The sequence below is a fragment of the Protobothrops mucrosquamatus genome, unplaced genomic scaffold, assembly GCF_001527695.2.
Source record: "Protobothrops mucrosquamatus isolate PMUCROS unplaced genomic scaffold, P.Mucros_1.0 scaffold1310, whole genome shotgun sequence".
Lineage (NCBI taxonomy): Eukaryota > Metazoa > Chordata > Lepidosauria > Squamata > Viperidae > Protobothrops > Protobothrops mucrosquamatus.
In genome coordinates, this window is record NW_015387511.1 from 64,530 (window position 1) to 130,754 (window position 66,225).

The 66,225-nt window shown below is 36.9% G+C and overlaps 1 protein-coding gene across 1 annotated transcript; it reads right to left on the reverse strand.

Annotated features, from left to right (window-relative positions):
- Nucleotides 1-6,256: 6,256 nt before the first annotated feature.
- On the reverse strand, nt 6,257-45,321 carry CUNH6orf132 (chromosome unknown C6orf132 homolog). Its single transcript, XM_015821344.1, has 5 exons — nt 45,161-45,321; nt 31,916-32,031; nt 16,135-16,210; nt 7,786-10,648; nt 6,257-7,040 (listed from the first exon to the last, which is right to left on the reverse strand). Exons 1-5 carry the CDS (start codon nt 45,306-45,308, stop codon nt 6,941-6,943), a joined length of 3,303 nt encoding a protein of 1,100 aa, XP_015676830.1. The 5' UTR covers nt 45,309-45,321; the 3' UTR covers nt 6,257-6,940.
- Between the last annotated feature and the right edge of the window lie 20,904 nt (nt 45,322-66,225).

A 66,225-nucleotide genomic window follows, 5' to 3' on the forward strand; every position in this document is an offset into this window, starting at 1 on the left:
TGATTGTATTCTGCCTTCTTTTTATTACTTGTCTTGTGTTTCTGATGCTTTTGCCACTATTTTAAAAGAAGCATTGCAAAAGTATGAGCTGTATGCAGAAGATTACTATTTTTATGGGATCAAAGATAATTGGCTTGTTTCAAGCTTCCCAAAGTTTTGCTTTGATTGCACAGGAGATTAATTGTATTTGCTATTTCAAAAGGGAGTCTGGTTAGGGCTTGCTGAAAGGAGTTGCACAGGTAGCTTGGAAAATGTATTCTGCTTATGGCATGACTCAATAAAAGTGGTAAAGCAAGATTCCCTGCCCCTGTTGCTCCATGCGCTATGTCTCTCCATTTCAGATGATTCCTTTAGTATTGATAGGAAAGACAACAAGGGAGGCAAGACTAATTAAAAATGGAGCATTTCCTTAAAAACCCTAAAGCTTGGTCCTGCGTATGTGATCTGAATAAAAATGAAGAGCAAAAGCTTTTGACAAAATATATAAGCTTTTGACAAAATATATAAGCAGTATAAGTTTGCTGTATTAAATTGATTTCCATTTCCTTTGAAATTGGTATATATCAGTGATGGCGAACCTTTTAGAGACCGAGTGCCCAAACTGCAACCCAAAACCTACTTATGCATCGTCGAGTGCCGGGTGGGTGTGGCCCATTGGCTGGGTGTGGCCAATTGGGTGGGCATGGCCCATTGGGTAGGCGTGGCTGCGGTGGTAACGGCAGACTGGGTGGGACTAAAAAGTTCAATCAATCAATTCCAACTTTGCAAGATCTTTTTTTTTCCCGCGAGAAGTTGAAATTGACTGATTGAACTTTTTTTTTTTTTGCACATGGCGGTGGAGGCCTAAAATGAAAAGGTTTTATGAAACCTAGCTGAAGGCCTAGTACTGGGGCGACGGTGCGCGTGCCCACAGAGAGGGCTCTGAGTGCCGCCTCTGGCACCCGTGCCATAGGTTCGCCACCACTGGTATATATATTTCTGCTACTTTCCTATTTTTAGAGGAACCAGCCCCCCAAACCCACTTTCTCCCTTGTTTTTGTTGTTTGTATGGAATACTTGGCTTTAGTTATTAGACAACATAGGGAAATTTACGGAGTGGTGCATCATTGTGGTTTTATTTGCAGATAGTATTCTTCTATTTATTTCTAAACCTCATGCTACTATTCCACTGTTGATGCAAATGATAGATACCTTTAATAAAATACCAGGATATTCTATTAACTGGTTTAAATTGGAGTTGATTCCAATAGGTGGAAATTTGGTTACCCATATATTCAAGGAATATCAGTTCTGTATTTGTAATGTAATGTAAATAAAATATATAAAGAGGTTTCTTCAGACATGGATAAATGGGAGTCATTAAACTTCATTCTTTGGGAAAGGTGAATGCTCGCAAATTAATATTATTTCCAGATTAATTAGTATTCTGAGAGGAATTCCTGTTCAAACATCTGGAAAACACTTCAGAAAATAAACTCTTTATTTGGAAAATGTTGATTTGGTTCTTCAATTCTGAGAATATCTTTACAGAAAATGCAGTTATCAATAAGAGGATTTGGTTTTCCAAATCTGGAACTCTATCATCAAACTTAACTACTGTCAAATATTCAAAACTGAAAGCCAACAATTGGTGTTAATATTTCAACAACTTTGGAATACACACATATAGCACCTTTGACTGCATGGACAGTGTTAGGATCTAAATACAATCAAGCTCTAATATGTCTGGAAATATATCAGTTAGAAAGTTATGGAATGGAGTAAAAAAAATTTTTTCTATGTAAAATTGACTTTATGGAGAAATTAAAAATTGGGGAAAAATGCTGATATGAAAAAAATTGAATGAAAGCAGCAATATTGACTTGATCAATTGATAGATCATTAGGATGAAATTAAACATAAGTTCTAATAATAGACAAATATCTATCAGATATAGCTCAGTGGCAATATTTACAGTACAACTTTTGTTAACAACATTGTTTGGACCAGCAGCATTTTCAGTTTCTAAGACATCCAGGATACTAGAACAACTAGTTAAATTTCTAAAACTAAAATTGATGTATTAGTTTTTTTAGTTATTTGTTATCAATAAATCACTTTGACATGCAGATTTTAAGAGATGAGTGGAATAAAGAATTAGAAGTTTCTGCATTCCCTGGACAATGGGAGAGTGTATTAACTTCTATATCTAAACTGCCAATTGACCTTAACCTACAACTTATACAACAAAAAAATATTTAGAATTTATTGGACTCCATTACGTTTGTATAGAAAAAGAAAAATGCTAGAACAGCATTTTGTTGAAGATGTAATAAGGACAATGCTTCTCTAAAACACATTTTTTACAATGTCCTATACTTACCAAGTTTTGAGAGAAAGTGAACTATATAAATGTGACAAAAGCTAAAATTTTCAGAAGATAATGTTCTCTTGAATAACATACCTGTACATGGAATTGGACGACATAAGTGGATTATCTGTGTCATTATAGTTAAAAGACTCATATTGCAATATGGAAAGATGAAGGTAAGGCTCCACTTACTCAATGGATTGAAGACCGGTTTACACCATCTGTGAGTCGATTGCCATAAATGCAGACTTTGTGTGGATAAAAAAAGATAAAGGAGGCCCTGGGGTTTTACTTTGCTAGTCGTAGTTGACTTTAGGGGGTGGCACTCATCTTCATTTCTTTAAGCCATTGAGCCAGTGCTGTCAGAAGATGTTTCTGTGGTCATGTGGCCAGCCTGACCTCATGCCACAACACGAAGCAGAAGGACTAGGGGGGACATGATAGCAGTGTTCCAATATCTCAGGGGCTGTCACAAAGAAGAGGGAGTCAGGCTATTCTCCAAAGCACCTGAAGGCAGGACAAGAAGCAACGGGTGGAAACTAACCAAGGAGAGAAGCAACCTGTAACTAAGGAGAAACTTCCTGACAGTTAGAACAATTAACCAGTGGAACAACCTGCCTCCAGAAGCGGTGAATGCACCAACACTGGAAGTTTTTAAGAAGAAACTGGACAGCCATTTGTCCGAAATGGTATAGGGTTTCCTGCTTCAGCAGGAGGTTGGACTAGATGACCTCCGAGGTCCCTTCCAACTTTATTATTATTATTATTATTATTATTATTATTATTATTATTATTATTATTATTATTATTATTATTATTATTATTATTATTATTATTATTATTATTTACATGCTTTCAGACAACTGGGGTAAGTGATGGGAGCTCATTCTATTGTGCAGTGGTGGGACTCAAACCACAGGAGTTTAGACCTTCTCCTGTGTCTTTTAAGCCACTGAGCCAGTGTGCCTCTTGTATGGATACATGTAAGGAAATATGGGAGCAATTTATACAAAGTACAGTAGTTTGAAAAACAATCATATAGACACTTCATGTTTGCATTTGATAATTCTATATAGAATTGTAACTTTATTGTTCTAATAACATATACTCTATACATTATTTTTTCTGTTGTATTTTTTCCCCTTATTTTACAAGCACTTGTGCATTTTTTGATAACGTATTTTTGTGCTTTGTTTACTTTTTTTCTTTTTCTGTCATTATTTTAAAAGCAATAAAATGTATTTAAAAACTACAGCAATATTATTGTATTAGAATTTGAACTTGCCTTCAAACAACCTCATTTATTTTAAATCATTTAAAATAAAGCAAAACAAAACCAGACAAAAACAAGCAGATAAATTTATACAAATTCATGAGGACAAATACACAGACTGTTTTTATTGTGGAGCAAGAAAAATTAGAAACTTCTGCTTCTTCTAGAAATGAAAGGGAAAAGGCTGTTTGTTAGTTAATTAAGCATTGGAAGCCCTGAATCAGTACACTTAGCAGATAACCAATTTGAGACAGAAGGATCTTTGACTGACATTCTGTACAGTCAGATATTAACTAGCTTAGAATGAACAATTATTGACTGAATGACCACTCTTTGACTCCAGACTCACCAGCGTATAAAAGATCATGCAGAAAGCATTTGAGAAGACCAGATGGCTTTAAAAAACAGTGCAGAAATAATGATAGGCTTTAAAATACACAATGAATGTTCAGCAATTGGAGTGGCTGATGTTGTGGCATATCTCAATGATTCTTTACAAACATGCAGTCTGAAATGAGTTTCACAACTTTGAATAGATGCTGAGAATACAAAGTTGTTTATTGTTTTTCTAAATGGCTTTCATGTCTCCTACCAAAATGAACTATAATCAATCAAAATTATTATTTCTTTGAAACCAGAGTTTGGTCAAAGCTAATCATATGAGTGATCAATATAAGTAAAAGCTAAGACAATTTTATGTAATATTTATGCTGTATAATTGAAAATGCTATATTAATTGCATATTGAAAATATCCAATGTCTCCATTTTGAAACGTAATGCACGCATGGGGAGGTTCCTAAACCGAATCTCTCACTATTGGACATGCAGGCAGACTCCTGCTTCTACTGCAGGTGAGGAGCTCCTAGAATAGATCTTATAGACAAGAGGGTTAGTACGTTTTTTAAAAAATCAGTTTATCTTAGTATCAAAGGTTAAAAATCAGAGCTAGTCCAAGTTGCTCCTTGCCTGAAGCAGAGCAACAAATGGATACTTAATCATGGCAGGATAGTTCCTCTGACACATGAGGCAGAAAAATCACAGAAGTAATCTTTCCATCGTGGCAGTAAAAATACAGAACAGAAAAAACAAAGGAAAGCCCCCATAAATAACTAACAATTTACTTCCTTTCATCCCACCCATCTTCTGTTTAAAATAAGATTCACTCTGCCTACTGATAGAGGTGGCTTTACTCTAGATTCACAGGCATATATTCGTGCAAGAAATTATGTGTAAATAGAGTGAATAAATACAATATAGAAGATGGCTTGCAAACTACACCTGTTTAAACCAGTTTTACTTAAACGTTTGGAAACATTTGATAGTTTTACATGGGAAGCATCCCTAGGGGACAGATAACCATCTCCCTAAATAAGTGACTTAAACTGAACCTGAACTAAAACCATAATTCTGCCAAAATATTTCTCTAAAAATAAATCTGCTGCCAGACAAAATCAACACGAACATACATGCTTTATAATTTAAGGTAAGTTATCTATTAGGTATATAAAAATAATGGCTATATTCTTACTTCTTTGCAAAATCTACAGAAATAAATTGAGGCAGCCATTTTCCCTCACAGTTCTAAAAACTAGAACTAAATCCATAGACCATTGGATTACAGGTAATCCATTAATTGCAACCACAACTGGAACCAATATTTCTATGGTTAAGCAAAGTGGCTGTTAAGTGAGCTGTGCCCAATTTTATGATCTTTTTGCCATGGCTGTTAAGTGAATCGTTGAAGTTGTTAAGTTGAACCACATGACCATTAACCAAATCGGCTTTCCCCATTGATTTGCTTGTCAGAAGCCAGCTGGGGAGGTTGCAAATGTCAATCACATGACCCTGGGATGCTGCAAACATTGCAAATGCATGCCAGAGGTCAAGCCTGTGAATTTTGATTACATGACCACAGGGATGTTGCAACAGTCATAAGTGTGAGGACCATTTGTAAATCACTTTTTCAGTGCTATAATTTTGAATAATTGCTAAACAAATGGTTGTAATTCAAAGACTACCTGTAACTATCATGTATAACCAGTACAAGCCAAAATGGATTAGAGCTGTTTTCCTCTAGGCATTTAAAAGTAAATCCCATTGAATAAGATTTACCTCCAAACAGATATAGTTGACATTTTCAGAGGTGTCCTTTAAGCATGCGCTGCTTTTCCTTCAAGTACAGAGATATAATTGGGTTTAATTTGTATAGATGCCAGCACCTGTTCTACTAAACACCTTTCATATCCATTAAATATTTTTTAACTCCTAAACCAAAATAAGAAACCACAAGAAAAACAAAGCTGTAGACAGAATGATTGCATTCTTGAAAACTATAACAATGCAACAATGGTGACGAATTGCCAGGTTAGCCTGGTAGAGATATGTTGTTTGGTTCATTTAAATCTTATAGTTTTTAATTAAAAATGCTTCCCAAATTAAATTCAGCTGTGGGTTTTTAAAGGGGACTACAAGAATTATATTTGTGTCTTTAGAATGGCTATCATTTTTATCTGCAGTTGTAGATTCAAAACCTAAATGATTGTCTAAAAAAAGATAATTTTGAAGAAGTTCAGTCTCAAATATTTTGCAAGATAGAAGAATATTTGACAAGGGGCCCCTGGGTTTCTCATGTTTTTTTTTCTATTAAGGATTCTAGCAATGATGTGGTGAACAAAAAATTAGAGATGCCCTGCTAAGAAAAGCTCCTGTCAATTTTCTTTGGTGGTAGCACTATTGAAATTACAAGTATCACAAACTTCTAATCCTTCTGTCTTGCTCATCCTTTTTTCATCTGAACTCTTCCTTTCCTTTTCCATAAATCTGTCATTTTCTTCTAGCTAACAGCTGCCTTTCTAGGCCATGCATGGCTGATCTAGAGTAGCCATAAATGGGTTGTTGAACTGCTTTCTTCATCTTGAATCTTGGATTCTCTGCTTCGCCTTTCTGTTGCTGCCTTCCTTCTTTGGTTGCTTTTCCTGAATGACCAATGCATGTTCAAAAAATGGTGCTAGTAAGGTAAAATTTACTCCATGTCCTATTCAAAGCAGACAGCTATTAGTCAAATGTGCCCTAGAATGAAGACATGTACATAGCTACTCTTACATAATGCAAAATAAGCTTGTTAGCAAGAGAGACTGATAAGACTCATTCATAACACTGTCTGAATAACTTAAAACTAATGTTTACAAAAAGATACAGGCCCTACAGAGCTATACAAAAGTGAGTTATAATACAGAAAAAAGAATGAGGTCCAGGTTGAGTAATAACAATCTTGGCCGAAGCTGTGTGCAGATGCAGAGCTTCTGACAGAAAGGTCTTAATGAAGGCCTTGGTAGGAGTAAGAAATGGGTTGTCTTGTTCCAGGCCTAACAGTGAATGTATTTAGAGTTCCATATTGTGGACTAACGTGGCAAGACCTAAACAGAAGAAATATAAAAAATATCATCAGTCCAGTAGAAATTCTTAGCAATAAATTAAGACCAGTGATTCAATTAAGCGATATATTTCATTCTAAGTACAAGGAAAAAAAATAAAGAAACTTTTCAAATCAATATCTGAGATTTTGTTAGTGAGATAGCCTTTGATTATCAGAAACACAAACAGTGAATATGAAATATTTAATACAGATATTTTTGGCATAATGGCTTTCTCAGCTAAATGCTAATAGAGTTATCTTACCAATATAAATAATAATGTAGATGGTTTGAATATTTTTACTGCTATTTCAAAAATAAATAAAATGCTAGTTTACCTGGAGACAATAATTCTTTTGAATTACCTAAGTTTCTTAGTACCCATGTCTTCTCTCTAAAGCTGCACAGGTCAAACAACCGTCCACTAGCAATACAGTATTTCCCTCTCAACTAAGATCTTGGTGATTTTGACAGTGATCTTAGCTGTAGGAACAAGTGTGGAAGAAGCAGACATTTGGCTGAAGTGGTAGCCATCTGGTCACCTGACTGAATAATAACTTGATTTTAAATGGAGAATACTCTACCTAGAGCACTGTAACTCTAAAAAGTGGGGGGGGGAGGAACAGATCACTTATGTTATAGTGGACAAAAGAAATTGCAGAATGTCAACCTGACTTCTGGCCAAAATATTTCCATGCAGTCCCTTACTCACATTTCAACTCCTATATTTATGACAAATGAAACATACCTGCCAGAGGCGATTGCGTTGGTGGAATAGTCTCCATTTTGGCTTTTATACTGGACATCATTGACAGAAGTATTGTAAGTTATAATTTTTCCAGGTATTTCCAAGGATACCCTTCGGCCCTGTGTACTATTGGGATTATTTCTGTGAGAATAATTTGCTCGATGAATACCTTCCACAGCTGAAGAGTTGTAGCCATAGGAGTTAGGTATGCTCATATTGCGAGCAGGCATAGCTGTCCTACTATATAAGTCATCAGTCTCTGATAGATAAAGGCGTTTTTTAATTAGGGGGCGGCTATTGGAACAGCTACTAAGGTAATTGGAGGTATAGCTGTCACCTGGATAATGGTGACTATAGTCACTTGGCCTTTGGACTGCTGATGTCAGAGAATAACTGTTGCCATAGTTATAGCTTGAGTTGTTGAAGTTAAGTTGCATATCTGAGATCTGAGTATCTGAAGACAACTTTGGGATTTCAGAGGTATCATTGCTGAACTCTGGTGGTGGAGGAATTATTTCATAATTGAATCCTTCCACCTCATCATTTTTAACTGTATGGTTTTGGGGTGGAGGAAAAAAATGAAAAGGAATTTCGGATCTGCTCAGTGGATCTTGCTGCTTCAAGTGACTGGAGTTTGAGTTTTGAAGCAAAATAGGAGAATCACACTTATTTGATGAAAGACTTTGAGACTCGTTTGTCTCCCTGAATTTCAGTGTACTCCTGCATTGTTCAGTAGCATCGGAGAATATTTGTGGCATATTTTCACTTTGTCCTGACAAACTCCTGATATTGTTGTTGGATGCACTTGATCCATTACACTGCTTACTTTCAGATTCTGCCAATAAGTCCTTGTGTGGGGACTTTGGGACAACCTTAATAGTATTGGGCTTTGAATTGCTATAATAAATGGTGGATAACCCATTCTCTGATTGGCTGCTATTGTTCGACTTGAGCTGAGGTTTCTCCAATAAAGAACTATTATTTTGAGAGGCAGAAGCAGAACACTTGCCTCTATTGGCCCGCAGTTGTGCAGCCAGAAGAAGAGCCATTGGAGAGCCTTTTTCTACTTTTTCTCCTGTAACAGGATGAAACAGAACATCACTGCTCAGTTGCTCTGCATTCCTAGATAGCTTGGCTGTTGTTGAGGGCATGTTCCCAGTAAAATCTCTTTGATTTTCATTAATACTTGAACTGCTGAGTCCATCATATGTAGCTTGGGAAGAAGTTGCAGAGACAAGGCTGTCAACAGAGTCCGATTTCGACCTATGAGTCTTATATTGCAGAGAGAGATCCTTGCTGGGAGAAGCAGTTTGTGTGGGTAATGTAGTCTCAGAATTAGAAGAGGAAGATGTAGCTGGAGCCAAATGTTCACTTTTGGATTTTAAAGATGAAACTGGTGGCCTGCATGTGTGGACAGAAGCACTAGGCATCGTTGGTTCTTTCTCTGTACCTTCCAGTTTTGCTGTTGGAAATTTCAACTCACCATTATTGACCTTATTGCCAGAAAACTGAAGAGTAACTTGTTTCCTTGTTTCTGGATTATGTCTCAGGTTTGCAATTGCGAAAGGTGGGCCTCCTTCCTTGACTGGAGACAATAAAGCTTCTAACTCCTCTTTCAGTTTCATAGCACAATTTCCTTGAGTGGTCGGAAATTTGTCTGCAGTTGAGAAAGTATCTTTGGTGAAAGATTTAGTTGGAGAATTATTGGCACATTTCTTTTCTTTCTTTTCATTCTCTGCTCTTTGTGATAAGCGTGTTTTTTTCACATCATGCTTAACTAGTTTGAATTCATCTGTAGTAACATTGTTGATATCAATATCTGTACCTTTAGATTTGGAAAATGTAATTTTTTCAGTTGGTCGGTCTTCCTTTCTGCAAGTTGAGAACAGCAGGGTTGACAGTTCATTCTTCAACTTATCTAAATTGCAACGTTCGTTCCAAATATCATCATCAGACGATGAATAACCTGGAGATGAAAATTCTGTTCTTTCTTCAGTGGACCAGGATAAATTCTGTTGTTTCTTCAGTGGGCAGATTTTGGAATCTGATGTTTTAGATTCTGTGACCAAAGCAGAATGCTTTTCCGTATTAGTTTTGGCTCTAGCTTCTGCCTCTGAGTGAACTATGGTAGCAGATTGTACAGTAGGTAACAGAGGACTGTGACTGTCAGGTGTCATTCTAGGAAAATGTTTTTTGGGGCTGGAGTCTTTATCTCCTGAGAAAATAGATGATGTTCTCATGGGAGTAGGAGGGGGTACTTTTAATGATTTGGGAAAAGTGAGATGAGGGTCTGGGATGGACTGTGGTAACTGTGGTAACTCCTTGTGAATAGGTGTTGCTGGAGAATTGAGAGAAGGATTATGAATATTTAGAACAGTCTCTGATTTCCATTTGGACACACCATTTGAGAAGAGTTGTGTATGAACTGGTAGTGAAATTGGAGGAATAGAAGAAATTGCAGTATCCATAAAATCAGGAAGAGGAGGGGGAGGAGGAGGAGGAATGAAGTCTGGTGGGGTTGGAGTACTGGGAGAAGAGACATCGGAATATGGAAATGAAGGTGCAGCCATTGATGAAAGCCATGGAGCTGGCAATGCTGGTGGAGGTGGAGGTGGAGGAGCCATTGGTGGTGGAGGTGGAGGAGTCATTGGTGGTGGAGGTGGAGCTACCATAGAAGGTGGAGGTGGAACTACCACAGAAGATGAAACTGGTGGTAGGTCAACTGAAAGTGGTGGTGGTGAAGGAGGAGGAATTGAGGGTGGTGGTGGAATGTAATCATCATCCAAATAATCCTCCCCAAATGCCTTTGTCCTCAGGTCAATTACTGAATTGTACTTTCTATAACTGCCATTAATTTGAGAACCTAGGAAGAAAACAATACATACATATATAAATAGTTATATTGCTCTCATTTTACACTGTAAAGACTAAACTTATTTAAATGAATATTTTCTGTAGGACCATATTGAGAAATATATTCAGAAGGTCTTGAAAGGAATCAGAGAAAATAGCCTCCCCTCCCCACCCCACCCCCCGGGTCAGGAAAACTCAGAAAAAACTCAGACATGTACAAATACATTTATAATGCCTTCCATTTTTGGTTTTCAAGTTATTTTCTTTAAGATGCTACAGCAAGTTAACTGATGTTTTTATAATGGAAATGGAAGTTTCAGTCACTGATGCTTTTTCTAATTTAACAAGTGAGAAGCTCTTTAGGGGAAACTCACTTGGGCCCTAAGATAAACAGAAGAGGCAAATTATGAAAGGACATAATCACTACTGCAGCAACTGCATCAATTTTTTCTATCACACTTAAGAGAGCAGTGTGTGCTCATATGGTGACTGGAATCTCTATTGAAAAATAAGAAGGTCTATTCCTGTAATAGGAGGCATATCTGTAATTTGCAATTGAATCTGTTTCTTTTGATGTTGGAGAGCAGACTTCTGCAACCTGCCTTTCCCCAAATGAATCAGGATTGCAAAATGTAGAAGGCAAAATCCCAACATGACCAGGGGACATTCTGGGTGGTGAACCTTGAGCTGCATCCCTAAACATCTGTAGAAACCTATGTTGGGGAAGCTGCCATTGCATAAGAGCCAAGCTAAAAGCAAAGAGCTTCTGCTCCCATGGGAAGCATTAGTTCCTGATCACAGATAAGAAGCCCAACAGATGACACAATTTATTCTGGATAGCAGCAGCAAGGAACGTTTAAGTTTCTCCCCTGCTTCTGATGGGTTTATAATAGCCACACTTTTCCCTACCAGATTATTTTTATTAAATACCCAAAAATGCATATATGTTATTTATATACTGTACATGTATGTGAAATTTAACATCATGCTCAACTTGGCTTTAAAGGATACACCACATATATTAATGCAACACAATGTAGAATTCATATAAAGCAGAGAGATGACATGGAAACACATTTTCCCCTCTCAAAATCACTTCTTCCCAGATATTTTTGTATGGGACAGGAGGATAATTTCATTGATGGGGTTTCTTAATGACAGGAATAATAGTATAGATGAGAGAAATGTTCAGTTCTCCGCCTAAACTGTGCTTTAATAGCCTATAATGATTAAGTAATAGAAGAATTACTCAAAGTGTGGTAATAGAAGACATCTACCCAATTTATATTTTAATAGAAGAACAGTACTAAAAGGAAGGACATTGAGGTGGGGACTTAGTAGGATGGGTCTAAGGAGAACTTGGGGTCTCCATATCTGAATTATTGCAATGTGTTCTATATGGAGCTGACCCTGGAAACTACTAGTACAAATTGCAGCAGCACAAGCAGTAATATCAGCCTTTCAGTATGCTGATGTGTCACCAATACTAAACATGTTGCATTTGTTGCCAGTTGACTTTTGGGTGCAATTCAAGGTATTGGTTATTACTTATAAAGCCATTTATGGCATAGGATCTAGATAACTGAAGAATCATCTATCTCCAACTGTTTCTGCCTATCCGGTTCGTTCTAGCAGAATGGGTATGCTCCTGGTTCCTTCTATTAAACATTGCCCTCTTATGGGGCTGAGGAAGTGTATCTTCTCTGAACTGGTTCCTGTTCTCTGGAACAGCATTCCCCCCCCCGAGATATAGCATTCTCTCTATGGGGCTGTATGTTTTTTATTACTAATATCTGAATCTGTCAGAGTGACAGTCTATATTTGTAGTGCTGGAAACACTAAACAAAGATTAACAGCCTACAGATGTTATGCTATTAAGAGAACCTGGTTTAAATCATTTAATTAAAATTAATTCCTTGTTGTAATATAAAATTCTAAATAATAAGTGTTAACAATGTGTGCTCTTCTATATATTTTACACATTCCAAGTCCTGCACAGATGGGGGGGTGGGGGGAGAGAGAGAGAGAGAGAGAGAAGCAAACTAATTTGCCAATGATAAAAGGATTTGGTTCCTTCTAGAGCAGAGGTCCCCAACCTTTTGGGCACCAGAGACCGGTTCTGTGGAGAGAGGTTTTTCCGCAGACCGGAGGGGGTGTGGTTTTATGTACTGTCTGCATCCACGGATGGGGCTTTGCTTGTTTGCACGGACAGGTTTCTGGCATGCCATGGCCTGGTGCTGGTCCATGGACCGACGGTTGGAGACCCCTATTCTAGAGATCTTCCTGAGTTAATAAGTTATCATTAGTTTTGAGGAGAGAGAAAAATAAGAAAAGGATCCTGGCAACAGAAAGGGTGTACACCATAGCCCCAAATCAACTCAGATCAGTTCAGTTCAATGGCAAACCAAGTCTGATATATTAGTCTACCATTGTAAATGGCACATTTAGTGCTGCTTGAATGATCTACAAAAAAATCTTTAAAAGGAATACCATAATTATTTATAGTAGCTGTTATATGAAACTACACACAGCACCCCACTTATTTGGTATCCAGGAAATGTTCCTTCCAGAGATGGCACAGATACTGGAGCTTTAGAGGCTGGTAAGCCTATAAGGAGTTGCTCTAAAGAAGAGCAAACAAAATACATTTTTTCTGATTCACAGCAAATGGGGACTGTAGCAAAGTAGGTCTGCTCATTAACAAGGAAGTAACTATAGATATTTTAAAAAGTTTGCTAATTGTCATGGCTACCTGACTACAGAAACTAGCTGAACTTGCTTTTAAGAGGCTGATTTAAGTTAATGATAACTCCCTCAATTCTGTGCCAAGCCTTCCTGTTAGCAATGCTAAATATTTTCCATTTGTGATGAATGTTTTGAAAGGCCTTAGAATGGGAAGACCAGAAAACTAGAACTGCGCTCATAATTTTAAAAATAAATAGTGAGAGTTTATTTAAAAAAGAAAACATGATGACAGAATGTGGGGGCATTGAAAAGTTATTAGATAGCACATTAAAAACATTGATTGTCTTCTAAGTGACTTCCCTTGTGCCCTATAGATTTGTTGAACAAAACTCATTTCCCAAATGCATGGATAATGGCTCTGCACTAAAGACCCCAGTTAAAGAAAATGTGACCAAGAAACTTTGTGGTAATTAAGAGCTGACACTGACTTAATGGCATGTAATCAATCAATCAAGCAGACAAACACATATTACATATGATAGAGAAGCAGTTTTGTAAGCTTCATGGTTAAAGACATTTCTTTACATTACTGGCATTCTGGGCAATAGGTATGCCAAGTTTAACTGAGCATTGTAGTGCTGCATATTTGTCACTAAATTTAAATTCAGAATTTAAAAAAATCTGGAAGGTTGTTAGCTATTATCAGTTATGGAATACAGGTAGTAAGATTCTTCTTGATTGATTAAAACTGCCAAATGCTAGGATATGAGTTGACACACTGATATGCAGATCCTTCTTGGTTCAAACCCAATCAGTTCTTCTTTTAAGCAGATAATATCATATAGTAATTAAATATACAGATTATTTATGTAGGGAGATTGCTCTGCAACAGGGAGGTTGTCACAGCAACAACAATCCCAATGATCCCACAAGCCTATCTTTAAAAAAAAAAAGGGATCTAACAGCTGGCAACCTGGGGGGTAGCAACTCCAAGGCCAACAGAAATTCCTTGATGACAACTACTTTCCCCCTTCCCCTGCCTTGAGATTTGAGCTGGTACCATACCCTGAACCCACTTTTCAGAAAGGGGAAGCCCTCCTCCTTAAGGCCTCAGCCAGGTTTCAGTAACATATGCCAGGCGTCCTTCTCCTCCCTGATAAGATCACAACTAAGGGAGCTTTATTATTAACCAATCTGGTATTAAGCAGCAACAATAAAAAAATCCAGGCTTCTGGAAGTCTGCTGACAAGGCCTGGGCTGGACCACAGATGATTAGAACCCATCATCAGTACTAAACACAAGGAAGGCCTTCCCCACAAATGGACCTCACTCTGTCTCCCATCAAAACATCCCATGCCTGTCACCACCATCATCAATACATCAATGTATTGACTTCTCTACACTCCCCCCCTCAAGTGTCCATCCCCCCGCCAGCTCCAGGCTCCCAGCTCTCCTAGCTGAAGATCCTTCCATCTGCTCCTGCACATCAGACATCCCACTGCCAGCCCAAGTTCCACTCCAGGGCAGAGGCAGCAGTGGAACTACTTCAACATTTACCAGCGCAAGACTACTTTATGGACAAAAATGGAAGGACATTTCAATCCCCACAATGGACAAATGGCTGCAAAAGTTGAAGGATTTAGCAGAGATGGCTAAACTGTCTGCTTTGATCAAAGAAAAAAACACAAGTACTTTTGTTTCTGTTTGGAAACTGCTTCTGGACTTTGTGCTTGAGGTGGAAAAAAAATGAAACGTTGATTTTGGGTTTTACTGATTAGATAGATGTGTTGTTATAGAAATGGCTAATTTATACTAGTATATAAAAGTAAAAAGTTGAAGTTTGATGTTACTGTTTTCTTCTTCTGCACCAGAGGGAGTCGAAGTCAATGCTTTTTTTTCTTTTGTCCCTTATTTTTCCTACTATTTGGTTTTGTATTTTTATATTTTATATTATAAATAATAAAAAAGTGTAAACAGTAAAAAAAATTGAAAAAATAGAAAAAAGAAAAAAACATAAAGAAGATAAATAATATAAAGAACATTTACCATCATACTACTATATAGACTATAAAAGAACAATTTAAAATACCCAGGTAAGATCTAGTGGCAAAATTCTGTCATTCTTGGTGGCTTACAGTAATGTTCTGGAGCAAGCTCACAAAAACTGTTAAATTTTCTGGAATTTTGCAAGCCACTTGGGAACGCAACTGAGACACATGCCGAGCACACTACTCTGTGGCTAGCTGGACAGAGGTGGCAATGGAACCAGGTGTTCAATATTTTCCATCATGCCACTGTATAAACTGTAAAAGAACTATTTAAAACATCCACGGTATCCTCTAAAACTACAATAAAACAGCATAAATAATAGCAATAAAAGCAGTGCCGAGCCAAAAACAACAGTAAGCTAAAAACAATTACTTTTTTTTTAATGCTATGTCATAGTCACTATTTAAAGGTAATTACTTTAATAGGAATAATGGATCCTGAAATAAAAAATGATCTTTCTGTTCTCCTGGTAGATGGATTCCCTACTTACACCACCTAAAGACCCTTTCCATAAAATGTGGTCAACATCTAAACATGTTGCCTTTTGTTTCAGCCCTAAGTTTCTAAATGTGAATGATAGATTATGCAGTTTCACAAAAGTTCAGGAACACCACAAAAAACAACATTGTGCTAAGACTGCAAGATGATATACTGAAATAAAATTTATGATTTCACTGTCAAATGAGATAATGAACTATAGCTAAACTATTATCTATGCAGATAATAGATATGGTGAGCATGCAATCCCAGTTATCATCTTACCTGCAGGTAGCTTGTCCTCAAAGCTTTCTGGAACAGATGGGGTTGGTACAGCTACCCCATGTGTTTCTTGAGCATCCTGAAAAGGTTGAAAGATGGACTTTAAGATTATATAAAAAGGAGTAAACATAAATGCCTCATTAGACGAATCTAATACATGCACAAAAGCATACACATACACACACATACATGCACATAAACACACACACACACACAGAGAGATATACTTTACTATTATTTATTCCACTTTTAAAATATTTTTCTAAATATGCTAAAATATTTTTCCTGCAATATTTACAAATTGCTTATGGTTTGTATCACTGTTCAAGACCAAGACAAATATTATTTAAACTGTAGTGAGAATGCAAATTCAGTTCGTAAATCCATTCTGCTATATTGCTAACTCTCATTAGTGGAATCCACACAGTGCAATCTTTTAAACTTCCTCCAAGTTTTATAACTAGGATGCATCAACACACATAATTATTAAGTCAATCTAGAAAATGTAGAAATAATAGTTTTGCATTTCATCATGATTTGGAATCCTCGAGTATAAAGTCTGCCCGATAATGCTGTATCTATAGCCCTTCAAATAAAAAATGTTACGGATATTTATTCATCCATTCATTAATCAAATTATCACCCATCTCATAGAAAGTGACACTGGATGAGGTACAACAATGTTTTGGACAGAATCCAAGAAATTATGCAATTATTTTTATGGGTTCAAGAGACTCTAGACTAGTATTTCTCAAGTTACCATTTCCTAATGTCACATATTAAAAAGTTTTTGAAATCTGAGCATTGGCTTTCAAAAGCTGTACATCATGGTTTGGGTATGCTAATCAAAGAGGTCATTCAGTTTAGGGATATCCAAGTTCTTGAATCCATTTGAAGTGTGCACTTCTTTTGTCCTGGCCCATGGTATATTTAAGCAAATGCTATTCACATGAACAGTGGTGTGGACTGTGTCATTGACAGTCCTGGCTTTCAATGCAGTTATAAAATATTTTGCATAATAAGACAAGCACCACTGACAACATTTTTGTTTAATCTATTGCAAAACTTAAAGTATCTTGCAGATAGTTGGGATTTAAGTTTCCTCATCTTTTAAATCCAGCAAACTAAGTTTATAATTTTTATTTATTAATATCACAGCAATAATAATAAGCATCTGCCACATAACACTCCAGACTTAGCAATTGTTGATAAGAAAGACAAAATCTGGATAGAGAATGCTGTAGTACCTGAAGAGAGCAGAATCGAAGAGAAAGAACTGGAGAAAATCACAAACTATAAAGACCTGGAGACAGAAGTAGAACAACTCTGGCAAAAGAAAGGAAAGATAGTACTACTAATAATAGGCACCTTTTATGCAATCCCAAAATATGTAGAGCGCTATCTACATTAACAAAAATTACCATCAGTCAATTGCAAAAGGCAGCTTTATTTGGAATGGCTTACATCCTGTGATAATATTTTTAACACCATCAAACAACAATCTCCCCATCCCAGGTCCTTGAGAAGGACTCCTAGGTGGATAAAATGCCAAATCCAATCTAAACATTTGGCTGACTGTGCAACCAACTATAATAATAGTATATACTGTTAAAACAAATGCATTAATAATAGTATGAAGAAAGATTGAAATGAGTTGAGGGTGTTTTGTTTGGATAAGAAACAACAAAGAGGAAATAGGTGAGCCAGACAGATTACAGAGATGATGGGCAAATTGGCTTGGGGCTGAACTACCATTTTAAAGGTTACGTCTAGTTTATAGTCAACATTAGCAGTGTGTTTATAGTTCATCCTGACACTCTAAGCCCGAGGATATAGATTTAATGGTTATGAAAAGGTAGTTTGGGACCATTTTATATACCCACCATTCCTGCTACATGTTTTAAACTTCAGCTAATATCAGTGACAGTTGAAATGTCTCTTAATAGCTTAGAATGGTGAAACAGGCTTCTGCCACAATCTAGCCTCAGAGCAAACGTCTATTTGTCCCTACCCAACTTGAAACTTACTCTTGAAATTATCCCACAAAATAGAAGTTAATGCTTCTGCTGTTCTTTCAACATATGTTAATATATCTAAATTAAGATGAGTCAACCTTGTATTTCTTATGTCCCTAAATAAACTCAAAGAGTTACTTAGTACATTAAATTTCAGCTTCACCCAAATTCAACTGACCCACATCAAAGGCCAACCCTCTCAGACTCTTATTACATATATTATTCCTCAATCCCCTCCTAACCATGAAACAAAATGGCTTATAAGTTTTGGTAAATCCAAATGATCAATATGAGTATTCACCTAATATTTAGCAAACTTATACCAAATGGCAGCACTAATTGAACTTTGGTTGGTTCCCCAAAGTTATGTTTGGTTGGGGATGATTAATACCAAAATAAAAGACCATAAGTACAGTAAGTCCCAAAACTAAAGGATTTGTTCCAAAGTGTAAAAAAAAAAAAAAAAGAGGAGGAGGCAGTGAAACTCACTTGCATGTATTCATCAGGAGTCAAAACTGATTCAAGAGAGTCTTCATATTTTCCTATTTCTTTTAAAAGTTAACTAGGAAAATAAAGAATATGATCTTACACCTTTCAGGAACAGATGTCTAGAAATAGAACACTCACACTACTTTACAATTAATTTTATGCTTCCTCATTTCTGCTATCTATTAATTATTGTGGCTAGATGTTGTCTATTGTTATTCTCTGCTAGAAGTGAAAATGTCTTCTTATAACTGTATTTAATGTTTTATTGAATTATAACAAAAGGCTTCATTCTATTTTTTATAATAGTTGTATTAAATATTACAGTTAACATTAAAAATGAATGCAAATTATAAAAAAAATGCAAGAATAAAAAAAAATAGAAAGTGCAAAAAAGTGGAAAAAGAATAATATAGAAAGAAAAAGAGAAATTAAACATAAGACTATAGTAAAGAAAAAGAAAAGAAATATAAAGAAGTAATGTCCCCCCTTTGTTGGCATAAGTCTGGAAAGGCCTTTAATATGACAGACACAAGTTGTAAACTAACCATGATTAGAAGACTATGGTGATGTTTAGATTTTTATCCCACCTTGTTAATGTATATAATGTATATAACTTAAGGCAGCAAACCTTCTGAATATTCTGGCCCCCTATTTTCCCCACAATAACAATCTTCTGAGGCTGGGAGTGAAAGAGGACAACCTGGTCCAAAGTCCCCCAGCCGTCTTTCATGTCCATGGAAGGCCTAGAATTCATGGTCTCTTGCTTTCTAGGCCTGCATTCTAACTATTATTGTACAGTAATACTATTATACTACTAGACTAAATGGGATCTCTGCTAAATTGGTATCATTATCCTAGTATTATTCTAGTACTAGATTCCTTAGAACTCTAGATTCCTGTTTCAGAGTGAAACAATGTAATTCACTAGGAACCTTCAACTTTAACCACAGTTCATAGGGAAGTGATCTCCTGCTTTGTTCATATCTTGGCTTATGTTCTTTTGAAGTGATTTGGAAAATTGGTGAAGTGCATTATACAACATTCTACTGTCAGCTACAGGTGTTAGAATGGGATCAATAAGCCACAGATATGCTGACACTGAAAGGGTTAACAACTGCTTTAAGGAGTAACTAGGAAATGAAACATCTTACAGGAATTTGGTGTTTTTTCTGTCTGAATATTTACCTGCTGTTCTGAATAGAAGGTTGGATAATGATTAAACAAAGCCTGGGCTTTCTAATGAGTATTTGCTATCTGAGGCAAAAGGCCAAAGTCTTTTGAATTTAGCAGAACATGAAAACTCTCAGATCAAAATGATAAAGGGCAAATAAAGAGTTAAAAACCGGGGGGGGGGGTAAACCAATAAAGTAATCACAATAAACCAATAAACATCCAGGGGAAGTGTGAAGAACCTTTTACAGTACTGTAGTTGCATTATTACCAAAAAAAATCCAGCTTTCTCAAAGTTCTATTGTATTGTTTTTAGTGTTCATTTGTGTTCATTCTGTTGTTTGTATGTTTTAGGGGCGGTATGTACATTAAGATTACACTAAAGGGAGGACTAATGGCAAAAAGTTTAGGAATCTCTTCTGTTCTAGTCTATGTCAGAACTGAGTACAAAAAAAGAGGCCTGAAGCCTGAAGCACAAAAACTTTGTGAATGCTCCAAAAGACTTGAATGGAGGCTTGAGAGATTCCAAAGGTAGTTACCAAATTATATTTTTTTAATATGACACAAGTATTGGCCTTCAATGGAGGGAGAGGCGGTCTAAACATTTAAGATGGTAACAGTCATGGTTGCTATTTTGATGTTTTTTATACCTACCACCTTCAGGTATCCTGAGAAAAGAGAAGAGTACTCCATTTAGGAGCAGAGAATATTAACCATATTGCAGAGAGTTTAGAGGATGACCTTGACAGAGAGAGGGAAGATCTATTACAAAGACAATGATCAGATAAATGTGCCTTAAGCCCACACAAAGAGACAAATTTATGAAAATATCTCAAATAGGCACTTTCTCCCAGTTAACATGAAAATAAAAGAGGGAGGAAGGGAAGCACATTTAGACTTGCAAGATTGTGTTAATACAACCACTATAATTAAAGTAGTGTTAGGCCTATGTGGTGTCTATTCTGTGATATGGTCTACCTTGTAGGGCTGACACATCTGACACATAAATCAATTCTAATTTTAGTTCCGGCTTCAAACACTATTTTTGCTAAACATGGTCCCAAGCAGCTTGCTCAAAAGCATTTGGCCTAGATGAAATTTCATCTCTCTGTATAAATGAGTTAAACAAAGCTTTGTGACCCCCAACCAGTGGTGGGATTCAGCCAGTTCGCACCAGTTTGGCAGAACCGGTAGCTAATTTTTTGTTGCCCAGGCCCAGAATGGACTTCTGGAAGCAGCATACACACACAGAACCGGTTGTTCACATATTTGAATTCCACCACTACCCCCAACTATTTATTTATTGCTAGTTGTATGCTGGTAAATCTTTAAGAAATGCTTATCTAAAAAAAGAAAAAAACCACCCAACATTTATTGATTAAAGCTGGCTCCATTGCCAGTACTGTGCCATTCAGCCACTGAACAGCTTTTCACACATTTTCAGAAACTTTAATAATCAGCTCTTGTGAGTCAGTGGGAGCTGGCTCTAGCTTTTAACTGCTTCTAACCTATATATAGAATTGCTCAACATTTTATCCATTGAAGGACTTCTATGCTCATTTGATGGTTAGTTTAGAAAGCTGGATAATAATCTGCAGTACAGATGCAGCCTTGGAAAACAACAAACCCATACCCTCTCGTCCCTCAGTCTTTTCTATTGTGCTAATTGTACTTGGCAAGTTCAGCCCCACTTTTTTGCAAATTATATTTTGTCTTTAACAGATAGTTATGTTCCTATTTTCAGCACAAATGTGATGTAACTATTGCATAGTCGTTTGAGTGAAATATGTATGTTAAAGGCTAACCTTTACTCTAAAACTTTATCATTTTTCTGTGCAAAAAATATTAAGACCTAAGATGGATTCTACTTCATAAATACTTGAGCCATAGTACATACATTTGTTACAGCTGCTTATGCCCAAAGAGCTTTTATTACAAAGGAAGTTATTTTCTAAGTACAGTTCATTTCTGGCCTGACAAGAAAATAAACAAAAATATCATGCTTGGATTAAGGTGAGAATTTTCTTACATAATTATATGTTTCCCAGCACTCCAAACCATTAATTGTACACTGCCCAGAGATACTCTGTAAGTGAAATGGATGGTCTCTAAATTTGATAAATAAATATATAAAGTAATGGGGAAACAATGACATATCGCAAGGTTCTTAAAAATAATGCTTGCAGGTGTGTCTAAAATGCCCTGCTATGAAATTCTGCTATGAAATTCCAAATGTACAAATCTTCAGACACTCCATTATTTGGGACATTTAAAATTCTCCAGGTAACTGCCTGAGAGTCAAGGCTGTATTTCAAGATTTAGAACAGTTTGCAGAATTGTATTGTGGGAAGTCAGCCCCTCAGAGAAAGAAATATTAAAAGGGCAGAAAATATATATTTCCTCAAAGGATCTTAAAGAGACAGAAAAGCATGCCCAGTTTTTCCTCAATAGCCCCAGGTCTCCCTCCCCCAAGCAGAAACTAGCTCTGTACAAATGCAGATGTGAACCATCCAGGAAGGTTGGAAGCCCCAGCTAGAAGATTAAGAAGACAAAGACACCTAAAATCTACATACCCCACCCAATAGGATTAACACAGAGATACCAACGGGCACACTCAGACTCAGGTTAAAGTTCATGACACAGGAAGTAACTCCAAACAAAAGGCTCCAGAGGGTATAAAAACCCACTCCCCACATGTGCTCAGCCCTTTTTTCCTCTTTTCTTCCAGACCCATCTTTCTGTCTGGCTCTCCTCTTCAATAAACTGCAACCTTCTTTCTAAAGGAGTCGCCATGTTGTTTATCCCCGGCTTGGACTGAATCATGATGAAGACTTTTCCTTCAACAGTATTTTATTAGGCACTCAGAAATAGTTAATTAGCTTATAATACTGCAAATTGTGCCAGATTCTTCTTTTAATGTTTGAATAGCATGCCTTTCTACATGGTGGAATTCAAAACACCATATGCTGAGATGCCATCTGTTCCCTGCTTAGAGTTGCAGGGAACAGGAGCAATTTCAGCAAAATCTGCGACTTTTTTGGAGTCTCAAACTAGAATTGATCTGGACTGCAACCTTCCTCTGTCATGGTTCTATCACTAGATGCAATTTTTATGTGACACCTGAGAAATTTCAGATCTCACGTTTTTTGTTTTTTGTTTTAAAGTAAAACAGGGTAGGACATGTACGTAGATAATGGCTTCTGGAATTCTTTCAAACTAGCTGTAGCCTTGTAAGGTGTCTGGGGTTTTTTTTGGGGGGGAGAGGTAATTCAGTAATATTGTATGCTTGGGGGGGAGTGTTTTTGCACTTGTTCCCAGGGCTTAACCAGTGTGTGTGTGTGTGTGTGTGTGTGTGTGTGTGTGCGTGCGTGTGTATGCGTGTGTGTGTATGTGTGTGTGAGAGAGGGATGCATATACATTACCACTGTTTGTATATTCTGTTTTTCCCTTGTGATATGTCTCAGTTTATATATATGTGTAAGATATCAGTGAAGAAATTATACAGAAAAATGGGTAGATATTTCAGTAACATAGCTATCTGAAATATACCTCAAAATCAGTCATGAAGCTCTTACAGGAAGGAAACATTTTGGAATGGCCCACATGCCCCCCAGATTTGAACATTATTAAAAATCTATGAGGGGATGGATCTTGAAAAATGCAGTCCAAATTTCTGCATCTGTCACATTCACTATCTTCTTAATTTTGAATCTGTAAACAGCTATAATTAAGTATAATATGCATTAAAATCTTAAAACATGTATTGTGTTAATTCAGTATAATGTAGACATTATATTAGCTTCTATTTATTTAGAGATTCATTGAAACATATACATTTACCAGAGGTACTTAAATCTTTGCTTACAATTTGATGTGTGTGTGTGTGTCTGTATCTGTGTGTGTCTTTGTGTGTGTGTGTGTGAGAGAGAGAGAGACAGAGACTGTGTCTTTGGAGTGGATATATATGTTAATATTTTGAATATATGTGGGTCTAATAAAGATGGGTTCATATATGCTGTCTCTATCTCTACATAGTACCGAAAGTTTGCAAAAAGTGGGCTCCTTATGGTTCTTTTTGGGTCATAGGTCAAAGAACCATATTGTTTAATTCTAAAAGTGTTACAAGCTGCTGCCCAATTGCCTCTCCCAGAAGGTGATTTAGCGGGGGGGGGGGAATTCTCTACCCCTGCCTTGATTTGATCCAACCTAGTTTGGAACTGTATCTTTCTTTAGCTGGCTTCTCCTGCTACATTAGATTTCATTCTTTTTTGTTCTATCATCCTACTGATGATAAAAGATGGGCAGGCAGGCAGACAGAACATAATTTATTTCCAACATTCTGTCGGGTTGGAAAGAATAAAAAAGGTCAGGAAAACCAGTATTTCAGGTTTGTGGAATCTAAACCAGCCATTTGAATTTATCAATCATCTTTTCAGTCAGATTTTCATTATGCTAGTGCTGGAGGTTGGATTTGTGTCGCTGATAACCAGGGCTTTTTTTCTCATAGAACGCCCAGAACGGAGTTCTGGCACCTTTTTTGGATGGAACCTTGTAGGGTAGGCAAGGCAGGTTGTATGACGTGTGTGAGTTCCGGCACCTTTTTTTTTTTTTTTTTTTTAGAAAAAAAGCACTGCTGATAACATAAGACATTCCTCATTACATTTGATGAGGCTCTGAAAGGATATGAGGGAGAAGACCTTTTCTGCCAAGCTCCAAGATCATGGTTTCATCCTGTTTATCCTAAAGGAGATCCCTCTGGCTCCATTGCTGTTCATGGAATAATTGATAGTTATGAAATTTGATTTGTACTAATGGGTTTTGAAGCTGTCATTTTAGCTGCTAGATTGTTAACTGGGGATGCTATTATAGCACAAGTTGGAAAAAGTTTATTATATCAACAGTACATTTTTTTCATAATTGATTTGAACCTTTCTCTTTTTTAAACGAAAAAAAGAAAGAAACCCATAGCTATAAGTAAAAATACTTCTTTTCTGGTATAACGCAAAACCATGTCTTTAAACCAGGGTTCAATAAATTCTAATGGTCTGATTCACACATAAGGCTAAATCATAATAAGTGCTTCCAAAACAAATTTAAAATAGGCTTCCCAGTTTCTAAACTGTGAGCCAGAAAGGCAGATGCCAAGTTTGTCCCAGGCTAGGGCCAAGAAGCTTCATTCTTATAGGGTATTTTCGTACAATAAAACAAATGGGCTTCTGTCCAATGTTGGGTGTACACAGTTCCTGTGCAATTTCAAATATTGACTCACTTCTACATTCAAAGCGGATGGTAAAACCTTCATTCCTTTCTGGGGTAGAACTGTACAGAGGTTAAGGCCTGTATAAGGAAAAGTCTCAAGGTCAGCCATTTCCAAGAATGCATGAGCTGAGACTCACGTACTTCATAGTTAAACTCATTTATTAAATTTACTTATTATTTAAGAACTTACCTATGTATTTTGTAAAAATGCATGACATGAAGCCATACCGACCTCTTCTCTTTGGATTTTGCTTTTTTTTTGGGGGGGGGGGAGAAAAGTACATTGTACAGGATGGAGGTAATGTCAACTCTTTATTTACCAGCTCTTTTCTCCTTTCCTGATCATATAATTGTTCTTAGTGTTCTCCTAATGAAAAAGTAATTGCCCATGCAAGCCCAAAGAAAATAGATGAAGCACATCTTAGATTAATCTTTAGGGATTTTTGTTTTAAACATACACATATATACACAGAGTGTATACACATATATACATACAGTACATGCAGATACATACATACACATACATACACATATATTATTTTTTTTATTACAAAGCAATTGGAGATATGTCAGTCTATTTACTTACTTAGTAAGTCTGAAAATCTAAGTCTGCATATGGTCATGAATTGTTTATGTACTGTATATATATATGTAGTCACTGATGCTTTCTGGGGGTTCAAAAGCTGACATAATTTGAAAGTGAATTGCCCCAGAATTTATTTATTAGACTTTTATCCCAGCCTTATTTTTTTGGACGCCTCAAAATACAGACATAGCTAATGCTCCTGCCTCCTATTTCCTCACGTCAACAATGTTGTGAGGTAGATTGGTCTGAGAGAAAATGACTGGGCCAAAGTAATTCAGTCAGCTTTCATACCTAAGGGAAGATTAGATCTCAGTCTCCTGATTTCCTGCCACTTTTTAAATAGAAAATGGAAAACAAATGTGAAAGTCTTAGCACATGTAAACATGCCAAGTAAGCCTAGAAATTACAGCTCTATCCAATGTAACTTCTTTTCTCTGTGATGATGTCACATTGGGTAGAGCTGTGATTTTTGGGTTTTCTTACCAAATAACATTTCAAAGGCATTTCCTATCTGCTAAGAGATACTAACTTCCCTTGGAATCAAATAATTCCTTGTTTTAGTGAGCAAATGCCTGTCATAGCTTCCTTTGCAGCTTCATTGCTTAGTTAAGTGATATATATCTTGCCATAAAATTGAAAATATACAAAAAACATCAAGTTGGGGAATTCTGGAAGTTGAAGTCCACATGTCTTGAAGCTGCCAAGATAGAGAAACACTGCTATAGAGAAAAGAATTGGAAGCACACAAACATATTTTGGGAAGAGACTTTACAGATGGAGCCACAATGGAGAAAACTTTCTTCCTTTGCACAAATCCTTAATACTAGAGATGAGGCACAAGGAATAAAGCCCAGGAAAAGGAGTTCAAACCTTCAATTTTTTTTATGGGAAATGCCAATACTATTCAGAGTTTTAAAAGATAAGTTGTAATTCTGAAGTATGGCTAGAAAAGAATTGGCAGCTGGTGCAGGTTTGTTTATTTATTTTTAATAGTTTAAATTGTTCCTGCTATAATAATAATAATAATAATAATAATAATAATAATAATAATAATAATAATAATAATTATTATTATTATTATTATTATTATTAGTAGTAGTAGTAGTAGTAGTAGTAGTAGTAGTAGTAGTAGTAGTAGTAGTAGTAGTAGTAATAGTAGAGTTGGAAGGTTCCAGGAGTTCTAAATAAAATCTTGGAGCAGACTTCAAAGAATATCCCATGATATTGACACTGAATTAGTATAAGCTATATGAAAAGAAGAAGTAGATACTGACAAGAGAAAATAATTAATTTGTTGCTGACTCATTCAAACCTGTATTTTTTAATGCCCATTGACTAATAATAAAGGTAAAGGCAAAACTAACGCCCAGTCAGACCTGTTTAAAATAAGAGGGTAATACTAGATATATCCACACCTCAGTCTAGAAAGCTGCTTGTCTGCTATGAATATTACATACAAAGCCAATGCATAAGGAAAAAGATAAGGATATTTTCATATTTGCTAAGCAACATCAAAAAGAAAACACTGTAAACTTCCTCTTGTAGAATTACATGAATTGAGAGGTAAATATGTGTACATATAGTGAAGTGCCATTTTAAAAAAAATTAAAAGTAACCAAATACTTTTGAGTAGAAGAAAGGAATACAAAAGTATTTATTATGAGCCATTTCCTCTTCAGAATGCTGCTCCTAGTTGTATTTAATGCAAGACACCAAGTCAGGGAGAATCTGTTTGGTGTGTATGTGTGTGTATGTGTGTGTATGTGTGTGCATAAATCAGTCAAGATGGTGGCTATGACCCCATAACTTAAAGATTGCAACACAAACAAAAAGTTGGCAGGACTTTGATCATTGATTCACAGCCACCATTTTGACTTTTTTTAATTCACTCTACACATATCCATGGATATTTCTGAAGCATGTGCACATTTTCAGGGGGAAAAGCAATTCTCTGAAAAAAAATTGTAGTAAAAAAAAAAAAAGGAAACAGATTTTTTTTCTGCCATATCTGTCCCCCAAAGAGAAGCTCCTCCAAATTTTCCAAATGTTCTTTCTTTGTTAGAAATATTTGATTGTAAGTTTCACTGAGTGAGGGTCATAGAGGTTGGAGTAGAAAAGAATAAACACCAGGATCCACAGGCAACAAGTAAGGCAGGCAAATGTGTCCTGTCTTATTTAATGCCTAATATCAGTGCTTTTTTTCTATTAAAAAAAAAAAAAGGTGCCGGAACTCACACATGTCATACAACCCGCCTTGCCTACCCTACAAGGTTCCATCCAAAAAAGGTGCCGGAACTCCGTTCTGAGCATTCTATGAGAAAAAAAGCCCTGCCTAATATTGTCCAGTAAATAAGTGGAAAGATAGGGAAAAAGGTGTGTGACTGAGGTTAAAGTTCAGAGCCTATCCAAACCTGAGAGTAGGCAAATTCAGGAGATTATTGGTGTCAAAAATTAGAGCAAGGTGTCAGTTCCTAGTAACCATATAAATAAATATTCTACAGGGGGATCTGTCCCCAACATGGTCCTTCAGGTCTTTCAGTGGTTCTCCCTTTGTTACTCTAATTGAGTCCATCCATTTTGCTGTTGGTAATTATATTCTTTTTTCCTTCCACCTTTCCCAGCATTATGGAATTCTCCAGAGAGCTAAGTCTTGAATTATGATAATTGGAGCCTGGTCATTTGTGCCTGGGCCAGTGGAGACTATAATGTCACATAAATATTGTAACTTCATCATACAAATGTGAATTTTGTAATTTGCCTCAATTACATAGTTTGCATCATTTGTGCATATATCTCATCCCCTTAGAGTGTCCCCACCCTCAAGGTTAATGATTATCAGTCACTCCCAATCTGCGTACCTATATTTTGCGAATCAGACCATCGTGCTAAGCCATAACATAATTTATTTGTTTGGACACAGTATGTTATGTGGACATTGCAAAATTTGCATGCTGCTCTGGACTTAGGGCTAGGCACAAAAGTACAGTCTGTCTATGAAAGTCAGAAAAAGACTGAAACCTGCAATTAAGTGTTTTCTCTGCTGCTGGCTTAGTACTATTCATCCTTGAGTTGGCATAAAATGATATTGACACGTAATTCATTGTCCATATTGCTGATTCCTCTCTTCCTGATCAACAACATCATCATCTCATTTTCTCTCAGATAATAACTGACAAAGTCCAACAGATTTATAGTGTTTGAGGCTTCTCTTGGATGATGAATAAAGAGGAAAACATTGCTTTAGGTAGAGTAAAGAATGACTCAAGTCTATAATTGACAAGGAATGCAAAAAAGGCAATATCGTACAGTCATAGTAGAAAAATTGATATTGCCAGAGCAAGTTTTTGGTGTGGTTATGTACGAACTGGGAAAGGTTGTGGATTAAATCATTTATTTACATGAACCATGTCATTTCCTTTAACTTAATGTACAACTTACTAAATTTCTATCAATACCTTCCATGAGATTTTCTTTCTAGATAGACTGATTTCTAGAATACAGATATTCTGATATGGAAACTAAGCAAGGAGAGAAGCAACCTAGAACTAAAGAGAAACTTCGTGACAGTTAGAACAATTAACCAGTGGAACAACCTGCCTCCAAAAGTGGTGAATGCTCCAACACTGGAAGTTTTTAAGAAGAGACTGGACAGCCATTTGTCCGAAATGGTATAGGGTTTCCTGCCTGAGCAGGGGGTTGGACTAGATGACCTCCAAGGTCCCTTCCAACTTTATTATTACTATTATTATTATTATTAATAATAATAATAATATCTGATGTTAATGTAGATGTCTCTAATCCTTCAGCTGGCAATAAAGTATGGTTGCAGAGAGAGAGAGAGAGAGAGAGAGAGAGAGAGAGAGAGAGAGAGAGAGAGAGCATAACATATGTCTGATGGCTGCAATGGGAACCATGTAATGAAGCAGGATCTCCCATTTCATGGTAACCCAACAGTGCTAGTCAGCTGCTTCTCAAGCTGGCTCACAGGTGCTGGCTGCAGGGAGCAAACTCTTTCATCACCAGATTGCCATGCCATCAGATGTCCAATGACAGAAGAAATCAGTTCCCTTCTCTCCTCCTTCCCATCCCAGTTCTCTTCCCACCCTACCATGCTACTACCCTCAGTAGAAGTGCTAGGAGGAGAGAGGAGAGATAGTTTTTGGGTCCAGAAATAAAGGACCAGACCCTCCTGCTCCTAAAACCAAAATGGTCCTGCAAAAAACTGCCCAGGAAATGGAGGGCAGCAGGCATACAGTACATTCAACAGTCTAAAACAGCCAATGAAAGCTAGGCAAATCTGAGTCACTGACTGTATTATTGACTACATCATCAGTGAAGGGACCAAAAGGATCAACCTCTATAATGTGCAGGAAAATCAAATAAACCAACCATGAAAGAAAACTGTCCTGCCTTTCTTTAAAACCTACAACCTTCATAGGTAGATTTTTCTGCTATTGCAAATTTCTTAGTAATTTGTATGTAAATGAAATCTAGATGGATACAGTTTATAGTTATTATAATAGGTATTATTTCTGACATTATTTTATATGGCCATTGAAAGCACTTCTTGATCATTTCCACTGTAGTTTTCCTTTATGGCCCTGAACATAGCTTTCTTATCTTTTTTCAGTCTTTTTTGTCTCCATAATGAACATCCCAAGTTCCTTTAGCCAATCCTCAAAGTTCACTCATACTATAAGGCTTATATCAGGAAATGAAGAACACTATCTTAACATCCAAAGAACTATGATGAACATAAGCCACCTCCATGGTTAGTACAGAGTGAAATGATGACAACCCCAGAAAGTTATGTCCTTTAAGAATGGTTACTGAGGCATCTTTGTGACAAGGTTAATAAGATGTATCAGTTATATAGATCTGTCATGAAATAAAAGTCAGATAACTGTGCCAGTCTGATTTGAAAAGGGAAATCTGACAGTAAAATCTCTCTTTAAAAATTGTTATTTTTTTTACTCTATAAATACATTCACTCTTAACATTCATGGTATCAGAACATCTCTGCTTCATCTCTGCTTGTTTCCAGATTTAAATGTATTGGTTCAAGTTATTCAAAGGCTTATCTATCTAATATTAATGGTTTTCTAGCAAAACAAAATACACTGAAGACAATACAACTCAAAATCACTTGATTATCTTCCTAAAATTGTTATAAAGAAGAGTCAGGGGAAAAAAGTGAAACATTTTATTACAGGTTTCTGTGTTTGTGTATATAAAGAAATAGATTGGGAGGGGGGAGGTTAAAAGCACAGATTCTCACTTCTGCACTATAAAGAAATAAGCTCCCTGAACCTTATTTTAGTGAATATAATTTTTTTTCCCCTATAACTGGATGAAGATGTTCTTCTGAAAATATATTTGAAAGCTCTTACTTCTATCATTCCTAACCACATTTTCCTACTTTTTGTTTTTTCTTGCCACAGTTTTCATCATTTATCTGCTTCATTTTGAAAACTAGATTATCAAGTGGTGATGTATCTAATAATGATCCCTTTAACATTCCTATGAACCATATGTTCTGTAATAATTTTCACTGTATTTGCAGAAAGGATGCTAGTCCAGTCGTGCAAGATGATAGCTATAATGATTGATGCTCAAAATAGTTCTTCAGACATTCCTGTTTGAAAAATCTTGTTGCAATCCAATGAGTTGCAACATCTACTCAAGCCATGCACAACAATCTTTCTAATACTTTAAGAACAAGCCAAGATGGAACATTAATTGCATGAACGCAGAGAATAGGCATGAAACTGCAATAGTACTACTCTGAGCAGGGTAGTACTGGACTGGAGATAGTAACATTTGTGTCCCTTTTAGTCTTGATGAAAAGTGTCTCTCATATTGTTACAAAAAGAAAGAACTTCCCAAATCTCCTTAATGATACACCTGGTCTGGTTCTAAATCAATATATTTCCATGCTAAATGCAAAATATATTTCCATTTCAGGTTGTGATTTTCAGCATGTATGCTGTATGAGACCCGAAGCCCTTTTCAGTTTCCATAACATCAACTTATATTTCATGCTGATTGTGATTATTCCCTTCATTCATGTAAAGCCAGTCTATTCAATCTCACTTATAAACATCTGTTTGATATATGAAAGCTTTGGAATTTTCTCACTTCCCCCTTCTCCTCCAAATCCTCCCCCCATCTTATTTTCAAAGCAACTACATTAAGCTGAAATCTTTAAACTGAAATGAATTGATGGATACCATCTAACAGCATGTAATGTGTAGTAAATACTCACTAGAGGCAAGAAAGTGAGCAGAGGGCGGACTCTTGGACGTGGTTTAAGTGTGGCTGTTCCAGAATCTGTCATTGACGCAAAGTGATTACCGCCATAATAAATGCCATCCACTTCACCTAAAACAAAACAAAGGAGATAATAAATAAGCAAAGGAATGAAGAGCAAATGTTGTTTTTGAGATGAACTGTAAACTTCACAAATTATTCCAGCCTGTATTTTTTCATCTAGCAAACAAACCGTACCACCTAAATAGTTTGTGGTAATATTTGTCCAAGTTATATATAGATTCATTTGACAGAGGGCATTAACTAATGGGAATTAAAAACAGAAGTAGATAAAAAAATTATCAAGCTTTCACAAACACTTAGGAGCCACTTCAAATTACTTTATGCATAGAATCTAAAAATCATTAGAATCATTCTAAAGATGCACATAAACTTGCCATTAAATGCAACCTCAACATGTATTTGGAAGCTTCTCCATGATTATATCAACTTGAGCTAGCAATATGTAAATCCTTTCACTCTCAGCCTTGCATCCTTGCAATCATTGTAAAACTTGTGTGGGAATTAAAAGCTGAGCCTATTAACTATGAGCTCAACTCCTGATCCAAAGAAAAGACTGTAAAGACTTCCTGTTAGGCTATGGTGTGGAACTATTTCCATTAGCAAAAGCACCTTATTGCCATGTGGTCTGGTCACCATAACCTTTGTTCTGCATAAGCAACTGGATAGGGAGTCTTTCTGCTCCCAGAACTTATTGATGGTGTTTTCACTTGCCATTACTAGAAGAAAAGTAGGAGGAAAACAAGTAGAAGAGAATGGACTGATTGGATTATTCATTTTCATGCTTCCTTTTGGCAACAAATTTCCCTTGCTAGTGGGCAGATGGCAGGGAGTCTCAGCAATCACAACTGACTTTACAGTTCCTGCCGGTTTCCTCATTGACTTCAAGATCATGAAGCCCATAGGAAGTTGCACATCCAAGGCCACCAGGCAGGTAGGGGAGGAAGCAAAGTGGTGCATGAGTAGCCAGTGTAGCACAAATGCAGAGGAACTGGTTGATGGTTCACTAATGGGGTAAACTTACTCAAGCAGTTTGCAATCTTATCTGCCAGCGTCCTCATTGACGTTCACCCTGCGAGCTTCCCATAAGCAAAGACTTTGCTATCAGGAAGCTTCATTGGAAATGAAGATCACATGACGGTGGCTGACCAAGACAGTGTGGCAGCAGAACTAAAGCAGCAGTAGCATAGCAGTTCTGAAGAGGCTTCAACTTTTCCAATTTTCATTCCCATGGGTATCATAAGTTCAGGATTTCAGACGTTTCATGAATTAGCTCATTGGTTTAAAAATTGTTGCCCTTTGAGGCACCATTTTGCCCAGTACAAACAAACAAATATGAGAGTTTTAGTAGTATATAGATATTTTAATGGACACCCACTCTTGGAACTATTATTCATAACAGCACCTTTTTTATATTTGCATATGAACAGTTTCTGTAACATCTACATGTTGTACTTCTGACTTATTCTGATAATCAGCCCTTGCTTAAAGATTAAACCATATTATTTACAAACTAATCCTTGTGAGAGAAAATAAAATCAAAGTTGGTTACTTCCTTATAAGCACCAATAAAGATTTGTGAGTTAATAGAGATGCAAATCAATATATCCTTATCAAAATAACACACCATTATTTACAATTCTACCTAGCTGGCTTGCAGAGAATGTGGGCATTTGCAATTACATCCCATTCAGAAGTATCAGACACTACATTACAGTTTTAAAGTATCCCATGTTTCTGAAAAATCATGTAGCCCTGTTAGTCTATGAGAAAAACGTCCAAGTGTTGCTGGGTGATATTTCTAATATGATTAACTGAAATAGCAAGAACATATGCAAATTTGAGTTTTTCAGAGTGTCGTAAGAGGAAAGATGATTTAAAAATAAGGGATACAGAAGAAGCAAGAAAATTGAAAAGTGAGAGTAGATGTTTTAAGTTATAAGACTTTCAGTTTAATGTCATTTGCAATATGGAGTACAGATGAATCTCTGGATTCAAGTGTGGTGAAAACATTCTTATCAGCCTTCCATCTGAAGTGGAGTAGCTAATTCTGCTGATAACTCAGCCTCTTTTTACCCAGGGTCTTATCTGACATGTTTTGACAGACCAACCAATCAAACTGTGGTGTCAAAGAACAAGCAACAACCTGCCATTGACCACATTCCCTAATCCCAAACTCTCAACTTTTTCTTTATGTCCTTCCATTGACAGTGCACAATCTCAAAGACAGGGACTCTATTCTCATACGCAAGTACTTTAGCTGCTTTTATCACCTCAACAGATCTTGGTCATTTAATTATGCTCAGAGTACCGAAGGACAAAGCATCCTCAGTGTTCTTCAGTTTTGCAAGTTTACAGCCTGCATCCACCACAGTGCTTTTTGTCTGGTGTCTTTGAAGGAAACATCAAGCAGGGCCATAGATATGGATTCAGTGCATTCAAAGGATCTCCAGTGGGAGACACAGATGAGATTTCACTGAAAGAGACCTGCTCTTTATCTGGATGTTTCATTTTTTGCTAAGTAGGGCATTGGGGAACAGTAAGAATTAGAAGGCTATCTTTCACAGTCACAACACAATGCGTATAAATTCCTGGAAATGTTCACCCTGGTTCTTTCGCTGAATAAAATAAATGCATTATCCCATGAAGACCAATCTCAAGATGAACTGGGCATATAGCTGAAATGGTTCCTATTTCTTGAGAATAAGAAGCAACGTGTTGGGAAGCACCCAGCCTGGGAGAGAGGAGGGATCAAGCATGGAGTTAGCCCTTAGTTCCTTGGTTTTCACCTTAAAGGATTTTGAGAATTCTCTTCCTGAATTGGTATCTTTTTAAAACAATAATTAGATCTATTTTTATTTTGTAGTATCTCATCTTAGATTCTCAACTGGAGCTCAAAATTGGCTGAAAGTTTGACAAAGGAAATACAGAATTAAATCTGTTAAATTATTCAAGGAACTTTAACATGATCCTGTGCATCTCTACAAGTAGACTTCAGAACTTTATTTCCAAGAAAATCTATAAAGAATTACAGCCCTAATATATGTGATTTAGCCTTTTAATAGATTAATTCATACATGTTTCTATATTTGCAAATGAGTAAGCCAAGCCTATTTCTGAATATGTATGTCTGCATATTTATATATATGTATTTTTTTCAAACGATCCTGGCACATAAATAATAGACATTACTTTAGAAGACAAATTCACTTGTTTGCAAAACCAATGAGGAAATGAAATTCCTAAAGTTAAGTTTGCCACCTACCATTTTATAAAAAGTTCTATTAATGCATTTTTAAAATTGGGATACCTTAATTACTTATTTGGCTACAGTTTTATATGTGCATATTTAAGACTTTCATTAAAATAAATAATACTTTCAAATTAAGATGTATTAGATTGCATAGTTTATAATGAATTAATATAACCTGTTTATTCTAACTGCCCCATAAAAAGACATTGAAAACATACACATGGTTAATCAGAAATATAAATAATATATTTTATCATTTAAATTAAAATATTAGACTAAATGTTGATTTAAATCAACCTTTTACAATCTGGTACCTCTGAAGGTGAAGTGGGTTGGAATTACAACTTCTAGAATGCCATGCTAGTATAGTCTTTGATTATATTGGGTTGGTATTCTAGATTAGAGTTTCTAAACTTCAGCAATTTTAAGACAGTGACTTCTATTTCCCAGAATTCCCTAGACAGCATCTAACCTCAACATTTGCTGAGGTTAAGAAAACTAGTCTAGATGGTGGAGATTTGGTATATCTGGATGGCAGTTGCTTGGTCCAGATTGTTTAACCTATCAAACATTAGCAACCTAAATTTTAGTATCTCTCCCTTTATGTCACACCTGGTTATATGTCCAAACTAATAGTGCTAAATGGATAATATAAGTATCTTGGAGATTTGGCGAAGCCACCCTGATCATTATCTTTCTACATACCTTCCTAGAATAATCTTTGGTAATATAAAGAATTTAAATCTGACCTCAGGAAAGGTATAAGCAAGCCATTAAAAAAGGTCTTGAAAAGACCAGACACAGAAGGAAGTGTGAAACTCAAAATAACCCTACCTTACTCTTATTTAGTATAAGATGAGACAGAGAGAAACTTGGACATGATTCTGTTATTTATGCACTACAACAATAAAATAGCATTCCTGGAAACTCTGTGGTGTCTGTGTTTTGGCCCAGCCTACTTTGAAAAGATGACAAGAATCTAAGATTTGTCTAAATCTCTATCACCTGATAAATATTTAGAATAACTGCCCTTGGGAGGGGATCCAAAATAGCTCAGCAGGGACTGACATGCTCCAGGAATGAGGCAAGCTCATGATTCTTGAGGGAGAAGGAAAGGAAATCACAAGGGAGAGATAAGCAGAATGGAAGAAAGAGTGCAGGAACCAGAAACTCCATTGTTCTTTCCTTTTTCAACACTCAGGTATATCTGCTATTTTTCTGTAGCCAAAACAACAAGGCCCAAAATATGCATGGGGAAAATAAAATTAAACAAAGCAACAAAAAAAGTGGGAATAGGAATTAGGGTAATGTAGTAAGAAGGTGGACTCCCTGGAGGGACGTGGTATATTCTAGAGGAGTAAGGGGGAACTCAGCTCCTATTTGCTCCATATTACATGCTGTTAGATGTGTGAGAGGATGTTGGAACATTCTTGAACCAGGACCTGTGGACATCTTAGCTTCCAGCCTCACATTCTTGCCACATAATCACACATCTCTGAGCTGTGTTTTCTAGTAGTTAAAACAGCCCATAATTTACTTTAACAAGCTTCTCAGGTGAACAGCATGAATTAACAAGTATGATCAGCAGACAAACTAAAAATGTATAAGCCCCACCTCTGTTGGAAAGCTCTGTAGGAAGTTGCTGCAAAGAAAGTAAACATTAAAACACAGCAAAGGAAGGGAGACATATAGAGTATGCATGATCAGTAATAAAAGAAGCAGAAAAATCCTTGCCCACTGCAATTAGTACCATTACATTACTGATTCAAAGTTGGAAATAGACAAGGAATTAAATATAATTTCATTACATAAAGGGCATGGGTGTGCTTTCCCTCCCTCTCCACCCACCAGCAAATCTGTATGCACTTGTTATTTTTGTCAGTTAAAGCACCACTGCATCATTTTAAGCTCTGCCCATTTTAGGCATCTGGGTCATGATGCAAATAGGAAAAGTTATGAGTTGCACACACTTGTACAAACATACAAAAGAGCCCCAAATATCTGCAAAACACTTGTCTCTAGCCTTCTAATGTGGTGTTTTTTTTTTGTTTAGCAAATGTAGCCCATTAATTCCCTTTCTAATTAGGAAGAAATGTATTTCTTATGGAAATACATATTTGAGTATTTTTTCTATAACAATGATCATGCACCTGAAATTCTTCAAATACTTGTTCTTCTGGATTGTCATGTCAATAAAGATCATACACGCTAAATTCATCTCTCCTTTTAACTTATGCATTCTTGGACCAATTTTCCATATAGATAGCCAAAATAAACTTTGAAAACAAACAAGCAACTTGTAGCACAATTGACAGCATATTGCTTATATAAAATATTATTCTTTTCTCACGAGTAATATATATTTTAATCTCTTTTAACTGATAACTGGCACTGTTCCAGTGTTGTCTTACAGTTCAAAACTAAGTTTAGTATTTCATAGCAAGGACAAGTTAAAGGGGTAGACTCACAAAAAGCAGAAATGCAAAGCATTTAAAATCCTTTCAATTCAAAATAAATACTAATTGCTGAGAATCATAAGGAATGATGAAATAGTAAGTAGATGGTAGGGAATATAGATAACGGTAAGATAAAAAGAGTTACATACCAGTCATTCTAATGGGCTATTGATACCTGGCAATCATCTATATACTAGTAAAAAATCTTGTGTCTGTAAACTTTAACTTAATGAAATGGCGCATTATAGGGCAATTCCCATGGAACTAAAACTTGGAAAATTTTACTAAACGTTTTATGGCATAAAATTATCATGAAGCATTTTATGACATTATACAAAATGTTATAAAACACGTCCCGTGGTTAACTACTGATGTTTGACTGTGCTAAACAGTTCAATATGGGCTACTTTCAAGGCAGATACAACTCTGAATGTTTTCCTGAATTTTTAAGAGCTTTTCAAGTCCATAAGAAGTTCTGCTGTTGTTGAAGGTATTAAGGAAACTGGTGAGGAAATATCTCTGAAACAATGATCCAAAGTCACAGATTGTCTAATATTTTCTAAAGGTGGATTCTCAGGGTGGCTATTCCAAAAAGTGCACCTAATATCAGAAAATATTAGGATTTAAGTAGTTATTAATATGAATAGGACAATCAATGCTAGGTATGGGAGGAAAAATTAAGAAGGCTTCAGTGACATGAAAAATAACACAAGACATTTGGGAAAGAATAAACATCCAACCAAAATAGTTACATTTTCAAAACAGTTGTCCAAATCAACTCATCTGAGAATTTGGTCAACCCAAACTGACATGGAACGAGAGGTTGTATGATACTTTCAACACATCCCCAAATTGCAGTTCATCACATCCTTTATTTATTTTTGGAAATTTTCTAAAACCTTGGCAAGTTTTCATTTGGATGTCCATTTCTCACAGCTCACAACCAAGGGGTGCCTAATAAATAATATGTAGTTTGTTATCTTGCCACACAATGGCTAATTCCAGTGAATTAGGGCAGGGGTGTCAAACTGCCAGCCCATGGGCTGGTTGCATCATGCGGAGCCCATGCCCACCCCAGCCCTGGCAATGCGAAAAAGTCCAACAACACAGCAATAAGATGTATAAGAGGGAAATTGCACTGAAGGCAATGCAGGTAGTTCTCGACTTACAACAGTTTGTTTAATAACCGCTTGAAGTTACAACAGCATTGAAAAAAGTGACGTATGACCATTTTTCATACTGCCGACCTTTGCAGCATTCCCCTGGTCAGGTGATCAAAATTCAGCTGCTGGTAACTGACTCATATTTATGATGGTTGCAGTGTCCTGGGGTCATGTGATCACCTTTTGCGACCTTCTGGCGAACAAAGCCAGATTCACTTACCAACTGTGTTGCTAACAACTGTAGTGATTCACTTAACAGCTGTAGCAAGAAAGGTTGTAAAATGGGGCAAAACTCACCTAACAACTGTCTCACTTTATCAACGAAAAATTTGGGCTCAGTTGTGGATGTAAGTTGAGGACTACCTGTATCTTTGTATTCCTCATATAATATCTGCATCCTACCATAAAGGCTTTTAGCAGCGAATATGATGGGATTTCTTTGTAAGCAAACATGCATAGTGTTGCCCTGTAAACAGGGCAATCCTATTGACAGGACCACTGTCAATAGCCATTACATTTGAAGAAGGGAGAACTAATTATGAAGAAAACAGACATGCCTGTAGCAATGCAATACATATATTGTCCAGCCTACATCTAAGACTAGATTCACACTCAGTTTACTAAATTCACTAATTGTACATGGAGATATGTACGTGTCATACACTACAATGCATTCGTTATCTCTTCCTTGCATAATCCAAATGTTTCCCAGATATAATAATCCCCACCCCACGAGAGCTGGTTTTTTCCCCCTCATCTATCCTGCAATCTCTGCCCACATAGATTCTATTCAGGTAACTTCTATATTGCTTCTGTATTGCAGTTTACTAACCACAGCGAGCTTCATATTGCTCCAGGAAAGCCAGGCAGAAATGATATTTACCAATCTGTCCCATCTATGTTTAAAGTAGCCAGCCATTGAATACAGTTTTGTTCATTAACTGGAACACAGCATCTATGCAAATTGTGCAAGTATTTTTAAAGATTAGCTCTGAGTTGTCAGAATACATAGCATCTTGGGAATCGCATTGCATCCACAAATGAGGGGGGAGTTGGGGAAGCCACAGGATCAGTACCAATATAAAGAATGTAATATGATTGTAGTTAATGAATAGGCACTTAAACAAAACTGTGGAATATAATATATTCATAAACAAGGTTGCTAAATATATAATACAAGGATATGTTTAATGATGCCCAATATCTGGTTTTACTGAAGCAACATCTCTCTGAGAAACTCTAATGCTTTTTCTACTTATTATTTTCAGTGGCTTTTTTCATTCTTAGGAATGCAAAATGAAACCTTGCAAAGATAAAGATGAATTTGAAATGGCAGTAAAGGATATTTGGAATTAGAAGTTGAAAAAAGAAATATAAAAGGAATGAAATTTCCCACACATAAAGACTTTAGTCATTCTCAATCTGGTGTCTTGAAGGTGAGTTGGACAACAATTTCTATTGAACCATGTTGATTGTGCATGTTGATTACAAAACACATTTGCAAGGCACCTGGTTGAGAAAGGCTGATCTGCCCCTATTATTTGCTAAACTAAACCTATCCCCTTCTTATAATAATGTAAAATAAGAATATCTGGGAGACATCTTCCTTATTAGGTAGCAAAGAATAAGAAAGCCGAAAATCTAAGAGACTGAGCTAAAATACTCCAGTAAACCAAAGGCTATGTGTACACAACTTGACAGTAATATGGGCATGGTCAAGTTCCATATTGTTAGTCAGCTGGTTATTCAAATGGAAGAACATGAGATACATCAGCTGGCTTATTCTTGGGTTTTGGACACTATGTAGATAGTTGTAGACAGTCTGCAAATCTCTCACCCAAAGACTGCCAAAATTATGACATGTTCTTACACTGAAAAGAAGCAAGAATCCCTGTCAGCCCTATCTTTTATAAGACAACCTAATTTCCTCAAACATCAGTTGATTGCAATAGTTTAGTCTACTTAGTATAAAGCAGGGGGTGATAGAGAATATTTTTGTATCCAGAGAGTACAGCATTTAATAAATTTCTTTCAATGATCAAGAAGATGCAGACATTATGATGGTGATGTGATGATTTTATTTCAGAAATAGAATTTTTGATCCTTTCTTCATTTTTAGAGCAGTAAACAGTGGTATCTTTAACATTAATAGGCACATCAAGCTGTTAAGAGATTAATGCACCAGGAATGTGGCAGCACAATGAATTCAAGTCAATTAATCTTTATTTAAAGCAAGTCTTTGCAAACAGCCTTCTTGAGAGATTTTTTTTAAGCCAGCTTCTTCAGGTTGAGATGAAATATTGGAATGACAAAGATATACCTCTTTCATATGAACTTAATCAGATGTTAGATTTTTCTCTTTACAATTTAGCCAGGAAACATTTAACCCAAGGAACAACAACACCAAAGCTCTAATTAATAGTATTTATTATAAAAACTGCAAAAGATAATTTATTTAATATATAGCAAAAGAATTCCAATAAATTCCAAAGAGATGCCCATTTATAGACAATAAAAACTTTTGTCCATTTTTTAAGTTGAGAGGTGGAGAATGGCCTCTTTGTGAAGGTGGGACAATCTGTATCTATGTCCATCATTTTGGTACCTGTTCTTCCTCTTATCATTATGAAAAATAATTCTTGCATCAGACTCAGAAAAGTTTTTAAAAACAAAAGCCTAATTTAAGATGTGATTTGCTGATCTTTAGTCAACAAAGTTGAACTGCATCATCTGGTTTCTTACAAATGCATCAGAATGGACTTGTGTCTCTACTAACTCTTGGTATGATATACCTTATACCAGTTTTTGTTAAAAGGGAGCCGGGTATGTTGGAAACAAATGTAGACAGCTCTCAGAATTCCTAGCCATGCTGCACTTTGAGATCTGTCATTAATTATGTAAGCCTCTGGTTGTGATTGGCACTGAAAATGCTGTGCATGTGTGTTTTTTTAAATAAAAATAAATAAATGAATATGCCTAGTGCTCTAGATTCATTGGTAGCAGTATTTAGTTGGGAAACAATCTTGAATTCTAATGTTTGCATGCTATTATCAACATCATCCAAAGAACTCTCTAATTGTAACCTCTAACTCTGAGGATTATACAAAATGAAAGCAGTAAATAAGGAATCAATGAGAATAACTCCCGTAAGTGAAGGTGAGTATTAGGAGATAGATGTACTCTGTATATAAATTCAGAGCTGCCTAAATGGCTCATGTGAGGGCTCATTTGACTCGGAATGCAAAAGGACTAAGAGTTAAGAGGATTTCTCAGATATTCTTACAATATTTATTCAAGTCAGTTCAGGATTATTTAGGATTATTTTACTATTGTAATTAAACTGTAAATCAAAAATCCAATTTTCCCCTCAGTGTGCTGTCAAGGTTAAAAATCAAACACAAAATTAGTGTTTCTCAAACTTGATATCTTTAAGAAGTTTGTCAACTTCCAAAATTCCCCAGTAAGCATACTGGCAGAGTTCTGGGAATTGAAGTCAAAACATATCAAAGTTAACAAGTTTGAGACATTGCAACAACCAACAAAATGGTTCATATCCCAGGAACATTTGTGAAATAATTCATCAGTGATAAACTTGATCATATTTCAACTAGTTACTCAGAGATAAGATGGAAGAAAAGCTAAATCTGTTGAGAACTTGCAGGGAACCTTTTACAAAATTGAACTTTCCTGAAGATTGGCTTGTATTTGTAAAAATTACAACATCTTCCAAATTAGTATATAATTAATTCAGTAGGTAAGGGATATTTTTCAGATTTGTAGAACAATGTTGTGTCATTTTTCTGCATTACGCATGAGAGGTGTAGCTGTATTTTATGCTGAGTACATCCATAGCTTTAAGGGAAGTATAGGAGGGAAGAACCAGAGATTAGATCTTTGAGTCAGTGACACCCACAAGTCCACACCCATTGCAAGTTGAGTAACTTGTGTTTACTTTGCAATTCATTTATGCAAAACTAAGGTGAGGTTCAAGCTGAATTCAACTTTTTTTTTAATCCATGCAGCATAAAAAAGTTGTAAACATTACTTTCAAGGAGCTGTTTAATATATAGGCATGGAGGATACCTCAAATAGTTAGCTTTCTCAAAGAGGGCACCCATGCTTCAGATGTAATTTTCCACAGTACTCTGTACTAATTACAAGTATGGATGGACAAAAGCAACATTATATCCTATAGAGCAAATGTCTTCAATCTTGGTATGCAAATTCCAACTTTTCAGCGGTACATGAGCTGACTGAAGAAATATGGCAAATAAAGTATGCAGGTTGGGAAATGGGGTCATAGAAATATAGCAATAAAATGTTCTCTTTCAAAGGATGTGCAGTCCAATGTTAGCAGTAGAAGTATACAGAGGCAATTATTGGAAATACAAGAAAATAGCGGACTGAATTTTATTTCAATACCAGTATTGGATTAATATTGCTAAGGGAGCAGTTTTTTTGTGAAAAAAGTGCATTGATCCATGCATTGATACATTTATATTTTACTTCACTCTGCTCTTCTTCTCTGCACAGGGAGGATTTGATATAGCATAGCCTGAATTACCTTGACACAAGATAAGAAGGAAACATGTTGTGTACGGGACAGATTGCTCAGCTTTGTATATATACAAACAGAGCATGGAACCAGTTTTAGATATTTGTGCAACAAAGAATAAAAACAAACATTGATCCACTCTTCCTCATTTCTTCTTGAGCTTATTTTGGAATGACACAAAAAAGTGGATCCTGGGCTAAAAATTAAATATAAAAAGGAAGCAGAGCCCTCTGAAATATTTTTTCAAGACTAATTCCATAATTAGGGGGCATGGTAAGCAGTAAGAAGTCCTTCCTTTTGGACATTGCATTGCCTAGGCTGTTCAAAGTTACAAGTTATACTAAAGTCTCTCATAATTCAACTGTGTTTTCATTTTTACAGACATATTATCATATTTATACCTTACGGCTGAAGGTTGAAAGTGTATAGGGAATGTGAAGAATGGCAACAAAGATGTCTTTTGTAGATTTAATTCCTTAGCTCTTCAGTCAAAATATGCACACCTACTCAATCTTGACAACTTAGCACCCACCAAAGAAAGAATATCTGAATATAAGCGGGACATCTCAATACACATATCTCTAACAGTCATACCTAAAATAGATCCGATGTCAATAGATATTATCTCAAACTGAGATAGGGCTTGCTAATTAAACACTTAAAACTATTTTAGTTAATTAGGAACAAGTCAAAGGATAAAGCTTCTTTCATAGAGTTTGCTCTCTCTTTTTTGAAAAAAAAAAAATAGGGTTGTCAGACCTGGGCTGGAAAAATCAGGAAACTGACAAAGAAACCTCTAATTCTTTGCTGCCAGCTGGTGATTGTCCAAATTTTTGCAGCTCAGAACTAGAAGCCCTAAACAAGAAGCAATACTTCTGGATACTGAAATACTTTTAGTATATGTGCTGTTGAAGTAAAACATTTTGTCTCTGGAGCTAACATATGGGCACAAATTATATAATTTGGTGACCTTTAAAGGCCCCATTTATGAAGAATTTTATTATGCAGTTTCTATCTATTGCATTGGTCTTTGCATTCAATTCCTCTGGACAATCCCTGGCTGAAGCAAATAAGTATTGCATGGTTGCCTTGGTGGAAGAGATTTTAAATTTGCCAGATTAATTTTATCATGGACACTCTGCTTTCCAAATGAATTCAGAGTTAGTACCCACCCATCTGAGCCTGAAGGCTATTATACCACAATTACAGGCTACAAGAGAGAATTACCACCTAGAGAACAAGTCTTTTGCTGTCATCACCAGAGGCCACTAGCACATATCTATCTAAAGGCCTCCTGATGGCTGCAGTCAGAACAATTCTAATCCCATATGAAATGACAAACATTTGATTAAATTGTCTCAGGAAATCAACTTCTCATTGTGCTCTTTAAACAGTGCTTTTACAGGAGCTACAATTGGAATCTGCTGTACTCATTATTCTTATGTTTAATTATTTGAGACGGTGCAAAGATCCAGGCTGCTAGCTTGGTTTTACAGGTTACAACATGTTTCCATTTCATCCAGTCATTCTTACCAAATACGTAGCGTAGTTTTCTAGCTGAATTGTTGCTTAATATAGATCTCTTGGAGTACAAATTAAAAATGCCCACCAATGCCACCCCCGAAAAAGCTCTGATGGCTGGATCAGTTCTAAAGTACAGAGCCTGTTCAGGTGAAAGTCCACAGCTAAAGTATAAATCACTTTTCCTTTTCCTTCCCACTCTGCCTTGAAAACTCAAAGAAGCCATACTGACCTGAAGTTTTCAGGCTGTCAGAGTTGACCTCTTGCGTGAAGATCCAAGGAGGGTTGGTGGCAAAGAGAGAACTGGTGGAATTGTTGCTGGCATGCTTTTTCCCAAAGAGTCGGCTAAAGGTTCCCTGGACTGAATTATGCTTCTTCATCCTTATTTCTTCTTTCCTTAGTGTTTCTTAGCTCCTCCGCTTAGAAAAACATATTTCCAGTTTGCTCAGTTACCACCCAGCACACAGAGCTCCAGCAGGTGTTAGTCTGAGGAACTCTCTTTTCAGCTGCTTTAAAGCTAAACCACCTGAGCAGGTAGAGGGCTGGCTGCTGTTGCCTGGCCACACCCCACAGCAGCTCCTTCCGTCACATTCTTTCCTTGCTGCTACAATAAGTCATTGTTAAGCCCAAAACAGTTTGTTACCTCTGAACTGGTGAAGGTCTTCCCCAAGACAATGCCACGTCCCAAGTATGACTATAAGCTTTACAGTGCTCCCCTGGAAAACTGCAAAAAAACAAGCACACTGTCCAGATGTTCAGATTAAAACCATGTAAACATGTATGTATTTGTTAGCAACACAGATTCTCCAGCCTGCCAGGTCAATATTTATTCAACTTTATAACCTTCTCTGTTTGTTAAAGGTTTAGAAGCAAGATTTGTAAATGTGCATTTTTAAAGAAAAATTGCTGTATTTTCTTTTTAAGTAAGTTTCACGCATGCAAGAGAACTCAGCCATGGCAGAAGCTCAGAAGTGGAGATCTTCTGAAAATCTGGAATGTGGCCATCCTGTGCCATCCAAATATTATCACCAAATTGTCATGTTTAATCTCATTGAAAGGGAAAATGATGAATATAATATATATTAGAGCTGCCGAAGCAGGTGCTTCAGGGTACACAAGCATATGTACTATTTGTAGGAACTCCCTAAAGCAAATGTGTCTTTTGGGAGAGCACAGTGCAGCTGCGGAAAGTAATCACACAGTCCTGGGGAGAGGAACAGTTGCTTCAAAGAGCTGCAGACAGCTGCTTACATGAGCACCTCCAAACATTCCAAAGCACTACATGGCATTGCATGTAACTATACATGAAGTGAAATCAAATTTTGTTCATCTGATCCCATTCATATTTTGCAGGGCAGCTTCCCTAGGAAGATTTTATGTGTGGAGGTATCTAGACATGATCCTGAAAGAATCTTTTATGAAGGACTTAGAGAAGCAATTATATACAAGTAGTCCTTGGTTTACAACAGACATGTCAAACTTGCAACGTCATGTGATATCGTGTGACGTATCGGAGCTTTTTCGCCATTGCCAGCAATGGGGTGGGCGCAGCTCCGGTATGATAAAACCGGCCCGCAGGCCGGCAGTTTGACACCCCTGGCTTACAACAATTTGGACTAGAATTTCAGTTGCTAAACTGAATAAAGTCACATCTGATTTTACTACTTTTTTGCCATCCTTGTTAAGTGAATCACCATAGTTAATAAATCACATAGTTGCTAAGCAAATATGGCTTCTCCCATTAACTTTGTTTGTCAGAAGCTGCCTGGGAAAGTTTCAAATGACCCTGGAAGGTGCAACTTGCTGGTTGCCAAGCACCTGAATTTTGATCACATGACCATGGGGCTGCTGCAACAGTTGTTAAGTGTGAGGACCAGCCATAAGTACTTTTTTTCAGTGCCATTGTAACTTTGTACAGACCTTAAACAAATGGTTGTAAGTCAAGGACTATCTATGGTCTAGAGCAATGTTTCTCAACTGTGGCATTTTTAAGACGTGTGGACTTCAACTCTCAGAATTTCCCAGGTAGCATGCTAGTTGGGAAATTATGGGAGTTGAAGTCCACATATCCTTAAAACACCAAGGTTGAGAAACGCTGGTCTAGACTCTAAAACAAGTATGGGAAGAAACTCAATGGTTGTTTCTATAAGATGGGGCATAGAAAATGACCAGTTTCCAAATTTCTCTTATTATATCTTACTACAATAAAGACCACTCCTGGAATCCCTGTGGTTTGTTGAACCTGGCCTACTCAAAGGGCTGTGGTTGCCCACAGTTTTTTGATTGGGGACAAAATTAACACTTTGAGCCAAAAGCTGCAGAGACAAGGCAATGATGCAAAAAGGATGGAGCCCTATATACGTCAGTGGATCCACTGCCCTTTTCCCCCTGGCCTTTGAGAAGACATTGGATAGAGTTTTTTAAATTTAATTAAGCCTATTATAGGACAATTTTTGATGGTTAGGAAACATAGCTGAAATAAGCAAAATTGTCACACATTTATCAGAAAACTCTATTTGAAATATGAACTCAGCTCTAGAAAACTGAGTTGCTTGTGAAGGCCTCAGCATAGTTGCACTTCAAAGAAACATTTTTATGGGCCACTTTAAAAACACAAATAGGGTTAATTTCTCAAATGTACTGATGAGATCATTTGGTGACAGCTAAATATGTCTATTCAGAATAAAAAGTAGAGATTTAAAAAAAAGTTTAAGCTTCCTATTACATATGTCCAGATTAGGATGAAATAACCATTCCTGAAATCACAAAAGAATATATAGATTCTCTTTCCATTTAGAGAGAAAATATAATGCACCAAATCAAATCTTTCTTATGATCATTGACCAACATAAGGAGAGTGGGGTACAGTCAATTAAAAAGCATAGAAGATTCATCAGAATAAAAAAACAAACATTGTGAAAAATGAAGTCATAAAAATATATTAAAACAGAAAATACATATAAAAAACAAGACTATAAAAGAATCTAAAAGGAGGGGTCAGAGCATGCATGTAGGAGAGCATAAAGATTAGTATGTGGAAGACTATATCTACCAAATTAGAGAGCATTCTGGTATGACAAAAGAGATGCTCATTATGTCTACGGCACGGTCATCATCTGACAAATTTTAAGTGCTACTGCTCAGAACCTGGCAACACTGTATTTTGTATCAGGCTTGGTACCTGAAAGCAGCAGAGAAATATAGAATTGTCCTTGCTCTCTGGGTATTTGTGCAGTACTGGTGAGTTGAGGCTTGTACAGATGTCTCTGTAATACAGGCACTGGAGAAGCATAATCTCTGTTGTTTCTGTGTCCAGAGGCACAGGGACATATTTTCTCCAGGTAAGGAACCTTCCTGTATCGGCCTTCAAGACATTGTGCCAGAGTAAAGGGCCTCCAGTGTTTAAGTTAAGGGGAAGCAAAGTACCTGTTGGATTCACTGGCACTTCATGTCTGCTACACACAATTTAATGAGCATTTTGGCCTGATCATATCCTATGCTGAGTAGAAGACTTGGAGACATGAGATTTTAATTTCCAATTCCTATTTCCATGTGAACTGAAAATCATTACTCACCATTTAAATTGCCTGTTAAATATGTACAGAGGAAATAATTATTCTTGAATTCACAAAAGAATATATTTATAAAAAAAGTATAATGGACAAAAGCTGCTTTTATTTGAGATTATGAATTTTACTATTTTAGCATTTTTCAGTTATTAAATACAGGGGTAAGCAGAAATAGGTAATGATCCACAATCTATTTCCAAAGGTTTCTGTTCACTTTTCAGCTTTTGAGACTCTTATGTAGAATGCTTTATCAACCCCCCACCCCACAAGTCTTCCAGAGGCGTCAGTAAGATGGACTAGGGCCAGTGGTGGGATTCAAATATGTGAACAACCGCTTCTCTGTGTGGATGCCACTCCCAGAAGTCCATTCTGGGCCTGGGCAACAAAAAACTAGCTACCGATTCTGCTGAAGTGGTGCGAACTGGCTGAATTCCACCACTGACTAGGATCTTCTAATTGGAAATCCAGGGAATAAATAGAAACTAGATGGATGAGAAATGTTGTGGACTAGTCCTAAAAATATATAAGCAAGAATGATCATTTAAAATAGATTAGTTATTTTTATTTCTTAAAATCTGGTGTTTGTCTATAAAAATTAAATATATAAGACTGTAGTAGTTATAGTTCTTAAAGAACAAAATATATTTATGCAGCTATGAAGTCAATCCCCTTCTACTTCACTTCATCAGCAGAAAGTACATCAATATGAAAGACATCTGTTAACCAAAATATGCTGCCATACTGCATATTTTAAAAAAATTAGCAAGCTAAAGCATTAATTTCTTGAGACATTAAATATTTATGAAACATTACCTGCTGTTTAAGATTTAATGTTGAGAAATGTTTCATATGCTTACAGCTTTTTCTTACAACCATAATTTGCCAGAACTACTTGAAATACTTACAGTTAGGGGGATGAAGCTCCATTTAAATTGAAATGGCCATTATTTCTTGATAAACCTGACTAAACTGTCAATCAGAGTGTAAATTTCATTTTAAGCATTGTTCCAATTGCAAGAAGTATATTTATATTTATATTTTATATTTTTTTAAATTTATACCCCGCCCTTCTCCTGGCGGACTCAGGGCGGCTTACAGCAAGTTAAAAACAGACAAACCATACAAAATACTAAGTTTAAAATACAATTAAAATGAAATCTTGCAAGTATCTTGCAAGTATATTTAAGTTTGATGGACAAATATATCAACAAATCAGAGGGAACACCCATGGGATCACCACTTTCAGGACTCATAGCAGAGATTCTAATGCAATGTCTAGAAACTATAACTCTCCCATGCATACAACCCAAAGTATGGATCTGGTATGTGGGTGACATCTTTGTCATACTGTAATAAAAAAGAAACAAGAGAAGACACATGAAGCAACCAACAACATTTTCAAAGGAATAATACTCACAAGGGAAGAATAAAACAACAATGCACTATCCTTCCTGGATATTCACATAAGCAGAGGCAAGGATGGCAAATTAGAAACATAAGTTTATCATAAAATCATCCACACTAATCAAGTATTCCATTACCAAAATAACAACCTAACCTCCCACAAGAGAATCTGTGTAAGAACATTATTTAGACAAACACAAACACACTGCAGCAACCCTGAAATCAGGGAAAGGAAAGAGATCATTTATACAACATCTTCCAGCAAAATGGTCTGAGAAATAATCATTATACATTGATTTCTGCGTTGTTCAGATTTGTGAATTCAGATACAGATAATCCATCTTTGAAAGGTGCTATTTCTGCAACTGGGCCAATCTTCAGAAACTTCTAAGTAGTATAGGGAACAACAGAGAATTTCACTGAATAATGCTTTATGATCAAACTTAAGATCAAACAAACTTACATGTGTTTGTTTAGGGATTGCCTAAACAATCCCTATTGCCTTAATCTATTACAACTGCTGGCAGTTTACAGAATAACTATAATTAAAAAAGCAAAGTAAAAACAAACAATTTAAAAACCCTAAGGACATATTCACAGCCTGGTTGTCATTCATTAAATCCTTCCCAAGCTCTATGAAGCAATTTCATGATAGCCTAGACTTGTCTCACTGTAGATACTGAGAAGAACTCCAGATGACCAAGCAGCACAATAGGAGTACAAAAATCAGCATTTAGTCACTGTTTTTATTTGCCCTTTTCTTTTTAGAATCAGAGAATTGTACAATTGGGAGTGACTTTAGAAATTATCTAGTCCAGCCCCTGCTAGAGCAGGAGCCACTGAGTATCTCTGAGAGATGACCATCTGGCTGTTGTTTAAAGATCTCTCTATGGCAAAAGAAAATTCTCTATATCAGGGGTGTCAAACTGCCGGCCCATGGGCCAGTTTCATCATACGGAGGCCGCGCCCACCCCAGCTCTGGCAATGGAAAAAAAAATCACGATATGTCACGACACGTCACATGACACAGAGAGTTTGACACCTGTGCTCTATATGATGTGATAGCCTATTCTGTTGGCTATCATCTTGTACAGGTGGTGCTTGACATCGCCACAATTGAGCCCAACATTTCCATTGCTAAGCAAGACAGTTATTAAGTGAATTTTGTCCCATTTTGTGATCTTTCTTTCATTGCAGTGAATCTGGCTTCCCCATTGACTTTGTGTCAGTTGCCAAGCATCTGAATTTTGACCATGTGACCATCAGGATGCTGCAATGGTCATGTGAAAAATGGTCATAAGTCATTTTTTAAAGTGCCATTCTAATTTCAAATGGTCACTAAACTAATGGTTGTAAATCAAGGACTACCTGTATAGTCAGGGAATACCTCTTGATGTCTAACACAAACTTTCTTCCTTATAGTTTTAACCTGATATTTCTGTTTTTCTTTTTTGAAGCAATAGGTAATAGGTTCAAACCCTCTTCTGTGTGACAACCCTTCACCATGAAAGAAAGATCATAAAAATGGGACAAAATTCACTTAATAACTGTCTTGCTTAGCAATGGAAATTTTGGGCTCAGTTGTGGTGATGTCACGCACTACCTGTACAAGTTGATAGTCGATAGAATAGGATATCACATCATAGAGAGAGTTCTCTTTCGCTATAGCCTTAAGATGGCTATTATTATTATTATTATTATTATTATTATTATTATTATTTCTGTAGGCTAAACATATTTAAATCTTTTAGTCATTTCTCATAGCACTTGGTTTGCAGACATGTTTACCTCTTGGTTCCTTCTTGTTCCAATTAGTCACTTTCCTTTTTTTAACTGGTCTCTCTGACTGGATCTTAACTCTGTGCTTCTGTTAATATGTTTCAACATAAATTTTGTTTTTTTAAAATTGCATCACACTGCAAGCTCTTGTTTAATTTGTGATACAACAAGGATACCTAGAACTATACTTGCATTTTTTTCCTCCCAGGTCCAAAACTTTATATTTCTTTCTTTAAAATTGCATCCTATTGATGTCAGCTCACTGCTAAAACTTATCTAGATCTGCGTAGAACCTTCTCATTTTTCTCTAACGTCATCCAGCTTTGTGTCATCTGCAAACTTTATAACTGTTACCCCAACTCCTTCATCCAAGTTCCTGATAACTCCACTTGGTATTTCTCTCCAACCCCTCTTGAGATGTGATCATTCAGCCAACTGACTTCATCTAAGAGAAGTAGCATCTTATTGATGTGCTGCCATTTTATGAAGGAAATATAACCCAAAATTCTACCAAAGACTTTGCTAAGATCTGCTATGTCCACTATATCTACAGCATTTTGTGACATATAAAGCTTTTTTCCTCAATGCACTTATTTTCAAGGAGTGCATGCCAAAAATATTTCTTCACTTTAGTATGATAGCAATTTGGCAACTGCAAGAAAGGGAAGCCAGGAAAGCAGGATGAGGCAGTCACTCCTACCTCTATCCAATTCCACTGTGAGTTTTAAAGCAGGATTTTGCAATTCTTCTGGAGTTGCAATCATGTGATTGCAATCACATCATCCAGCAATCAAGCTGGAAGTAAATTGACTTGGTTGCTCATTTGTGACAGGAGCACAGGTGATCCATCACTGATGCCAAGGTGCCACGTGGTAGTATTCTAGAAGTCATAGCTAATGAGAAGAAACTCTTGTGACCATCCTTTCCTCAGCAGCTGCACTGTTCCTGGATGAATCTCCAGCTTTCTGACAAATTGGCTTCGCAAATTAAACTATGGCTTTATTTGGATCTGTGACACCAAAATAGGAAGTAAAAGAGGAACTAGGAACTTATCTGAGGAGTTGGGGAGTGATTTTTGCATCATGTGGCTCTGTGTTATCCTATTATTGGTTTGCCTATTTGATTAATTATGATTAGATGGCAGATCAACAGGATTCTGATTTATTTGCACATCTCAGGTTTAATTGCAAACTTTTCAGGTACATATATATTTAGATACAAGATGCAACCATGCAGGAAATTTACTGCAGATGCATGTGAGGCTGCAGTACACAACTTGAATTGCACCAAAGCTTCTCATAGCCATATTGCAGCCATTCTGTGGATCAGCTTCCTTGTCCTGAATTCTCCATTACTGGTCTTCAGAAATGCAGGGAATCACAATGTTTTTGTTATGCATTGCTTCTGTAGTATGATAAAAACGCATCCGAGGTGTGAAGAATGGAACTGTTTTTATGAGTACAAACATTCTGCCCACTTCCTTCTAAATATTTATCTTTCCAATACATTTATAATACAGGTCCTGCCTTCAGGCGCCTTGGAAAATAGCTTGACTCCCTCTTCTTTGTGGCATCCCCTGAGATATTGGAACACTGCTATCATGTCCGCCCTCGTCCTTCTCTTCATTAAACTAGACATACCCAATTCCAGCAGCCGTTCCTTATATGCTTTAGCCTCCAGTCCCTTAATCATCTTTGTTGCTCTTCTCTGTACTCTTTCTAGAGTCTCAACATCTTTTTTACATCGTGGTGACCAAAACTGGATGCAGTATTCCAAGTGTGGCCTTACCAAGGCATTGTAAAGTGGTATTAATACTTCATGTGATCTTGATTCTATCCCTCTGTTAATGCAGCCTAACACTGTGTTGGCCTTTTTGGCAGCTGCAGCACACTGCTGGCTCATATTTAAGTGATTGTCCACTAGGACTCTGAGGTCCCTCTCATAGTTACTACTATTGAGCAAGGTACCCCCTATACTATACCTGTACATTTGGTTTTTCTTGCCTAAATATAGAACCTTACTTTTTTCACCATTGAATTTCATTTTGTTAGATAGCGCCCAGTGTTCAAGTCTGTCCAGATCCTCCTGTATCCTAAGACTCCTGTCTTCTGGAGTGCTGGCTATTCCTGCCAGCTTTGTGTCATCTGCAAATTTGATGAGTTCCCCATCTTTCCCCTCATCCAAATCGTTGATGAAGATGTTGAAGAGCAATGGGCCCAGAACAGAGCCCTGGGGCACCCCACTACAGACTTCCCTCCATGTAGATGCGGTTCCATTGAGGACCACACGCTGAGTATGGCTGGTCAGCCAGCTACGGATCCATCTGGTGGTGACGCTGTCTAACCCACATTTTTCTATCTTATCAAGTAGTAGGTTGTGATCTACTTTATCAAATGCCTTACTGAAGTCCAAGTAAATTATATCCACTAATCTAATGTGAAGATCAAGGAAAGCTATCATTCCTCTATGTTGGTCAGACCGCATTTCAGTTTTGGTATTGTTTTCTTCCTTGGCAAACAAAGTAGAGCCTATCCAGAGAAAGGCAATCAAATATGACAGGATGACTGGAAGGAAAACATTATGAGAACTGATTGGAGGTATTGAATATGTTTACACTGAAGAAGAGGAAACAGAATTCAATGTAGTTAAAAGCAGGCCCAGTAATTTTCTTATATAGTAGAGAAGATATGTGCATGCCAATGTGCAGGATAAATACCTATGAGAAATATGCAAGACATATTGCCTGGTATTTGCACTGTTTCATCAAACCTGTTTAGCAAGCTATATTATACACACAGGAGAAAGAAAGGAACAGAAATGGGAGGTGCCTTCTAAAAGAGTACTATCTTGAGGAGTTGGTAGAGACATGTACTAGGGCAGGAACGACTTAGGAAAAATGGAGAAAGCTTTTGATTTTTCACACTACTGGTGAGCTTTAGGGCTTGCTTACTGCTGTAAGATACTTTATTTTGTCATAAAATGGTATAATACTGCTATTTGAGGATTTATTTCTATTGAACCAAGAGGGATGTCTACTACTCCTGATTGTTAGAAGAAAGCTATTATGTATTATTATAATTATTAATACTCTCTTTCTCCATCAAGAACTTTGAAGCTGGCAATGAATTGTATTGTGTTCCTATACCTCTCCAGCAACTCTTATACTATGAGGATGTTTCTTTTATGTAGTCTTCTGATTCATATATGGCATTTTCTCATTGCTTATGCTATCATTTCCCTTAGTGTGAAAGAGAAAAAAATAGAAAAATATAAAAAAGCTGCAAAATTTGTTTTGATTGCATGTTGTTTAGCCAGATGGGCTGTAAAAGATAGAGTACTTTTCTAAACCTTATTTTATTATATGAAGATATTACATAGTAATTTTGCTATACTCTGAATATATTTCCTTTTCAGAAAATAGCTATATAGTCTCTTAACCATATCTATGCATGGTTAAAATGAAAGTGGAAATAATAGACAATTGTAGGCTAGTTTTCACCGCTCTTATTTGAATGGCTTATTCAAGTTCCAATCTATCATTATTTTAGTTTGTGGCATATGGAACACACTAGTACATAAACTGTACAAGGCTTTGACAACTGTAATTTTGGTTTTAGTTTTGGTTGATCATTGTTTTTAATGTCTTGTTCATCATCCAGAGTCCCTGGTTCCCATATAAACCAAATAAAGGAAGCAAATAAACAATAATGCTCCAGCTGGCCTTTTCCAAGTTTGGGATGTTGTCAAAGTACTGATAAAAGGGATGGTATTTATTTATGAAATTATCCCCAACCTCATCTCAGGCTAGAAAGCATGGATACATTAGTCATTCCACCCATCATAGTCCCATTTCAATTTTCAATTGTCGTACAGAATGTACAATTTTTTCATCTATTTGTGGTGCAGTGCAGGAGGTATGTATATCAGAGAGGAAGCAACATGAATATACTAAGGGACATTTGCTCGTCTTGATTTAACAAACTCAATTTAGTACAAGGTCATCTGTTTTGTAACATGTTCTTTAAGGTAATCCTATATTTCCATGCCTTCAGTTATGTAAGACACTGGATTAACTCTAAAAATAGAAAAATCTGATGTAGTTGCTCTTCTAATATGCTCTTCCTTATTTATTTTGACTTGATTTTGAGAATAGGTGGTGAAATTTGTAGAATCAACCATTCAGAAGGAAACTTTTGGATGTTTTAAAATACTCAACTGTTTTAGGCTTTCTTTGCTCCCCATCTAAGAAATCTGTGCAATCACGTTGCATTTCCACACTCATAACGTTTTGACATCAACTAGTCATCACTGTGGCAAAGTAAAACCTATATTCGTTAGTGCTGCTTTTCCACACAACTGTAGAATGACAGTATTAGACATTATAAATCATTAGTGGGGAAGAAATTGTTCGTTCCTTTGCCCATTACTGTTACAAACCTTTAAACCATGGCATATCATAAATAACCCAGAGAAAAGAAGTTAGAAAAACACCCATAGTCAGTTCTTTCAGTCAAGATGTGGTTGGACAAGTTAAGGCTTGCCTGTCATCAGGAAGTGTTAGTAATGCTAAAGCAGAGCCTCAGAATATATGTAGCAGTGATGTTAGGACATCTGAGCATATGCAGGAAACATTTTTCTCTGAGAACTGAATAAAAGAGTTTCCTGTCAGATAGGCATTAGACGTTGACGATTGCATATAATATTGTATTTGCAGGCTCATTTAGGACTAGGATTGGTGTATATCTCCATTCAATTATCAAGTCATATGTTAGAGAACAGTAACCTTTTCAAAGCTTCAATTCCATTTGTAAGAGCTCCCATGATTCAAATCCTCTGGTGTGAAAGTCACAAGATTTCAATTATCTCATGGAAATCACCAAAATATTATTATAGATGATTTGTCATACCTGGTTAGCATTCAGGTGGGAGACTTTCAGGGAATCATAGGGTAAAAGGCTAGACTGGGAAGTTGAAAAGACATCCTGAAAGAAGACAGCAACAAGGCACTTCCATTTTGTTGCAAAAAAATAAAATAAATAAAACCCTGTCATGATGGGTCTATACAATTACCTGGAGTCAAGCTGAACTCAAAAACTTCACCTTTTAATCTGCATCTGTGCTGACAGAACCTTGAGGAAAATCAGGCTGCTCTGGACTGTGTGATTCTGTAGAAAAGCAAGATCCTTGGGAACAATTCAATGTGCTTAGGTAATGTAGAAAAACACTGTATCGGCAATCAGTGCAACCCTAAACTTTTGCTTCTAAAAGACAGGAAGAAGGATGGAGAGAGAAAAGTTGGTTGAAATGAGTGACTGACAAGGGAACAATTCATCAGAAGTTCTCCAATCATAATTAATACTCTTTATCCACAAAAATAATTATGACCTATAAAGAGGTGCCTCCTTTTTATATAAAAATGTAAATGTAAAGTAACCCAACTCCCATCCCTATACCTATTTCTATAAATTTTCATGTTTCCTGGAAGAGACACTTGGAATACTGCATCCAGTTTTGGTCACCATGATGTAAAAAAGATGTTGAGATTCTAGAAAGAGTACAGAGAAGAGCAACAAAGATGATTAGGAGACTGGAGGCTAAAACATATAAGGAATGGTTGCTGGAATTGGATATGTCTAGTTTAATGAAGAGAAGGATGAGGGGTGGCATGATAGCAGTGTTCCAATATCTCATGGATTGCCACAAAGAAGAGGGAGTCAAGCTATTCTCCAAAGCACCTGAAGGCAGGACAAGAAGCAATGGATTGAAATTGACCAAAGAGAGAAGCAACCTAGAACTAAGGAGAAACTTCCTGACAGAACAATCAGTGGAACAACCTGCCTCCAGAAGTGGTGAATGCTCCAACACTGGAAGTTTTTAAGAAGAGATTGGACAGCCATTTGTCTGAAATGGTATAGGGTTTCCTGCCTGAGCAGGGGTTGGACTAGATGACCTCCAAGGTCCTTTCCAACTTTATTATTATTAAGATGAAACAACTGCAATTTTCCCAGATACTGTTCACTAAAAAGAGGGCAGTTGATTTCTTTGTCTTACAGTTCTGTACCTTTGCACAAACTGTCTTGCCTTTACAAGACTGAAATTGGATTGGTTTGCTCTCCATGGAAGGGGCCGCACCAAATGCTTGTTCTGTCCAAAACAAAAAATAAAACTTTTTTCTTTCCAAATTTCTAAACCTAATTCCAGTTCTCATTTTATGTGAATAGAACTCAAACTTGGTTATGTTAAGATGTGTGGATTTCAGCTTCCAGAATCTCTTAGCCAGCATGCTTTCTGGGGAATTCTGGAAATCAAAGTCTACACATCTTAATATGCTAAAGGTTGAGAAATTCTGGTATAAAGTTTGATGAAACTGACCTCTTCTGCCAGCACACTCTTCCCTAAAACCAACCTTCCTTTTCCTGTGCCTGAAGCAAACTATTTGTTCGGCAATTTTTGACTCTGGGCATAATTTTCCCAGGACTGTTGATCAGTAACTGCTTCTTTAAAACACCATATGTTAGAATCGGGCAAACAATAACTTCCATGGTATATATCTTTGTTGTCCATGTGATATCTTTGCCTTTTAATATTTTGCTTAAGACATATTTGTCCTATCTTAGTCTTAGGCCTAAACTATTTCATAGGATTGCTTTGCAGATAAAATGGTGGTCAGGAAGGAAGCACAATCATTGCCTTGAGCCACTCAGAAAAATAAAGATGTAGTATCAATAAATCAAACAAAGAACAGATATAAAAATGCCCATAAAATGCCAATAAAACGAGAGAGGGAATTTTGTTTCATGACTATCTTACACAAAACTCTACCAGCACAGAACCTGCTACCTAGTTTAGAATGTACATTAACTTATGTTAGAAATCTTGTAAGAGCTAAATACAAACCACCTTTCTATTCTGCTTGACAAATCAGTTTTCTGCCCAAAGCACTTGAAGCAAACAGGAATGAAACAACCTATCTAGTTCTGCTGTATCAGAAGTCCTGATTATTTCTTTAATGTGGCAATATTCAGTTCCTGCATCTTTCTGCCTTGTTTTGTTGAAAACTTTAATACAACAAAAGACAAAAATATAACATGCACAATAACATATCCCTCTAAATATTTCACATCATAGTGTGAAAATAAACATGTTTGTTTTATACCAATAGCCGGTTTCAAAATGCTGCAGTACAAGACAAAAACAGATAACTGGAAAGCACTGAAAGGTATGAAGCCTAAGCTAGAAAATGTGAGAAAAAAAATGTAGTCAAGTGATTCACACACTGATGATAAACAAACGTTAGTAATCTGACATTTAAGTTTGCCACCCTCAAGCAGTAATAGGAATGGTCTCTCTGACACAGTAATTCTTAGAGGTGTTTTCTGATGACATTTGGCTGACTTACAGCTCTTTTGCCCAATAGCAGGAGTTGCTTTTTTGTTGATATTTCTTTAACTACAGTCTGCTACAGGATGTGTCCCTCAAATTCTAGGAAATAAATTTTGCATTTGATGTGTGCCAAGTAGCATTTGGTGCTAAACAAGTCATGGGTGATCCAGTTTGTGTCAATGATTGGTTGCTGTTTGAGGACAATATTTCAGTTGGTTTTCCAGGTTAGAAAATTTTCCATCGTATTTTTATATTTTTCTCAGCTTTTTATATTAAGAGAGGGAAATTATTCCCCAATCTTCATTTTGCAGTAAATCAATTTCTAGTACATTAACAACCTGCATAAATGTAGAATCTAATGCAGGGTTTTTCTTGCTGATGTAGAGAAATGAAGACAGGATAATTTCCATATTCAAACACATCTAATTTCTATATGCTCTATAGTCATATGGGCACCCTTGAAATCTGCTTCTTATTTTCCTTATGTATTTTCAGCAAAACTTTATGGGAAATCAAAAATCAGAACATTTAAAACAGAAACTTAGATGATTTTCCCAGAATAGAAGTTATATTTCTCGGATTATAAGGAAGGAAATAAATGTCATAGGAGAATTAGCAGTTGTAATGGTAATGATGATTTTGATGATGATGACTACGCGTTCAAAAGTAAATAAAATAAAATAAAATAAATTGATTAGTAATTTTGAATAATGTGACAGTCTATTTTTCCACAAGAGGGCAGTGCTCTAAAAACCAAAAGAGATACTTAACATTAATATTGTCTGATCTCTCATTTGAATTGTGTGTATTCCATGCCATCTAAGAAGTAAATATATGGGGGAATCCTGTTCATCTTAGTGAACTCTCAACCATTTTAGAAGTGGCACGTAAAGCCTGAATAACAGATAACATCTTTAGAAATGTTTTGCCATAACATAATACAATTGGAGATACTATAGTAGAGGCACTTTGAGTATACCCAGTCACTTTGCTTTGCATTCTCACCCAAGTGAAGCTGATCTGCATGCAAATGTCAGTGGACACCAGCAGGAATGGCATCTAAAAAGCTGTTTTAACACGTTGAAAAAATGAAGCTTCATATGTACTTTTCATGATTCCTTGAAATGGAAATACCCTGAAATATAGTATCATTATTACTTCACTAGAAAAGATTGAACAGTCTGCAATGTCTGAGAATTTTCCCTATTAGCTGCCACATTAGAACTCATTTCATCCATGACAATTGGTAGGAAAGAAATTAAAGAGTGATATTGTGATGACATTATGTGATAAATGTTAAGTGTAATGTCATTATGGGAATGGAAGAACACAAGATGAACTTGAAGATAGTCCTGCACCATGCTCAGTGTTTTAGTAGTGGAACATAGCTAGAGAAAAATACATTTTTTAAAGGGGTGGGGTAGGAAGGAGACTAAAGCAAAGTCATTATGACATGTTATCTCTGGATCTGGATCTAATTACCATGGAAATCAGAGAGCCTATCGATTTATGAAACACAATACTTCAAATTATGCACAAACACTTGTACATATTCACAAATCTGAATATGTTCAGCGATGAATATGCCCGGTGATGACAATTATGTACTTATTGGATAAAAAATACAGCAGGGAACTTATATAATAAAATCACAGCACTCCCTTTCCTGTAAGTATCTGTTATGACATGACGCAAGTTATTCATGCCGCTAACTCACATGAAACTCAGCTATGCATAAACATTAATTGATGGATGCCTGAGAAGGGTGTAGTCTCTTTGAAAAGATTTTTAAAGAATGATAAGCTGTCACAGACAACTAAGCAGGAACAAACTGATTGATACGGCATTCCATCCATAATCACGCAATTATACACAGGAGTTTTTAATTGTGAGGACACAAACTCAGAGGCAAGCTTGTAGTTCTACCCTTCTTAAGTTTATGCAAACTTTTTGGCAGCCAAATTAATTGATAATTGCATATAAATTATGACAAATAATTATAAGGGTGTGCAAACTATAAGAATATATTTTTGCCCAATATATCAGTTCCTAGGATTCTTGCCGATATGGCTGCTAACAGCTACAGTTTTTCTGTGTCTGGAGGAATTCAGGTGTCAGCCCTTTGAGGTAGGCCAGGTCAGGAAAGAGATATCACAAGAAATACAGAAAACATTTTATTGATACAGGCTTTACTAATAGAATCTTGAAAGCCTGACACAATTTTCTCTTCTCTCTCTCTTTCCTGTAACAAAGACAGTCAAGATGGGCGATCTTGAGTTTCTTTTTCATGCTTTGTTTTCACAGGCTAAGTTCATGTTTTACTTATGGTTGCCCTATATCTATTTGCAGCAGTTTAATACAGTTGTCGTAAGCTATATTGCCCGTCAATTCATGTCTCAGGGGACCAGCAGTTTCTTAATTGAAAGTTTCTCAAAGCTTATGGACTGTTGCTCTGAGAAAGGCAGGGTTTCTCAACTTTGGCAACTTTAAGACACATGGAGTTCAGTTCCCAGAATGCCCCCAGCCAGCATGGAATTCTGAAAGTTGAAGTCCACACATCTTAAAGTTGCTAAGATTGAGAAACAATGTCTCAAGGTGTTGGACTAGGAATGGGGAGGCCTAGATTCTAGGCCTCTATTAGGCATGGAATCCAGCTGGGGGACTTTGGCCAGCCATGTCTTCTGTGTCCTAATTAGGGTCAAGGTCTGCACTCAGTAGTTTGCAACAAAACCTCTCATCCCTCATCTGCTGATAAAATTTACTAAGCAGGACAAGTGCTTAGAAGAGTGTGTATTGTTGTTCTGGTCTGTCCTCTGTCTCTCAATTAGCTTAATCACCCCAAAAATAATGACTGGAAGAGCAGTGCAGGAAGTTTCAAATAGATAAATGTGGTTAATTCGACATCACGGCTTCTCTAAAATTTATAAGGTACATTTGCTGCCCATTTCCTTCAAAACGATTCTTTGAAATTTAGTCTAAGAAATAGTGATTGATAAGACAGGGGAAGAAAGGGGTGAATAACTGCAAGGCGTGCAAAGAGAGACCCCAGGTTAGCTTTCTGCGCTTGTTTTTTTGCTGGAGGAGAATATTGAAATGTTTATTTTATGTAAGCTATTTCTGTTGCCAATCATCTCACCAAAAAGACTCTAGACCAGGGGTAGGCAACCTTGGCTCTTTTATGACTCATGGACTTCAACTCCCAGAATTCCTGAGCCAGCTATGCTGGCTCAGGAATTCTGGGAGTTGAAGTCCATGAGTCATAAAAGAGCCAAGGTTGCCTACCCCTGCTCTAGACGGGCGCCCATACACACACAACAGCATTATTTACAAAATGGTATTCCAAAATAGTAAATCTTAATATTATGATGTCAGTACGGCCTCGCTTGTCATACAAGACCATTGCTACTGCTTTCTCGACACCATTTAGGGCCAAAATAGCGGGGAAGGGAGGGCAAGGGAGAGCTATAAGGAGCGTCCCTCCCCCTCCCCCTCGACCCCAATTCCTTGGCTCTTGAAACCAGGGCTCGGCTTTAGAATTCGGATTTAAACAATACCGCTGAGCAAATGCGGGAGGGTTAATTGGTTAACTGCTTTCTGATTCTGCCCGGCGCGGCCTTCGCTTCTGGGACAGCAGAGAATGGGCTGCTCCTAAACAGGAAAGGCGTTTTTTTTCCCCTCTGAAGTCTCAATCGCTTCTTGACTTTCCCGCAACTGCCGCGCGAACCCAGCAAAGCCCAGCCGCTAGCTTCCCTTTGCAGGAACAATCCAGCTCTGCCTCGCCCGCTGACGCCTTTCCCCAGTCACAATGATCCAGATATGGACCGGGAGGCGCGGAGCGGCGCCATCCGCAGCTGCAGTCAAGAAGTGGCACTGGACGGTTCAGGTCATCATGTGTCCGGCAGCAACGCCCACCTATCCCCTCCTCTCTGCCGGCTGCATTTCCCCAGGAGCTTAGGAAGGACTGGAGGAGGAGGAGGAGGAGGGGCGCGGTGCTCACGTGGAGAAGAATTGCAGCGTGACGCCAAAGGGGAACCCGCCGGGAGGGATTCCCTCAGAGGTAGGAGCCGGCTGGGCTTCAGAGGACGGGGCGGGGCGCGAGGAAGGGAATCCCCCATTTCATCATAATCCATTTGTTCAGGAACCAAAGAATCCAGTCTGCCTAACCCCTAAATAAAATATGGTACAAAATTCCAGCCACTGCAGATTTTGGCAATGTGACTGGGAGAACAAACTGTCTGGGCTGAATAATAAAACAAAGGCCTGATATTCGAAATGAGAAGCAGTGAACCTGAAAGCTAGTTTACAGGGTGGCTGTGTCAAAAGCTATCTCCTTCATCCACTTATCCAGTTAAAAATCACTTTTCCTAATGTCCTCCACATGCTGGGACCCAGGGTACCAGATTGTGGAAAGTTGGCTAACTAGCACAAAAGTATAATAGCAGAGTACTAGAATCAGGTTACTTCATGCTAAAGGATCCTAAAAAACAGAATACAGATAGTCCTCGACTTACAATAGTTTGTTTAGTGAACATTCAAAGCTACAACGGCACTAAAAAAGTACTTGTGACTGTTTTTCACACTTATCACCATTGCAGCATCCCCATGGCCATGTGATCAAAATTCAGACACTTGGTAACTGACTCATATTTATGATGATTACAGTATCCTACGGCCATGTGATCACCTTTTGCAACCTTCTAACAAAGTAACTCAATGGGGAAGCCAGATTCACTTAACTGTGTTAAAAAATTGAGAGAAGCATGTATTCAGTGTTCCTCTGCGAAGCAAAGCAGCTCCCATCTTCATTGCTCAGTAGCAATGGCTTTGGGCCAGTCTTTGCAAGGCATGTTGACCAATTGAGGCAGAGTAGTATGACCTTGGCTCTGAAAACCTCTTCACTAGGTCAAAGAAATGCTCAACAGCTCATCAGAGAAAAATGTTTTATCAAACTGAAGTGACACGTTCTCTTAGGACATAGTCTGTAGTTTTTTATTTTCCCGTCTCAAGGAGTTGGGGAATCAGACCACCAATTTCAAAGTGTTGCAGTCAGTACCCATTTGGAGTAGGTTCTGCAGGCTATGAGAAGGGATTGGGGACTTCTTGACTCCATAGATTGATTTCACTTGGAAATGTATCATGTACTGTATTACAGTATAGTGTACTATAGACCAGTGTATAGTGGTCTTACAATATAGTGTAGACCAGTGTTTCTCAATCTCAGCAACTTAATGATGTGTAGACTTCAACTCTCAGAATTGGGAAGATTCTGGAAGTTGAAGTTCACAGTTGCTGAGTTTGAGAAACAGTGACCTACACTATAATCTGCATTTAGATTGTTATGCTATTAAAACTGAGCTGCTTCAGTAAAAAGAAGATCTGTATTCTTTAACATTGTTATTTAACAACAACAACAACAACCTTTTCCTGTGAAGGGTGGCTGACGAAAGGTGTCTTTTCTCTAAACAGAAAACACCCAAACAAAACCCGGTTATCTTGTTCTATTTACCCCATAAGGTTTTACTGCTGTGTTAGGTAATTTCCCTTGTTAGAGGATTAATGGCTTTATAACTTAGTGGACAGAACTAGATTTAGAGAGCTGAATTAGTGCAGCCTAACAAGCTCAGAGCATCATGGAAAGTAAAAAAAACCATTAATAAGGTTTTATAATAACGTCAAGGATCATCCATTTTTAGAATGCACAAATAAACAGTTTCATTAACTACTGAATAAATCATTTTTCATTCAACAGTCTCTAGGAATGTAAACATCACAAAGAGGGACAGGTTGGCAAATAAAATATGTCAAAATGCAGCTGTGACAGTGTGATTGAAGCTCTGCACAGTTTTGTGGACATTATATATGCAACACATATAAAAACTAGCAGAGATTCAGTCACACATCATGGCTGCCATCTTGACTTTTTTTGACCATACGCTATGAACACATTGATTCATACTTTCAATCTTTTACTTTCTGCCTGGAACTGCTGAGCTGCCCTGCATCTTTTCACCTATCTCTTACATTGCAATAAAAGTCAGAAGCTAGAGGAAAGCTTGGGAGATAGATGGTGGATAGATGGTTTATTGTTGTAGTGCAGTGATGGCAAACCTTTTAGAGACCGAGTGCCTAAACTGCAACCCAAAACCCACTTATGTATTGTTGGGTGCCGGGTGGGCATGGCCCATTGGGTGGGTGTAGCCCATTGGGTGGGTATGACCCATTGGGTGGGCGTGGCTGCAGTTGTAAGGGCAGACTGGGTGGGACTAAAAAGTTCAATCAATCAATTCCAACTTTGCGAGATCTTTTTTTTTCCTGCGAGAAGTTGAAATTGATTGAGTGATTGAATCTTTTTTTTTTTTTTTGCACATGGCGGCAGAGGCCTAAAGCGAAAAGGTTTTATAAAACCCAGCTGAAGCCCTAGCACTGGGGCGATGGTGTGCGTACCAACAGAAAGGGCTCTGTGTGCCACCTGTGGCACCCGTGCCATAGGTTCACCACCACGGTTGTAGTGGAAAGGGTTTGATTCATTGTTGTTGTTTTTCCAGTAGGGGAGCATGACTGCATGGCCTCTTCTAAAACGGAAAACCATTTTCAAAATTAATTGGAAAGGTAAGAGAGGAGGAAATAATTTTTAAAATTGTTTTTTTTAAAAAAAGAACAACCATAGTGCTTGTAGATTTATAATCTGTTGAAAAATATGGGTTTTTTATTTCTGTCATAGCAGAATACAGGTTACTGGATAGTGTCTTTATGGGGCATAAAACATGAAAGGCCAAGAACCATTAAGTTAAAGTACAGCATGAGTAAAGATGAGGATGGAAATCTCATCTTTATTTTACATCTCAAAGTGGTTCCCCCCCCCCTGCCATTTCTTTTTCTCCCTAGCAGTGGTTATTTTTAATCAGTTTGTTTCAGATTAAAAATACCCCTCCATTAGGGGAGAAATGGATTTTAAAAATCTTTGGGGAAATGGGTGGGTGGCTTGTTATTGTTAAAATCCCCCTTGCTATAAATTCAGGCTAACCCAAATATTCACAGGATTCAGCTGCACATTTTTAATGTGGCCCTGAGTTTGGGGACAATTATCTAGCCAAATGCTAATCCTGTTGCTTGTTGTATAAAAGGGAGACTAAATCTGTCCCCCCCCCCCCCCCCCCCCCCT

Coding starts and splice junctions, on each gene's coding strand:
- CUNH6orf132 (XM_015821344.1), bottom strand. CDS start 45,308: ATGAAGAAGCATAATTCAGTCCAGGGAACCTTTAGCCGACTCTTTGGG. Junction 16,211..31,915: donor TGCTCACTTTCTTGCCTCTA/GTGAGTATTTAC, acceptor CAACCTTTTCAG/GATGCTCAAGAAACACATGG. Junction 10,649..16,134: donor TGAGGACAAGCTACCTGCAG/GTAAGATGATAA, acceptor TTTTCTTCCTAG/GTTCTCAAATTAATGGCAGT.